Source organism: Mesoplodon mirus (genome assembly GCF_964341445.2).
Source record: "Mesoplodon mirus genome assembly, chromosome: 7".
Lineage (NCBI taxonomy): Eukaryota > Metazoa > Chordata > Mammalia > Artiodactyla > Ziphiidae > Mesoplodon > Mesoplodon mirus.
In genome coordinates, this window is record NC_138983.1 from 55,291,606 (window position 1) to 55,361,854 (window position 70,249).

Consider the following 70,249-nt stretch of genomic DNA (forward strand, 5'->3'; position numbering starts at 1 on the left):
TCTCCACCTGGTATGGTCCTACTCGTCTTTCAAGACTCATCTTAGATGTCCCCACTTCAAGGATGACCTGGTTCAAGGCTTCCTACTTCTTCTCTTGATTAAGCACCTGTCTCCAGCCTGAGCTCTTGGCCTCCAGCTTCCCTTTTCCATTCAAAGCCCCCAGGGTACAGCCTGCAGCCTTTCTAAAACACAAATCTTGTCATGTCACTCCCTGCTTAAAATAACCAGTCAATTGAATAATCCATCAATCAGTGCTTCAAGGGCACCTCTTTGCCCTCAGGAAGACATCCAAAGCCTTCAGCTGGAACTCAAGGCTTGGTCCTCACTGGTACATCCAGCCTCAGCTCTCCTCTCTCTCCTGATGGCCCTGCACATGCAGTACATCCCAACCACATCGCTCTTGTACCATATCTCAGACAATCTCTGCTCTCTTGTGCCTTCCTATCTTTGCTCATACCATTGTTTCTCATGTCTATTTGCATCTTTTCTACCTGGGGACTTCCTGCCTAATCTTTAAGGTCAGCTCTGATTTAACCTTTTCTGGAAAGCCTTCCATGGTGACCGAAGGAAGAATACATGGCTTCCTCTTCTTCCCTCTCCTATATGACTAATCATGCTTTTATTACTATTTGTCAGCTTGTCTGCTTATACTGGGAGTTTCCTGTACTGGACCCATGGCTGTGTCCCCAGCAGTGCCAGCACAGGGGCATAGAACAACCATGTGATTTGTTGGTTGATTGGGTGTTTGAATAAATAAATGAATGTATGGTGAATGAATCTATCCTTGAACCATCACTTCTTGGCCAGCACCAGAATTGCTGCTTCCAGGGTTAGCCCATTTTATAGCAAAAGGGGAAACAGAAGGAAGGGACTGCTCTGGAAGGGAGAAAGAAAATCAATAAAAATGTAAATCTGGCTGAGAAAAGCTGTCCCAGGCTGGCTGTGGGGAGAGATAAGACTGGACAGGCTGAGCCCTGGCTGACAGTGGGAGATTAGGGGACACGCAGAGCTGCAGCCAGGGCGGGGCAGAGCGAGGGTGTTGCCTCCTCTCAGTGGTGCCTTCTCCCTGTCCTTACTGCCCACTCCCACCTCCACCCCCATGGGCTCCTTTCAGGAACAGGGGAAGGGGAAGGAAACTTACAAACATTGATCATTAGGTACACTGCCTGTGAATGAGTATGTTATCATTATTTTGTCTTCATACCTTCTGGGAGACAGGAATGATCAACCTCACTTTACAGGTGAAGAAACTGAGAGGCAAAGAAGTTAAATCTTGTTTGGGGTCACACCGTGAATCAGTGGCAGAGTCTAGATTTGAACCCAAATCTGACTGACTCTAAAACTCTGTTCTTTTTACTCCACTCCACTGGAGGTCTACAGCCAGGCTTCAAATGATCCCCAACCTCTGAAATCAGGGGCACAATTGTGTATAAGTTTGTGTGCATTTTTAATGGAGAGTCTATATCTTTTAACGGATTCCCTTAGGTGGTTGCCACCCACTCCCGTTGCCTATACCATGCTGCGTCCCTGGAGGTGGTAGCCTTTGACCTGGGTCTGGAAGTTTGGGCAAGACTTTAAGAAGTGGGATGGAGAGGCAAACAATGGGGTGGGGATGTGAAGAAGGCCAGCTGGGTAGAGGGAAGAGCACGTGTAGGGACTTGTTAGGGGAAAAGAATTCAACATGTCTAAAGAATGGCAAGGGTGCCGTGGGTTCTTTCTTTTCTTAATAAATTTATTTATTTATTTTTGGCTGTGTTGGGTCTTCGTTGCTGCACGCAGGCTTTCTCTAGTTGCGGTGAGCGGGGGCTACTCTTCGTTGCGGTGCGCAGGCTTCTCACTGTAGTAGCTTCTGTTGTTGCGGAGCACAGGCTCTAGGCATGCGGGCTTCAGTAGTTGTGGTGCACGGGCTTAGTTGCTCCGCGGCATGTGGGATCTTCCTGGACCAGGGCTCGAACCCGTATCCCCTGCCTTGGCAGGCAGATTCTTTTTTTTTTTTTAATTTATTTATGTATTTTATTTATTTATTTTGGCTGTGTTGGGTCTTCGTTGCTGTGCGTGGGCTTTCTCTAGTTGTGGCAAGCGGGGGCTACTCTTCATTGCAATGTGTGGTCTTCTCATTGCGGTGGCTTCTCTTGCTGCAGGGCACGGGTTCTAGGTGCGTGGGCTTCAGTAGTTGCAGCATGCAGCCTCAGTAGTTGTGACTCACGGGCTCTAGAGCAGGCTCAGTAGTTGTGGCACACAGGCTTAGTTGCTCCGTGACATGTGGGATCTTCCCGGACCAGGGATTGAACCTGTGTTCCCTGCACTGGCAGGCGGATTCTCAACCACTGTGCCACCAGGGAAGTCCCAGTTCTTGCTCCTTGTTTATTTGTGCTCCAATCACGGCTCCTGACTCCCTGGCATCTGCCTGCCCTGCAACTTCCCAGCATGAGTCTACAGCCTAAAGGAACACTGGGCCAGGTGTCAGGATCTTCACTCTGGTTCCAGTCCTGTTCTCTGCTGGATTTTACCACCATAGAATCTAGTAGGAGACTTAATGCCTTCTCCTCCAACTCTCAAGGACAGGGTGAGAAGAAAGTGAGCTCACAGGTGTAATTGCTTGCGGCTTCTCATTGGCCAGAGGCCATGTCAGGGAAGAGGGCTGCTCCCTGGACCCCCTGAATCCCTGGGAAGTCGCCGGTCCTTACCTGTTCCACCCCTGGCTCTCAGCCCCATGTCTCTCTTGTGATTACTCCTGGAGTTTCCTCCCTGACCAGCATGGTTGATTTTAAGCACAAGCACCTCGTCTTCTTCGAATCTCAGCTCAACCCAGAGGTAGACTCAGCATGAAGCTAAGGCTGCTTGAGCACCATGGCCTCTACCCAGGCCCTGGGAGAGGCTTCAGCAATATGTTCCTGTTGTCAAGTTCTCAGGAAATTTGCAAAGGTAGACACTTTCACCACAATGGGTCAAGATTGCTAGTTCTTTCCACTCCAAGTTTCCTTGTGTCCCAGCTTCCCTTTATGTGAAGCAGTTAGCATGGGCATTTCTGGAATATGGCTAAGGGGGAGTGGAGTTGGGGATCGATTTAATTTGGATTCATTGGGATATATTTATGTGGTTCTCAGCCACCTCTATGAATAGATAAATCATTGCTAGCTATCTCTGTATAGAGAATGGCTTCTAGGAATCTTCCTACCCACAGTCCAACTCATTTGGCATTGTGACATCAAGGTGTCATATCCAGAGGTCATCTTGTGACATGTAAGTGTTTTCTCCTGCCTGGCCCTGGAAGTATATGGACAACAGAGGAGAAACAGGTTTGAAATGTATAGAACCAGAAGCGAGTCTATAGCAAATATTTCCAACCATTAGGGGGAGAATTTTGGAGGTACGCACAGCAGTTAGTAAAAAATCTTATGCTATTTTTCTGAATTGTGAGATGTATTTGTTTTGACTTCTTTTTTCATTCTAAGTAAATATTCACCTTCTTACCTAATTTTGTGTTCTTTTTCTTAAAGAGGACTCTGCAAATTGTATAAGCGTCAGTTCCCACAAAATCTAGATCTAATCCTGGCCCTGGCATTCACTTTGTGTGATCTTGGGCAAGTTGCTTATCCTTTCTGAACCATCTCCTCTTCTGTAAAACCTGAATGACAGTTTGGACAGGTGAGGACTTGGAAAGCCTTGTGACCTTATTCCACTTCTGAAACCATTACTAGAGGAAGTAGTCGAGCCGAACAAAAATTAGACCAGGATATACAGGTAGGGGAAGATGTAATATATGAGAAATAATGGTGAGCAATGAATCCAGCAAAACTTAAATCTAAATAACTGGAAATAATCTGGCTGTTGCAAACCTTAATGCAGTTTGGAAGAAAGGATTTTTGTAACAGAAGACACATTATGCAAGAACAAATTTAATAATAAGCTATATCTATAATTCCAGATTATTTCTGCAAAACCTGGGAAACAAGAGGGAAGGAGGAGGAATATGAACATACAAACAGCCTCATCTTGTTGGAAGAGACTCTGAAATTCTTGGCACTGATAAATACAGGCTCAGATATTTGTTAGACATTTAAAGGTATCAACCAGCAGAACAAAAATGGGAATTGGAACTTTTGTACCTCCCTCTTCTTTCATGTGGCATAGCCTCAAAGCCCTGCCACTGACAGCTGCGCAGAGGGCCAGAGCCATGTGTGCCCCCGAACCCCCAGCTTCTCCCCTGGCCCACAGCACAGGGCTGGACACGGATTTGGGAAGCTCCTGCTGCTGGCTCCTTGTCTCTTGCCTCCCAAGCAACCAGATTGGGCTGGAAGCAGATTGGGAAACTCTCTCCCCGTCCCAGGGAGATAATCAGGCCAGATAACACTAGCCATAAAACAAGACAAGGCAAGACAAGGCCTGACACAGACAAGGACTTGTCTGTTCAGCCCCAAACATCCCACAGACCCACTTATTACACAGAGCCACACATTATTGCTTCCAGATCACAAGCCTGGGCATCACAAAGAACAGGTTCTTACGCCAACCCAGACATCACAGAGAACCAGATGTTACCCCAAAATGTGGGTGTCACAGAACCAGACATTGTCTACACAACCCCAGGTGACATAGAATCAGGCACCTGGGAGGAAATGGTGAAATTAGGATTCTAGTCACAAAAGTCAAAGTGGCTTTGGTGGGCCCAGGTCAAATGTGTGAAATCTTGGCAATGCATGGGTAACAGTGAGTCTATGCTGAGTGTGTTGGGTCTTTGAAATTAGAAAATGCCCCAATGTGGGAGCTGGGTCCCCCTCTCCACCAGGCAGAGAATAGGCCTCACCCAGACTGTGGCTGCCTGAGGGCAAGGGCTGGGATCTCCTGACTCCAGGGAATGAGGCTCCCTGCACAGCCAAGGCCCCTGGGGCTCTCACACCAGGTTTCCTGAAGGCCCTGCTTAGCCTGGATGTCGTGAGTGGGACCAGTTCCCTCCCCAGGGTGGCTCCCCAAAGCTCAGGGCTCTGCCTCCAGGGGGCGCCAAATGGACACTTCTCAACAGAGGCTGTACTGGCCCCAAGTCCAGGCTGAGCAGGGCTGGGGAGGAGACCTGAGTCTGTCCTGGCCACACAGATGGTCACAGCTGAAGGGGCCTGAAAGCTGACAAGTTCATTTCCACCTGACAGAGATGGAGGCTGGGAGGCTGAGGCTCAGATAGGCTGTTCCAGGTGAGCAGCAGAGCAGGGCCAGGACCCAGTATGCGGGGCAGCCTGGCCTACTATTGTCCACTTCTCTATCCTCGGGCCCTGGGGGGAAGGATATGCAGTCCTTCCACCCAGGAAAGCCTGGTTTCAGGTCAGCCCGTGTGGCTGGGGGAGAAGAGGGGGAAGACCCTCAAGCTTCAGAAGTGGCCAACACAACAAACCCGCAAGTAACTCTTTGGTTCAGGTGAGCAAACAAAGGCCCAGAAGGGGTCAGTGGCTTGCTCGAAGCCACATAGCAAGTTAGTGGAGGACTCATAATTGGAAAACAGGGCTCCCAACCCCCAATCTCAGGCAAAGGGCCCAGAGGAGCTACTTGCCATGGCTGCCACTCCTGGCCAGAATGGGGCTCTGGGACAGCTCACACTCTGGATTCCTCAGGCTCCTTCTTTGCCCCTGACTCTAACAGCTGCTGCTGTAGGCCAGCGTTGGGTACGGTCGCCTTGGTCCCCTCCTCTTTGGCCTGCTGCCTTAGGATGGCCAAAATCAAGGCAAAACAGGCCAGAGAGCCTGTCTTGAAGAAGAACTGGAGGCCGATGAACCTGGGAAAGAGCAAGTGACCCTTGAATTCAGGACCTCCCCATTCAGGGCTTGGATGTGCTTGGGCTGGAAGCAGAGTGGCGTCAGCAATCATCACCCATTATGTAGTTGGAGACGTTGAGGCATCGGGGGGGATAAGCCTCCAGCCCCAGGGCAGTGGACCCAGTCACCATGGCCTTGGCTGGGAGGCCCTAGAATTGACCCCCGTGGGGGTCCTTCCTTGGAAGGAGGAGAGGCTCCAAAGGAGCCTGCCTGCCCTGTGCTGACTGCCTCATGGCCTGGGCTGGCCCTGCCGCTCTCTGGGTCTCTCTAAGGGCTCCGGGGGCCTGACAGTTGCAACTCTGGATCACATCACTTGCCACAGGAAAAGGAGGATTCCCTCTCCTGTTTGTCTAATTCACCAAGACTCTTCTTGACTTTTCCTCCTCTAGGAAGCCCTCCTGGAACCATGCACCCCTCAGAGCTGGACGTGAACAGCTCCCCACTCCCAGCTCTGCTAGTAAGTGCCCCCCCCCACCCCGCAGCTGCCCATCCATCCCAGGGCCTGCAGCCTCTCTGCCTTCAAGTGCCTTTGGGCTCCCCATTGTATGGATGGGAAGATTAAGTCCCAGAAAAGGCAGGTCTCGCAATGAGGGAGGCAGAGCTGGGCCTGCATCCTAGGCCTCCTATGTCCTAGATAGAGCCATCTTCCTGACCCACCCCAACTCCCTGTTTTTCTCACAGCTGGGCTGCTCCCCTGATTCTCCCCTCACTCAGCCAGCACAGACTGGTCAGGCCCAGCTTTGCCAGTTATCAGCTGTGTGACTTTGGGCCTCTTACTTAAATCTCACTTTCCTCATCCATCAAGAGGGGAGGCAGTGTCTAGCTTGCAGGACTGGTGAGATCAGCACGCATAGAGCACGGGTCACCTTGCAGGTGGATGCCAGTGGACCTCCCCTCCCTGCTGGTGGCCTGCCTGGGACCCCAAGAGTGTTTCTAGAAGCTTTCTCACAGCCCCCCGGTAGCCCCTATCCCCGGTCTCACCGGTTTCGAAGCAGGTCGTGGTCATAGTAGTGGCAGACGGCCCGACGCCCACAACTCTGGGCCCAGTACACACAGGTGGTGTCAATGGCACTGCCGTGGATCACGGGGCTGGGCATCCAGGCTGGAGGAGGAGGTGTTCAGGGGACAATGGAACCTGGCATCCCAGTACCTCCCCTGCCCACTCCCTGGTATATATAACTCTTCAGGGCTCTGAGGCACCGAGGGCCTCTTGGCCCATTAAGTCTTCAGCCTTCAAGCCCACCCCTTACCCTGGTATTGGATGGTGTCTACCTGATGGGCTGTTTAGCTGCTTGCGCACCCACCTCCAGGGTACCTAGATTGGATCTGTGACCCTGTGGGCCAGTGAACCCTAAGGTCAGGGACCGGGCCCCACTCATCCCTGTGCCCCCCGGGCCTTGGACCAGTGGTCCCCAGCACATTCTTTACCCAAAACTCTCAGGAGCATGAACTGGATCCCCACAGCCAGAGTCTTGTCTTCTTTCTTCACTCCCCTAACAAGCAGGGACAGGGTGACATGAGGATTGAGAGGGTTCCAGCCTTCAAGGGGCTCTCACCATCCCCTTCTGTCCCACCACCCAGCACCAGCCTGCCCCCAGAGGTTCCTGGGGAGCGGGGCTCAGGCTCCACACTCCCTTCAACCTGCAGAGCCGGGTCCCGGCTATACCCACTGACCATCAGGGCCCTGTGCTGACCTCCCTGTGTTGCCGGTCACAGACACCCCTCTCTCCCCACCCCCTGGTCCCACCAAATTCTCCCCTTCCTCCTACACTTAGCAAAACCTGGAGCTGGGCAGCCAGACATGCCGTTTAACTTCCCTGATCACTATGATGTCTCAGCCTGGGATGCCCTGGCAATCACTGGCTCCTCTTCCTAAGTAATCCCAGCAGCTGGCATTTGTGGAGTGCTTACTATGGCTCAGTTATTCTGTACTGCGCCCCCCACATCCCCCCCATATGGTAGGTATAGCTTTAGGCCCATTTTACAGGTAAGGAAACTGACAGATATTTAGACAGGTTGAGTGACTTGGCCAAGACCCCACGGCTGATGGCTGTCAAGGGTTGGAATTTGTGCCGTACACTGCCTGCATGAACTTCTCTTAATCAGCCTGCCTGCTGGGGCATCTGACTCCTCTACGTTTGCTCTTGCAGCCAGCCTGGTTTATGGATCTACATGCCTTCTAATATTGTAAGGGGCTCCATCTCCCTTCTTATTTTCTAGAAAACAGATGGGGAATAAAATAATCCCAGCATAATGAAAATTTGGAATTATCCTGCTCTGAGGTCCTCTTATGGCCTCAGGCGACAATTTGTCAGTCCCAGCAGGCACCCTCAGGACAAGGGCCAGAAAGATCTTGGACCAAGAGGCAGTGCTCAGCACAGTGCTCCACAGTGGGCACTTAGTGCTCGTTGACTTGAAGTGAAAGAGTCGTAGACCACACTGATGGGGTTTGGATTTCTAGATGCACCACCTGTGACCAGCTCACTGCAGGTCGGGTGGGGCGGAGAGTCAGGTGACGCTCCCCCACTTCCTCCTCACTGCGACTGGAGGCCAGGGCAGGGGCTTAGGTGTGGCCTCTCCTCCTCTGGGGAAAGTAGGGGTCTGGGCTCTGGGCCTTGGCATCAGTACTATTCCACCCAAAACTTGCTACGTGACCTGGGGCTAGCTCCTGAATTTCTCTGAGCCTCAGTTTTCTTATCTGTAAGATGGGGAGAAAACTTCATCTCAGCAGTTGCCATGAGGAGGTAGACAGGACAGTGAGAGCCTGGTCTGCTCTGGGGGCCCAGGACACCTCCTTCTTCGAACACCTCCCTCAGGATCCCTTATCCTGCCTGTGGTTAAGAACCTCTTGGTATCCACTGGTTCCAGCACGCCCCTGCTTTCACCTTAGGATGAGCATGAAGGAGGGTGTGTGGGTGACACTAGCCAGTGCTGCACCCAGGCTGGCCAGGATCATGAAGGGCAGCACCAGGTGGCTGCAGGCTGAGTCGCAGGAGCCTGCTAGCACAGGGCCGCCCCCTACCACGCAGCTGCAGTTGGTGTAGAAGACCTAGGGTGGGGAGGGGGGAAGAAGAGCCTTCAGGAACCTCTAAGGACAAGCAGCTGGCCAAGGGTTGAGGCCCCAGGAGGCTTATGAGAGACCCATGGACACACACAAACTGGGGCAGAGCTGGCTGGATGCTGGGACTTCTGACCCCTTGGCAGAGTCAGGATGGCTTGAGCAGCCTGAAAGGTACCTGGACACAGGCTGTTTGCGCACAAATGGGCTGAGCCCAGTCTGAGGCTGTGAGGAGAGGGGACGTGGAGGAGAGAACAGGGAGAGGGAACTTGAAGAGAGTCACCCCCAACACAGCACACACACACACACACACTCACACACATACCTATGTACTCACACTCTCATACACATACATACACACACTCACTACATATACACACACGTACTGTCAAACATACTCACACTCACACCCCACACACATGCTCACACACTTATATACTCACACACACTCATACACCACATACACTCACTCATTCTTTCACCTGATGGTGTCAGAATGTTCCAAATTCCTGACTGTCTGTGCAAGGAATTAAAGCAACAAAGTATTTTGGGGAAGGAATTCAGATTTTCCAGTTCAGTGTTCCCTCTTCCCGCTTTACTGAGGTCTTCCAGGGCACTGGATGCTAGAGTGGATTCTCAAGGAGAGATTCAAGCACAGGATGGAGAGAGGCAGATAGCATCAGTGGGAGTCTTGGTTCAGCAGGTAAGGGAGGCGCAAGGAATGCTTCGCCAAAGAGGGGTGTTGGATTTGGGTCTTGAGGAATGAATAGGAGCTCACCAAGAGGAAAATTGGAATGAGTAGAGGGAAAGCTAAATGTAAAATCACAGGGGCATGAAAGAAGCCAGCAAATCTTTCCTTCTGTCGGGAGCAGAATGCATGCAAAGAGAAGGCAGAGGGGGAGCCTTCTCTGCCTTCTCTTTGCATGGGGGGTGGGGTGTGTGTGTGCTGGGGCCACACTGTGAAGAACCCTGGACATGAAAGAGAACCTGACTGCTGTTTCCAGAAGCAGGGTGGACTAGGTGCCCTGTCAGTCATCCTGCTGACAGCAATCTAAAATCCTGGATAAAATAAAACAATGTCCTGAGAGCATCTATGAGCTGGCAGGAAGGAAAAAATACTCAGGTTCAGTAAGTACTAAGGGAGGCAAACCCAGAGAGGCGAGCAGAGGCCTGAAACGAAGTTTGGCCGCCAGGTGTTTGCAGAACCTTGTGCAATGGAGCACAGCTTTCTGAGGTTGGGGGCTACAGGGCCAGAGGACAAGTCCTAGCCCTCCTTCCTGTCAGGTGAAAAGTCTAATAGGAGACGCCCGGAAAAGTGGGGCCCCACCAAAGCCTGAAGAATGAGGAAAAGCTGACCCTTTTCTAAAGTGCAATGAAATGTCCTCAGGCTCGCGTTTGATTGCAACCCTCATTCCCAGCCCCAGCGTGGCCTGGAAAACCACTTTTTTCAGATTCTTTCAGAATTGGTCTAGACCACCAGTGTCCTCAGAAGCCTCAACGGGAGCAAAGCTGAGCCAGGAAGACCTGGCTTTTTTCTTCTGCCCCTAGATCACAGTTTCCCAACCAGTGTGCCCCAGAGACCTCGGCCTCAGCTGAGCAACAGGCGTGCAGGGAACACATCAGCCCTCAGGGTGACCTGGTGAACTCTGGGCAGCTGGAACTCTCTGGGCCTTTCACCTCCAGCTTTGGCAGCTTTAGACTCTTCCCAATGTGAAAAAGGCTGGGAAGCCCTGAGAAGGATGCTGGGAGCCTTGGAAAGATTTTAAGCATGGGAGAGATAAGAACTGACAGCACAAAAGCTGCTCTGGCTGATGCAAGAGGATGGACCTGACTGGGGAGGCTGGTAAAGAGGCAGGAGGGAGGGGGAGGGGGAAGGAGAAAAGGATTCTGATTTGAGAGATATTTAGAAGGTGGAATTAGGGCAAGGTGAGAGAGAAAGAGACGGTGAAAGAGAGAGACAGAGACAGAGAGAGAGAGGAGAGATTGGAGACCTAGGATTCCAGCTTGGGTGTTTGGGTGCTCCATCCAATGTCCAGCATTGCACGACAAGGCTATGCTGCCATATGTGCCTGCCCCCCTTAGCACACACTGTTTGGACCTTCACCACGGGCTGAGCAATCCACTGGGTCAGAGATACAAGAAAGGGACAGGTAAGTGGAGAAATATGCCAAAGCCAGGTTATTGGAAGAGAATTGTCCTGTTCTTTTTTTTCTGGAGGCAGAAGGTTGCTGGGAGAGATAAAAAGGCTAGAGGCCTTTCTCTTGGGGTTTTCCCAGCCCTTCATTCATATTCATCTAATTCCATGGCAGGAAGTTCATCTTATGAATGACTCTAATCTCTCCAGCTGCCTCTGATTCTCACTCCCTAGGACCCCACCCCCTGAGCCCTAGGTACTGCCAGCCATCCACATCTCCCATCTTTCCCCTGGGCCTTTACTCATTCATAAATTGTTACTGAGTGCAGCTGTGCTGGACACTGACTGATCCATCTCTGGGCTGAGTAGCTCAGGTTGGCCTGAGGAGGCAGGCTCACCAACAGACAATTCCAGGCCAGGGTGACAGTTCGTGAGTGCTGACCAGGACTCAGCTACACCCTCCTCCAAGCTCTATACCTAGCACAACCTCTGAGGATGCACTGGAGAGGGGGCTGGGCTCAGAGGCCAGAGCCCTCAGTTCTAGTCCCAGCTCTGGCATGAAAACTTTGGCCAATGCCTGGTCCTTTCCTGGGCCTCCATTCCCCATCTGTATAATGGGCATAATAGAAGTGTGTATTACTGCATGCTTAAAATTCCTCAGGCACCGTGCTGAGTGTTTTTCATGGATTATGTCATGTGGCTCTTCACTTAATGAATTTATCCAGGTAAAACATTAACACAGTGCCTGGTATATAGTAGGCACTCAATACTATCACCTCCATTTCACAGACCAGGAAACTGAGGCACAGATTAAAAAATTTGCCTAAGGTAACAGAGCCACTTAGAGGCGGAACAGGGATTTGAACCAGGTGGCCTGGCCTCAGTACTCACAGGCCCCTATCCACAGGAGTTCACTGTTGCCTCGGGGATCCAGCCCCAGCTGCCAGGGCCTGGGGGACTTTGGAAGGGTCTCAGGGAGATCAAACCAAGTCAGGACAGTAAGTGTTAGGAGCCTCGAAAGCCTGGATTGCGATTATTCCAAATGTAAACAGTTTACACAGCTCAGGTGGCACCTGGCTGGTTTCTGAAATATCATCAACCAGGTGCTTTACTCTGCGCCAGGCCATGGGGCCCAGGTCTCTCGCTGTAGGAGTCTTGGGCTTAGATGCGGATGCCCAGCAGGACATAACGGCAGGGGTTCCGCATGATGGGAGTGGGGGTCTCCAGAGAGAGGGAGGCGTTGTCATAACAACCAGCCTGACACCACACCCACACACACATGCTTTATTCCAGCCTGGGGGGCCTGAGGAAGGTGAGCATTGTCCCCACTTGTCCTTTGGGGGCAATGAGAGGAAAGGAGAGGAGGAACCAGCTGGTCTTGGTGGTCCTTCTAAGATTCACGTAGAACGCACTGCTGCTAGTTACGCTGCCCACTCCTCCTCTCTCCCACAACTGCACCCCCGGGAGTTCCTTGACAGCAGGGACCCTTGGCTCTGGGTCTGTCCTCAGCCCCCAGCACAGGGCCTGGCACAAAGGAGAGGCTCCACGAAGGTTTGTTGACTGACTGACTGACCGACTGGGCTCATTGCTCCAGCCTCCCCACTGGTCTCCCTGTCTCCTGGCCTGCATTCTGTTCACCTTCCTCTGCACTGTGGCCTCAAATGTGATCAGACACAGGTCTGACCCTGTCACTCTCCTGCTTAAAACCCATCCAAGTCTCCATACTGCTCTCCAGATAAAGGCCCCACTCGTGGCCTGGCATTCAAGGCCCTTCCTTGTCTGGGCTTTGCTTTCCCTCCATGAACCCTTATGCTTCTGCTCCAATAATTTCTTTGCAGTTTCTTGAAACACTGTATTTGTGTGTGTGTGTGTGTGTGTGTGTGTGTGCGTACCATGTGATGTGCCCTCCCTGCCTGGAAAGCCCTTCCCTAGTTTGCCTGCCCACGCTTGAAGATCCAGCACACATGCCACGTCCCGTGAGGCCTTTTGGGACCCTCCCAGGTGGGATGTATCTCCTTGCATCCTTGTCTGTACTTGTGGGGACCACCTTTCCTGCCTATCACCACCCCTGGAATTCCTGAGTTACTTCCTTCTGCCCCTCCCCTGCATGGACAGCCGGGGCCAGATCTGGTTCACCTCTGTGCTCTGAGCCCTGGCACACGGCTGGGCCCAGGCTGGCAATGAAAGCTTATTGAAAGAATAAAGTTCTACATCTGCCAGCAGAAGGAGACAGATGACACAGACAGAGAGAAGAGCCAGAGTGAGACCATTCAGAGCTGGAAGTGGGGCAGGCGCACAGAGGTGGGGAGGGCAGAGCCCATGGGAGGCAGAGGGAGTGGCCAGAGGCCTGACCCACCTGGCCTTTGTCCGGAGCCTCGTGGACCACCCGGCTCGTGCAGCCTGCGTGGCAGGGCGTGAGGTACTCCACCCGAGCACTGGAGTCACAGACAGGGTTAAAGTCGTCTGACGGGCAGGAGCAGGGCTCCATGCAGCCTGGAAATAGCTCCAGCCCAGGCTGGGCACTGGTGGGAGAGAAGGTCGGCAAGGTTGGCCTGGCTCTCCCTCCCTCAGACCACGAGCCAGGGCTCCCTCAGCCCTGAAACCTCCCCTGACGGCCATGGTCAGGGATTTCAGCTCCACACAGAGGTTTTACACTGTCAGAGCTGCTCCATGACAGGCAATGGTGAGCCCCTTGCAGTGGAAGCTACCAGAGGCCTCCAATGGGAGAGGTGGGGAGCAGGGTCTGGACCAGAGGCTCTGAGACCCCCTTCCAGCCCCAAGACCCTACAAGTCTTTGAGCCTGCTTCTGCAAACATCTCTGCTCCTCACCTCAATGACCCTTTCTTTTAGGGAACATAAGGTAAATTCTCAGAATTTAGTCTCAGATGAAAAGTGTCTTTATCTCAATGAGCTGGATTGCTTTCTTTTCTGGGAAAATTAGAACTCTATGTGAGGGGCCCAGTCAGAGTACCTGAGTAGTTGTGGGATCTGCGACCTGTTCCTGCCTCTCTCTGGCCTCAGTTTCTCTGTCAGCTCTGCAGGTTCCCCTTCCCGTCGCCATCCTGCAGTCTCATGACCTTTCCCTCACTCTCACTGCCCTGTTCGCTGTCTAGGGCACATTTTAGACCCACCTGACTCCCTTCTGGGGGCATGCCCCCAAGTCCCAGGAGGGACTCCGCTCTAGTCTGACCGGGGACAGGGATGCCCAGGGGCAGGAGATCAGAAGAGAGGTGACTCCACCTCTCTGAGCCTTGCTATCCTCATCTGTGAAATGGGGATAATGGTAGGACCCATCCTGGAGATCCCGTGAGGGTTTAATAATACGGAATATGGGAGGAGCTGGACGTGTAGGAGACCCTCAGGTCTCAGCAGCTGTTGGTACTATTAGTTGTTCTGGAGTTTGAGAAGTTCTCAGTTTGTTCAGTTGGTCCCCAAAGGCTTCTTCAATGAATTATAACCCAAAGCTGAATAAATCGCAAGAATATAGATGAGAACCTGGATGAGATGAGATGTCAGGGTCAAGGTGAGAGGCTTCAGAAGAAGAGACAAATGGGGCATGTGAGGTAGGCTCACTTTTTCCCATTTGCTTTTTTTAAAAATTGTGGTAAAATATTCATTTACTTTTTACTCTAAAAATCATGAAAATGTCCTGGCTCCCTCCTCAGACCAGGGGCTTCATGAGGGCCTGGCTGAAGCCCCACCTCGGTGCCTAGAACAAGGCTCTGCAGACAGAAGGACCCACCCTGGACCTTTGGGAAAAGGAGAAGGGACAGGGAAGGAGGGGAGAGGGAAGGGAGATGGGGGAGAGGTCGGCGAGGTGGGATCTGGGACAGAAGGGTCAAGGGCTGAGCATTTCTGGGCTGAGGCCCCCGTAGTCACACAGAAGGAGCCCCGGGTATGGAAAGTTGGCCTCTGGGTGGAGGGAGGAGATGCCAAGGGAGAGGAGAGAACAGAGCAAGTTGGGGGATTCTAGCTGGGTGTTGGGCCAACCTAAGCCTGGAGCAGTTTCCCAGGAAAAACAAAATCATTCTGGAGAAGAGGCAGCAATGGAACTTCCAACACTCTCTCCAAGAAGGTTCCCGGGGGAGAGGGTCTGTGTTTATGGAGGGCTATGGGCGGGGTGGGGGAAGGAGAAGGGAGATAGGTATCAGAGGCTTTCCCCCTGGAGGGTAGAGGCAGGTGCTGCCCCACAGATGTGGAAAAGAACTCTGGCATTTTAGGGTCATGGAACAGCAGAATTTTAGCTCCCAGCCTCTAAAGACCAAGGATCTCTGAAGTCTCCAGGCCAACTCCTTCCCAGGGCATAAGTCCCCTCTGCAGCACTCCTGATAGGGGCCTTCTTACCTGTGCCGTCCACACAAGTGGCCTTGCCCTGCCTCACCTTCCATCCCGCCCCAGGCCTGAGCTGTCCTGCCCACGAAGTCCCATCCCTACCTAGTGGTGTGTGACATCTTCCCTGGAGCCTTCAGGAGACAAGTCCCACTGTTCACAGCTGAGCCAAGCAGGCAGGGGAGGGGAGGGGAGGGGAGATTTGAGGTGGGGGGCGCCCCACTGACCTGGCCTTATCCGGGCCACCCCCTCCCGTGTCCCTGGCACCCTCCTGCAGCTTTTACTCACAGGCTCTTGCACATACTCACCCAAGCTGGTGGTTGATGCCTGCAATCTGGTGGGTAGAGCAGCCCATGAAGAAGAGGGGCGTGCTGAGAAGCAGGCAGAACAGAGCCCCCAGCAGGCAAAGGGTGCCGCAGTGCATGGGGCCCAGGCGGAGGCGCTTGACCAGGATACCCCCCACCACGATGCCCACGATGGCCAACGGGATGGTGAGGCAGCCTATGAGCAGGTTGGCATAGGATGCTGTGACAGAGAACTGGCGCTCCAGGAACTTGGGCAGGAAGGTGGCCATGCCTGCCACCATGGATGACATGCACACCTGGGACAGGACCACCAGCAGGAAGATGGGGTGGCGCAGGGTCCGCAGCATCACCCTGGGAAAGACTGTTGGGGTGAGGGGAGGGAAGGTCAGAGTGGGCTGGCCATGCCACGCGTTTCCATCCCACCCTGCCTGTTGAGTTTGTTCCATTCCTTCCATCCCGTCTCATTCCACTTAATTCTGTTGCATTCAGTTCCATCCCATTATATTTGACTCCTTTCCATTTAATAATATTCCAACTTTGAAATTCGGTTGCTTTCCATTCCATTGAGTTAGACTGCATTTTATTCAATTGCATTTCTTTCCACTCAGTTCTACTCAAAATGCGATTCCATGTAGTTCCCTTCTATACCATCCTATTTGATTCTATCTCATTCATCTCATCCCATCTCATATCTTTGTTCTACTTATTCATCTCATTTTTACCCCCACTCAGTCCTTTCCATCCTGTCCTGCAATAGCTCTTTCCAAGCCAACCCAGGCCTTTGTCTTCCCTTCTGTGTCCCCAACATGGGACAGCGCCCACTCCCCTGATTTCCCCATTCCTAGTTTATGTTTCTCCACAGCACTTTACCTAACATACTACACATTTTACTCATTTAGCCATTTTACTGTCACCCCACCAGAATGTAAGCTTCATTTAGAGCAGGGATTTTTATCTGTTGCGTCAATTGCTGAATCTCCAGAGCCCAGGGTATATAGTAGGCACTCAAAAAGTACTTATGGAATGAGTGAGAGAATGAATGAATGAGAGAATGAATGAATGGACATGCAGACTAATAGGTGATCAAATAGCAAAATGTTGGAGCAGAATCTAAAACCTCCAGAGAAGGTGAAAGCTGAGCAGGCCTGGTGCTGGGCAGCTTCTTGGAGGTAGGACAGAGGTAGGGTCTGAAGAACGAGAGGATCTGGAGAGGTGGAGGGGAAGGAATTCCTATAGGGGCACAGCCAGGGCAAAAGCATGGAAACAAGAACAGACGAGACGGCTCTGGCTTTGAAGCCCTCCCTTCCCTTGCTGCCTCCTAAACCAATGCCTGTGTACAGGTCTCCCTCGTTGCAAGTCTGCTAAACTGAAGGGCACATGACATTGGGTTGGTCTTGAACTCTGAGCTTCAGGGCCTTCATCAGCAGGGGCAGCTGAGGTGATGGACCAGAAGGCTTTGTGGGACTCTCTCTTCACCAACAACAAAAGAGAAAGACGTGTTTCTGCCCTCAGGAGGCGAGATGAAGTTAGACATAAGGTGTGAAGGAGAGAGGAGAAAAGGCCTTTCTAAGAAGAGGCGTCAGGGCTTCTCTGGTGGTGCTGTGGTTAAGAATCCGCCTGCCAATGCAGGGGACACAGGTTCGATCCCTGCTCCGGGAAGATCCCACATGCCGTGGAGCAACTGAGCCCGTGTGACACAGCCACTGAGCCTGCACTCTGGAGCCCATGAGCCATAACTACTGAGCCCACATGCCACAACTACTGAAGCCTGCTTGTCTAGAGCCAGTATTCTGCAACAAGAGAAGCCACCGCAATAAGACTGGGCACCACAACGAAGAGTAGCCTCCGCTCACTGCAGATAGACAAAAGCCAGAGTGCAGCAGCGAAGACTCAACACAGCCAATAAAAAAAAAAAAAAAAAAGAGGCACCAGAGGAGCTTTAAACACTTGCCAGGCTGGGCTGGTTGGGGGAGATGGCCATGGGCTCCTCTGGGCCAAGTGGGGGTGAGGGCGGGGCTCCCTTCAGTTCCTGCAGCTGCAGGGCCAGGGAGTTTCTGTCTGTCCTCAGAGCATGGCCGGAGCCAAGCCAGCTGATTCCCTAACCCCCTGGGCCTGGCCCAGTGGCCAAAAACTGTTTCCTTGGGCAGGGTGGCTGGGAGCTGGGGCTGTGGAGTTCCCCCTCTTCCAGTCCCAGGCCTTTCTCCTGTCCTCAATTCCTTGCCACACACGCAGTGCACTCAGCAGCACTTGGAGTGGGGAGGGAGTGACGCCGGGCCTTCACCCCAGCGAGCTGCTCCAGCTTCCCTCCCTCCTTGAGCTGTCCTGGCCAGGAGTAGCCTGGGCTTGGCCCAAGCTGTACGGGTGACCTCATGGTGCAGGTAGGGCCAAGAGAGGTCAGGGACTCGCCCAGCTTCATCTACGAAGGTCCGGGCCAGGCCAGGAGTTGCTGGGAGCTTCCTGGCTCCTCGTGTAAGTGTCGTTGTCCCTTCTATCCCTCCACTCCCACCGCATCCTGCTTTCCTGTGCCTCTGGCTGCCTGACTCAAGAGGGCTCCATCTCATAGACTGTTTCCATCCCATTCTTCTGTGCTCATCACTGCAGTACACTTTGTCCCCATTCTCTCTCTCTCTTCAGCATATGCAACCTGTACCTAGAACAGATGGAAAATTCCTGGAGGGCAGGGCTATGCCTTTAGTTTAGACAAGGATGCCTGAAGGGGAATTCCAGGGCTGTCTCTAGCTCAGAGACTTTCTTTCCCACTAGACAGGGGCTTCCCTTAGGTCAGCACAATGTCTCCTCCCATCAGACAAGCCAGGGCCTCTGTCCACTGAGAGACTATGTCTCCCTTATCAGACAGGGGCCTCCTCCAGCAAAGAAGCCAGGTCTCCTCCATTAGACAAGTTCTCCCTCCATTCAGGGGCTATGTACCCTCCATCAGACACGGACCTGTGTCCCTCCCATCAAACAGGGCCTCTCCCAGCTCAGGGACTATGTCTCCCCCACCAGATAGCCTTTCCTTAGCTCAGAGACTGTCTTCCCCTGAATTTAGGACTCCTCCAGCAGAAGGACCATGTTTCCTCCTCCCTCTGCCTCCCCACTGGTCCTAGGTGGTCAAGGACAAGCCTTTGGATCAGACTGGCACCTCTGGAGCTCAGCAGAAAGCCCAGAAGCCAGGGTGGCTGACCAGCCACAGGGCCTGTGCCGGCCGTGCCTTGGTCTCCCCTAGGATCATGTAGGAGCTGAAACCGTCAGAGAGAATCTGGCCCAGGACACCTGCTCCAGGATCCAATTTCAGCGACTGGCCCCAGCTTTCCTCTGGGCTGAAGCCAAAGCAATGATTAACAAGCTTTTCCATGGAACAGCACACTAGGGCCTTCTAGCAGCTGGGGGTGATCTGAGGTTAGGGAGCCTAAGCCCTTGCCTCTAGGCCCAGCCTCTTGGGTTCCAGGCCCCCCTTTCCCTGAGAGTACTGGAGAACCAGGGGCTAGATCACTGGCACCTCAGCATCAAAACTTAGGCCCCAAGAAGTGGGCCTAATTAACTTCCTATTGCAAAATTCCTTGGGGATGGGGGGTGGTTCAAGCAAACCCTGTGGTTTTCACCCTCCTAAACCACGGGCAACTCAATTTACTGTCCTGGGATATGGTCAGAATTATAACAGGAGGGCAGGGGTGATGACTGAAAGAATAATTGTATCATATCAATACAAGCACAGTTTTTAAATCCATATAAAGGACCTTCCATTCATCATCCCATTTGAGTCTCCTAACAGTCCTTGAGAGAGGCAGGCAGAGCAAGGATTACTGACGCAGTCCTTCAGATGAGGAAACTCTGGTTAGAGGAGGAAAGTAACTTGTAAAAGATTGTGCGCTGGTCAGTGTCAGGGGCAGGCCTCTAAACCAGGTCTTCTGACTTGCTGTCCAGTGCTCTGGCACACCACAGGCACTCAGTTTGTGGGATCAGACTCTTTAGAAAGGATGACGTGGTCACAACATGGACCCTGGTTATTGATCAATTTAGTTCATAGTCTCAGGGTCAGAGTGATATGGATCTCACGCCTCACTGTACAGATGGAGAAACTGAGGCCCAGAGAGGAGCAAGGGCCCAGGGCAAAAGCCCAGATTTCTGGACTTCAGCCCAGAGCTCCTTTGGCCCACGCCACAGCCAAGGACTTTAATAAAAATAAATATTTACTGTGAGCCTCCTGTTTGCAGGCTCCATGGTGGGAGGAGAAGAAGGGTCACAGATGAGCCAGCACAGGCCCTGAGCCTCAGGAGCTCACTGCTTGGTAGAAGGGTTGATCTGAGCTGACACAGGAGTCCTGAGGTTCGGAGAGCCTAGAAGAGAGAGAGCCAGGCTGGGGGAAGGACAGAGTGGTTTGACCTAGAGGGACAAGAAAGATTTTAATAGGTAGCGATAAAAAAATGATGTTCCAGGCAAAGGGGACCCTTTGAGCAAAGACTGAGAAGGAATGTATGGTGCTCATGAAGGACCTGTAGATGTGGAAGGTGAATCAAGAAAGGCAGGAAGGGCTGGATTCTGGACAGTCCTATGTGCCCCTCTGGCCCCACCTCTGGCCTCAGCTCACTTACCTTTGATAAACTGGATCACAGTCAAGTCTGGGGCAATCTGGGCTGGGCCATCCTTCTTCTCTGGGGACTCCCCAGGGCTCCACTCAGAGGAGGCGTCCTCAGCCTGGGAAGACACATGGCCCAGGGCAGTCAGCTGGATGCCAGGTATTCTGCTCACAGATGCTACGGGCTGGGGAAGGGAGCTCTGGGAGAGGAGAGGGCAGGGGTCTGTCACTGCCAGCAGCGTCCCATGTGCTCTTGTAGATACTTAAGTGGTTTTTGAAAAAATGGATGAAATTCCAATGGTTGAACTCTGTCATCACCATTATTAACATCGTAATAACCAACATTACCATGAAAATTCCCACCATAACCACCATCGTCATCATTATTCTCATCACCTTAAATATCACCCCCATTCACATCACCAATATCATCATAAATAAACAACCAATATAGTCCTTACTATTTTTTTTTTTTTTTTTTTGCGGTACACGGGCCTCTCACTGTTGTGGCCTCTCCCGTTGCAGAGCACAGTCTCCGGACGCGCAGGCTCAGCAGCCATGGCTCACAGGCCCAGCCGCTCCGCAGCATGTGGGATCTTCCCGGACCGGGGCATGAACCCGTGTCCCCTGCATCGGCAGGTGGACTCTCAACCACTGCGCCACCAGGGAAGCCCATTATAGTCCTTACTATTGTCATTGTCTCCGTCAAGGTCACTAATTGCCTGCACAATCTCACAATCGTTATCATATCGTCACTGCCACCTGACCCTTCAGAATCACCAGCAACAGCATCATTATGAGAATCACTAATATCATTATCGCTGTCTCTCACATCACTGTTATCCCTACCACTGTCTTCACCATCAGCAGCATCACCAACCTCTATCCAAGGTTATCACCACCCCGCTATCTTCAGTTTTGTATCACTCATGGCTGTCATCACTTGGAGAGTCACCATGAGAAGGGGCCTCCAGCGACCATCCTGTTCCATCCCATCTGCTGCCACAGGAAGGGAACGGGGGTGGGAGAGCCAAGAGGCAACAGCCCCCTCCTCCTTTTGGGTGAATCAGACCACACCCAGAGGGGTTTGCTCAGCCCTGCGACCACTATGAGGAAGCTCAGGGCTAGCCTGTAGTGTGCCCCCCACCTAGGTGAGGACAGCCTCTGTGCAACTCCTGAAAAAAAGGTCTCTGATCCCAGAAAAGAGAAGACTAGGGGTAATACAGCTATGGTCTTCTGATTGCACCAAAGAGGGTAGGAAATAAGGATAAATAATGGTTAATGGTTACTAAGCACTTACTACCATCCCAGCGCTGTTCTAATGACAAATCCATTAACTCATTGAAACCTCACAGCAACTTTCTGAAGTAGGTACCACTGTAATCCCTATTTTTCAGGAGATAGAAGTGAGACACAGAGAGATGAAGTAACCTGCCTGGTCACACAACTAGTAAGTGGTTTGGCTAGGATTTGAACCCAGACAGCTTGACTCCAGGGTCTGTGTGCATTTGGCTGGTTCACCCTAAGGGCAGGGGGAACCAAGGCCCTGAGTGAACCAGCACTAAGTGTTGGGTACTCTGCCTGCCTTACTCCAATACAGCAGTGCTTTCAGGCAGGTACTATTACTGTACCCATTTTTTATATGAGGAACTAAGTCTTAGAGAAGTTGCTTCTGGCACAGGGTCATTCAAGTATAAGTGATCAAGTGGGGTCTGATTTTCTACATTTTTCTGTGGAGCCTGAGACCAAGATTAGAAGCAACAAGTTCCATGGAGAAAGACTGAAGCCCAATGTGCCGAGCAGCTTGGATGAGGCTGCCCTGGGAGGAAGTGAGTTCCCCATCCCTAGGAGCATGCAAGCACAAACTGACTTTGCCCTGGGGTGCTATATACCATGGGGAAGGGTGGGTTGGGCTGGAGAGCTCATCTGAGGTCTCTGGTTCTGCCTCTTCTCTCCCCACAGAGCCTCTGTGAGGTCCCCATAAGCTTCACCCTCTGGCTGGTGTCTGACACCTTCTCTTCTGTCTCCCATCTTTTTTTTATTTTAAGGGAGCAAATACTGGAGCTCCCCACATTTCAGAACCTCCATGTGGAACCCCACCCTGGGAGTGCCCTGTTCCAAGCCTCTTCCACCTCACTTCCAGGTGTTGGCTGGCTCAAGGCTGGCCCTGACCCAGCAGGGAAATTCATTCAAACATCCGTTCAAGTGTGTTTGTCCCCCGTGGGCTTCTCCCTTCCTCGTCTGACTTTTATTCCAGCAGGTACTGGGCTCTGGGTTTCCTGGCCTCAGGGGAGTTTCGTGGCAGGGCAGAAAGTCATGGTTGCAAGGTTTTCCTTTCTGGCTTTTGTTTCCAAAGTCTGATGCCATTGAGAAGATTACTCTGGGTGTTTTGGGGGGTGGGGAGGGGGGCTGTGAGGAGAGGGAGAGGAGAGAGGGGTTCCCTGAGAAGCAGGAAGCCACATAGCCTCTGCGACAGTACCCAAGGAAGCAGTTCACTTCTGAGGGGCAGGCTGCAGAATGACTTAAGGAGACTGGGTCCCCATGCTCCCAGCCACATGGAGCTTCTCAGCTCCTAGCACGTTAAGGGGGATCACATGGATCAGGATGGATTGAGGCTGATACCTGCTAGGGGTGCGGTGGGGGTGAGGATAGGACCTCCCTGGTGCCTGGACACCCTGTAAGACCTCAGGACCTTTGCTTCACCTTGGTGGGGGAGCCCTGAGAAAGGCTGAAGTTGAATTTCCTACTGAGCCAGGAGGATGGGCATTCAGAGTAGAAGTTAAGTTGATTTTCAGAGAAAAATAACTATCTATCTTATACACACTTAGGGTCTGAGTAAAACCTTGTTCAGTGTCTCTCCCTTGCTGAACTCTGAGCTCTGCAAGAGCAGGGACCACGTTTACCTTGTTCTCTGTTGAAACTCTGATGCCTAGCACAGGGACTGGAGTGAAATAGTGGATGTCTGTGAAACATCTATGAAAAGAAGGAGTGCAAGAGATGGCTCCCACAGGCAGTGGGTGCAGGCAACGCCTGGAAGGAAAATGAGAACATCAACAGGAGATGCTATTGTGCTGGCAGCAAGCTCAGAGATGGCTGCTGGTTCAAGGGCGGGCAAAGGGTCCACACTGAGCCCCCAGGGCCTAGCAGAACGGAGACTCCAGGCATGCCAGGCCACTGGTATGTGGGCTGGTGGCCCCTGCTCCAGCCTCACTGGGACCTGCAAAGGAAGGAGACTTACACGCCACACAGGAGCAAATAAGTTGTGAGGTTAGGTAATGCCAACTAAAACCTGGCACTTGCCGTCTGCCTCTACCTCCACAAGGACTAAATCACAAGCCGCTGTGACCGCTGACCTTCAACATCCCCTGAAAGGAGTTCAGGGTGGAGACCAGGAATAAGACACGCTGTGCTCTGGGAAAAACTGGCAGAACAGGCCTTCAGATAGTTAGATATTTTCAGGAGAAGATTTTATGAGCCCAGTTTGTGCATCTCCTCATATCTAGAAAAGCACTAAAATCCTTCATGGTGATGTCTGCTCCTAGCAGCAACCTTCTACAAAAATGTGTGCTTGATTGCATGTACCACATCTCCCTCCCCAGCTTCACCAAAATCACATACATACTGACCTTCCCCCCACCTCTTTGGAGCAGTTTCTCAGAGATATCTGAAATGCTGTCTCCCAGGCTATAGTTCTCATTTTTCCCCAAATAAAACTTAATTCACAACTCTCATGTTGTGCTTTTTTTTTTCAGTCAACAGTAACTTGCACAACATCACACAACTAGCAAGTGGCAGAACTAAGATCTGAGCTCAAGCCTGACCGAGTCGAAAACTTACACTTTATCCACCAAGCCTTGTGAATCAGAAGTATGGTGCAGGGCTGGCAGAATTAGGAGGCACCTTCGTGGGGTGATGTGAAGGGGCCTGAAATCTGAGTCTTGTTTCTCTGGATAAGGCACTGTGGGTCTATTATTCATTTATATCTCAGAGCTGTGCTGTCTGATGCAGCCACCAGCCGCATGTGGCCACTGAGCACGGGAACTATGGCTGGTCCAAATTGAGATGGGCCGTAAGTGTAAACTACACATTGCATTTCAAAGACCCGGTATGAAAAAATGGAACGGAAAATATCTCACAATTAGTTTTTTATAGTTATGATATGCTAAAATGAGCATGTTTTAAATATAATGGATTAAAGAAAATTCTTCTTCAAATTAATTTCTTTTCCTTTTGAATGCGGCTACTAGACCATTTAGAACAACATTTGTGGCTCACGTGATATTTCTTTGGGACATGCTGCTTTAAGGAGAATTAGAGAATCTCCTTATTCTGTTCTCAGTCCTAGCCAAGCTGTGAGAGAGCGTGTGGGAAGGTCCAGGGTCCCGGAGCGAGAGGGGTGTTGCCCCAGGAATGGAAGTAAGAAGGGTGGGGATAGATTGACAACTTCCTAGGTTTCCTATCAAGGAGAGGCAGTCTTGCCCTTCAGACAGGCGACATCTTGTGAGTTCCTTGCCTGGGGTTCCTTGTCCCCAAGTAAACAGTAAAAACAACTACAGTGTCATCTGCAGCCACACGTATAACCCTATGTGGTCTACACTGCACTTTCACATCCACCCTGTCATTTAATTCCCACAACAGTCTAGTGTGGGGACTATTACTGCACCTGTTTCACAGAAGAGGAAGCGGAGGCCCCCAAAGGGCAAGTGTCACCCAGGGAGTAATTGGAAGACTAGGCTTTATTACCACCCCCTGTGCCCATATTGACCTCTGGGCTTTGGGGATGGGAGGGGAGGGACAGACCTTCAGGGGTTGCGGGGTCAGGAGGGCATCCAGGCAGAGGTGAGCTCTGGGATTGGAGAGATAGGAAGGGAAGGGTTATTTGAAACAGGGACATATACTAGCAGAAGGGCAGGGGTGGGAAGAGGGGTGTCTGGGAAGTGGGAGAAACTAACTGACGACAGCCAAGGACCTCTCAAGAGCCTCTCGGGACAGAAGCAGGGCGGTTCGGAGGGCCAGGCTGAGGGACTTGGGCTTTCTTCTGTGGGTGCTGGAAACACTGACCTCCAGCCCCTGTCTCTGTGCTCTCCAGAAGTTTCCGCTTCTCTCTCCACATCTGTTTTGAGGACTTCCAACTAATAGTGGGCCCAGAAACAGGAATCATCGAGCCTCTGCTCAGAGTGGGGCTCAGAGTATGACCAATCTGGGCTGTGGTTTCCCCAGGTCAGCAGGTCTGGGCTGAGGGAGACTGTCAGAACTTCCCCTCTCGGGCTGTGTGCTGACTGCTGCAGCCCGTGGGACCTGGGACGCTGTGTGTGGTCCAGCACGAGGAAGGTCCCACTGCCTGTGGGGCCTCAGGGGGCCCAGGAGCTGTCCTTAGAGGAAGCTGGGTTCCTTGAAGGCTCTGGGCCGGGGCTGTGATCCCAGACCCACGGAGCCAGCGCTGACCCTGGTGAGTGATGTGGAACTCTCTGCCAGCCCTCAGTTTCCGTCACATCTGGCCACAGGAAGCAGCCACAGGGATGGGGTTATCTGTTTAACCTCCTATCCTCTATGGGAGGGAGATCATATCTTCTTAGCAGAGGTCCTGGACATCTGAGCTTCTTTGAGGGAGCGGTGTGCTCCTGGCTCTCTTACAATGAGATTCTTGCAACTGGCCGCGCCTCTTTTACCTGTGGCTACCAGAAAGCTCAGGACCAAATAAGTGTTTCAACGAGTGGTCTTGGTCTTGATTGAGTGACTCAGCACAGGCCCTTCGATGGTTCTTCCTGGGCCTGAATCCCAGCTCCACCTTTCACTGGCCATGCCACCAGGTTATTTAATCTCTCTGTAACTCGGTCCCTCGGGAGTAAAATGGGGGTAATAGCTGAACCTATTTCATAGGTGGGTTATAGGGATTAAATGGGCTAATTCATACAAAGGGCTTAGAACAGTGGATGGTACAGAGTAGGCAGTACATGCTGGCCTAATTTCTCACTCTCTTACTAGTACTGTACATGTATTTGGTGTGAGCTGTCTCAAACTTTATATGGAATATAGTGGAAGTAAGATATAGAAAAGCATCTGAGAAGAATATTGGAAAAAAAGGTAATTTTTCCTTTTAAGAGCTGGCTTAGTCCATGCTAAAAACAAGCACTCCTGGTTACTGAGCCTGCATGTCAGGTATTGAACCACCCACCTCAACACTTTGCCTCATCTCCTTCTTACAAACCCCCCAAAATATAGATTGTATGCTTATACCCATTTTATAGATTTCAGACTTAGTAAGTGACAGAGTCAGAATTCATACCCAGGTCAGGATGGTGCAGACAAAGCTGCTGTTGGCCTTCCTCCCTGCCACTAAGCGATGCCTCCAACTCAGACGCTAAGGAAACACTTACATGGTGCCTCATGGGCCAGCTCAGCTACCAAACACCTCTCTCCTTTAGCCTCAGTCTCCTTCTCTCTCATTTGGTGGTATTGGACTAAACCAATGTTTTTAAAACTGGTTTTTGCAACAGAACCCTTTTCCCAAGTGAAATCTCACTCAAAAGACTGGTATAAAAACACTGAAAAGTAGAACTGGTCTGATTGAAGTGTGTGTGTGTGTGTGTGTGTGTGTGTGTGTGTGTGTGTGTGTGTGTGTGTAGGAGAGGAAGGTCCTTAGTCCTGCTGGGGGACCCCAATCTTCAGTCTCCCTATGGTGGCACCCTTTGGGTTCTATGGGGTGCAATTTGAAAACCACTTGAGCAGATCACTCCAAAGGGCCTTCCAGCCCCAGTGTATGAGGAAGCTCTGATCTACACCAGGCCAGGGAGAGGAAGGCTCTCTTCAGCCCTTTGGGGCCAAGACCTGGCCTTGTACAGATGGGTGCAGGGAGAGGTGGTGCTGGCCAAGCTCTGGGCACAACCTTGACCCTCTCTGGGCCTCAATCCCTCTGTCTGAAAGAAGGAGTGGGCGTTGAACTGGATGATCTCACAGGTCCTTCTACCTTAGAGAGCTGAGGTGGGGTGAGGGGTGAGTCACAGGCTTGGGTCATCTGGGATGGGGAAGGAAACAAGAGGGCTCCCAAGCTGGCTGGGAGGGCCCTGGAGGCAGTGCCAGCAAGGGAGAGACTCCAGGCAGAGGGAAGACCTGTGTCACCCTAAATCTCACAGGGGCTGCAGTGGGAGCACAATGTCCCAGGGGAACAGGGGCCTTCCGCCTGGGCAGACCCCAACAGACGGGCCCTAAGTCCTAGGTTTTCAAGGCCATTGCCACTGCCCACTCCTGTCCCCATCCCTGAACATTTTCCCAAAGAAGCACATCAAGGTTAATGACTGGGAGACAATGGATTTCATAGACTCAGGCCAAAATTGTAGCTATTTAGAAATGTGAATTTTGGGAGTCACACAGCATTTGAGGCACAGAATCTTAGAATAATAGAACATAAATACTCGAGAATCTTCAACTACTAGAAACATAGAACTTTAAAACCAGGTAATATTCTAATCCCAGATTCTGGGATATACCCCAGAATAACAGACACTGCGGCTGCTGGGAAATATGACAGAGGCCAGTGGTGCTCAGAGTCTGGGTAGGGACACAGGATCTCCAGGCGATCTGTTCTCAGCCCCTGGTCCAGCCCGAAGGGTAGCTCAGAAGGGCCTAAGGAGAGCACAAGAGGGCTGCTGGCTGAATGGGATCCTACAGCCACAAAGCTATATGGGCCCAGTTGACCTGCTAGGGAGCCCCTAAGAGGCCATCTTTACTCTATGGGCTCTGCAGAGCCATGTGCCAGGAGTCCGGCAGCTTGACAGGACCTTAGAAACTGGCTAATTGTAGACAGGGAGACTGAGGCCTGAGAGAGGTGAGGCCTGCCCTGGTTCACTTCTAGAAAGACGTCTGGGTGGCCACCTGAGCTCTGAGGTCACAGACACATGGACAGAGCCAAAGGCAGGAAGCAGAGCTCCTGCCCCTCCCATGCCAATATGGCCTCCCCCATCCCCCATCCCATAGTCTTCTCTGTGGAGACTATTAATCCCCTCCCCGCTGGCAGAGGACTCTAAGCACTGGCCATGGGAGAAACCTGAGCTGTCATCCAGTCGTCCTCCGTTTGTCTGCTCCTGGCCTTCTTTCACTACCTGAGAGCTCCTTGGGGCAAGGGCTGTGGGATACACCCCTCAGTCCTCCTGTAAAAGTGCTCATGTACTGCCCCATAGGCAGGGAGCCATTTAAAGGAGACACCAGTGAACCTGCCAGAGCTAGCAGACTTTGTCCAGTCTTCTGCGTATCGTACAGACAGGGAGACGGAGGCCAGAGACCTTCTCTGGGTCACGCAATCCTTATATAATATATCACTATCTCCCGGATACCAGTAAAAGCTGCATTTACTTCTAGGAGGGTATTTAGAGGATCCCTGAGCCTGGGAGGGGGTGCTTGAAGGGACTTCAGAAATAGTTCCCCACTTCACTTTCTCCCCTTGCCTGTTCCTACTCCCGTGGAAGATACACATCCCATGTATGAGGACCTGGACTTTCTGGCTGCCAATTTTGCCTAACTGGGCCCTTCCTCCCGGTCCATCCCCCTCCCCATCAGTGGCCTGAGTGGGCTGGGCCAGCCCAAGCAACTGCAAGCAGACCCAGCCTAGGCAGCCTCAGGAGGCGGGGGAACAGTTCCTCCCACATCAATATTTATTGCCTGAATGCTGCTGGAAGCAGATCATCATGTTCTCAGCCATCGGTTCTTTTTTAAGAACCTCTCACCACCTTCCCTCCACACTCCCCATCCCCGATGTGCTGAGAGAATGAATCCAGACAGCCAGACAGGTTCACAGCGAGGGAGCCAGGGTTTCAAGTCATCACAGAGACACAGCTCTAAAAATCTGAACCTCTGCATCACAGCAGCTTTGACTCAAGGAATAGTGCATTCTCAGAATCCGAGGCACACAGAATACTGCTCCAGGAATCTAAACTCAGCATCATACACAACAGAACAGAATGGGGAAGTGACTTGCTCAAGGTCACATGACTGACTTATGACTGAGCCCAGCATAGCCGAGGCTCGTCCTTGTTTCTTCCACCTCTTCTACCCCATGGCTCAAGTGGCACTTCTTCTCTGTTCAAATTCAGAACAGAGAAGTGCCCCTTCTCTGTGGCAAGACCCAGCTTGGAGATTACCCATAACTGGCAACCCAGTCTCTTTCCTTCCTTCCTCTGTGATCACCCTTGCTTCTAAGAACTCTTCCCCAAGTTCCAGGAATTTCTTCTCATTCATATTTTGGCGTGAGCTAGGCAGAACCAGGAAGGACCACCCGTGGTTCCAAGCTGTCTTCTTCCCCTGAAACTGGTCTCTCTCCAACGCCTGCTTCGCCTGCCTCTGAACCAGCATCAGCCCTTCGCTGCCTCTGGGATGCCCGTCCCATAGTAGAGCAAGATCCAGGTCTGTGTGGTCCCCCTCCTGCGTGGCTCTTTGGACTCATCCCCACACCCTGCCTTACTGACAATGCACTGGTTCCTGCCTGGACCAACACCACAGCTGTCACATCAATCTGCCTGCTCCCAGCTGCTCTCTGCACACTCCCCTGTCCCTTCCAATCCCTTCTGTTCTTAGCACCTGGTGCTAAAGCCATAGGACTCCCTCCAGGGCTACCCACTGCTCTTGAAGCTGGAAGGCAAGCCTTTTCCTGTTCTGGCCCCTGCTGGCTGTCCCAACATCAATTTTCTTTGGTTTCCCCAACCCCATGTATATAGCCTCTGCTGCAGCAGTGGGTGGGAGATGGGCTGGTGAAGGCAGCCAGGTGTGGTATCAGAATGACTTGGGGTCAAGTCCCAGCTTTTCCAGGCAGAGACATTTTCAGCCCTTCCTCTTAGGCCTAAATTTTCTTGCTCTAAGGATGAGGCACTATCTCACATTACAGCAAACATATTCAAATGCACCAACCTGCAACATTAAATTGAATTATTCTTGCTGCAAAATATTTGACAGGATTTTAAAAAATTGTCCCTTTGAAATTGAATTACTTAGCAACAACTAACTTCCTTAATTTATGACTGTTTGTGATTTCTCAAAATCCTGGCACAGAGGTCCTAAAACTCTTGTAAATAAGGGTGTTAGGAGAATCTTTTGATCTAATATTTAGTCTTTGATCCCGGTTCCTGACACAGAGCTCCTAAGATCATAATTTCCTGAGTGGTAAGAGCATCTGACACCGAGCCCCGAAATCCCCTGGAATTTCCTGGTGATAGGAACATCTTTTGTTTTAATGAGGTGACTCTGGTGGGCTCCTGGATGAGGGCTGGTCACCAGAAGGACCAAGCCATGATTGGAAGCTTGGAACTTTCAGCCCACCACCGTCCCCTAATTCTGCAGAGAGGAGAGAGAGGCTAAAAGGCAGTTAATAATCCATCATGTGTACATGATGAAGCCTCCATCAAAAATCCCAATAGTATAGGGTTCAGGGAGCTTCTAGGTTGGAGAACACAGCCAGGTGGGTGATGTACCCAACTCTACAGGGACAGAGCTCCTGTGCTCGGCACCCTCCCAGACCTCACCCTATGTATCTCTTTATCTGGCTGTTCATCTGTATCATTTACCATATCCTTTATTATGTAATAAACTGGTATATATAAGTCAGTGTTTTCCTGAGTTCTGTGGGCCACTCCAGCAAACAATCAAATCCACAGAAATATTGCGTGGGGACAGGTAAAGGTAAAACAGGAGTATTTTTCCTTTATACTCCCAGACTTGGGAAAAAAGAAAGTCTAATGCACAAATTTTCAGAATGTAATGAAATGTGTATGAGTATTAAAGAAAAGTTAATGAAGCTGACGCTAATGACATACCACTGAGCTTTTATAAGACGTTTCTGTTTTGTCTTCTTTTGTATTTTAGAGCCAATTTATTGTTTTTCGGGCCTCGTGTTTTTGTGGGTCCCTGGAAAACTTAGAGGTCCCTGGACCAGAATCATCTCTCCTGCCCAGTGGCCTCACATGGTCCTGCCTTCTCCTACTACCTGTGACCTTGAGCACATCCTTGCACCTTCTGGGCCTCAGTGTCATCCTCTGAGGAAAGACCATGAGCCGAGTAGCAGAATTCAGTGAGATACCCCTGCACTACCTCGCCGGTTGTTACTTATCTTAACAACTTCTCTGTCTCTTAAAGAGACTCCGTCCTCAGAGTCTAGACTGTGCCTGGTTTAAGTAAGGGTGGAGACCATGTGCTGAGCCCCAGGGTCCAAACTGACGCCTGGCCCCAGGGAGGCACTCAGTACATGTCTGTCCCCTCACTGTCCCTGAAAAGGCCAGGTTCATTTCTATAGCCAAATCCTTTGCCCAGGCTGTTTCCACACTGAGAATGCCCCTCCCTTTCCTTTCCATGCTTCTGCATGTCCTTCATTGTCCAGTTCGACTCCCCTCTCTTTAGAGAAGCCTTCCCAGACCCTCCTGCAAACCCTCCACCTCCTCCCAGTTCTCGACATTGCTATAGCACGTTCCGAATCTACCAAACACTTTAAGCAACAAGCAGAGAGGCGGCAGGGTAGTGGTTAGAATGAGGGGAGTAGGCTCAGACAGGGTTGGGTTCTAGTTCCAGCACTGTCCTTGCTGGTCTCGTGATCTTGGGTAGGTCACTTCCATCTCTGGCCCTCGAGCTCCTCAGCTGTGAGGGGCAGGAAATGCACACTGTGCAGGGACGTCGGGGAGATGGCTTTGTAAGCTGTGACGTGCAGTGCCCAGGAGGGATGGAGTTTAAAGTTATAAAGGAGGACATGTGGGTTGGGGGTGGAGCCTGGACTAGAGTGGGGCATGGAGGGGGCTTACTTTGCTGACAGGTGGGTCTGAAACTGCCAAGACCTTTCGCCGGAAGCGAAGCTCATGCTTCTCCTTGGGCATCTCCTTGGGGAAGAAGAAGTAGGGGATGGCAGCCAGGGCCACCATGCCAGCGGAGATGAGAAAGCCCAACCACCAGGCACCCACCCATCGGGGGTCCTTTGAGGTCAGGCTGATGCCACCTAGAAGAGAAGACCATGTGATATTAGGGTCAGGATGGGCTGTCACTTCTTGGCCACCACCCTAGGACTGGCCTCTTGAGACATGAAGTGGCCTGTGCTGGGAGTCAGGAGATCTGAGTTCCAGTTGTGCCTCTGCCAGTTAGTATATCCTGTGTGACCTTGGGCAAGTCCCTGACCCTTCCTGGGCCTCAACTTTTTCAACTATTAAGGCAATGTGTGTCCTGGTCAAGGTCATGGACTTTGGAAATGGACCGCTGGGTCTGAATTCCATTACTAACATAACCTTGGGCAAGTTGCTTAACCTCTTGGTGCCTCAGTTTCCTCCTCTGTAAAGTACAGATATTAGTAGCACTTACATCATAAGGCTGATGTGAGAATCATAGAAACTAATACGTGTAAAGCACTTAGAATAGTGCTGGCATGTAGAATGTCTACATGGGTGTTTTCTCTTTGCTTACTGTTACTACTGTGATTATTATTACGAAACTGATGGCTAGGATGACTCTTGTGGTTCTCAGACCTGCGCGATGATTAAAATCACAAGGGGTGCTTGTCAAAAAAACCTGGCCTTACCCATGACCAGCTCAGAACTGCCACAGGATGGGGTGGGAAGGCGACCAAAGAATCTGTGCCTTTAACAAGTTCCCCACCTACTGTATAGCACAGGGAGAAAAAAAAAAAAAAAAGAAGGTACAATCTGTTTGCAGGACATATATTAAGTTAATCTTAAAAATGCATTCCGGGCTTCCCTGGTGGCGCAGTGGTTGAGAGTCCGCCTACCGATGCAGGGGACATGGGTTCGTGCCCCGGTCTGGGAAGATCCCACATGCCGCGGAGCGGCTGGGCCCATGAGCCATGGCCGCGGAGCCTGCGCGTCCGGAGCCTGGGCTCCGCAACGGGAGAGGCCACAACAGTGAGAGGCCCACATACCGCAAAAAAAAAAAAAAAAAAAATGCATTCCAATATACGTTATGTGTAGACAAATACTGTTTGATTCCACTTATACTTGGTACCTAGAAAAGTCAAATTCATAGAGTCAGAAAGTACATTGGTAGATGCCAGAGGCCAGGGTGTAGGGGTGAGGGTGGGAATGGGAGGTGGGGAGGGGGAATGGGGAGTTAGTGTTTAATGGGGACAGAGTCTCAGTTTAGGAAGGTGAAGAATTCAGGAGAGGGAGGATGGTGAGAGTTGCATAACAATGTGAATGTACTTAATGCCACTGAACTATGCAGTTAAATATGGTTAAAATAGTATGTTTTATATTATGTGACTTTTACCACAATAAAAAAACATTAAAAAAAATTCCCCAGGTGATTTTGATCCCCCTCCAGGTGTAAATAGGACAAGATTATCCCAGGTGTACCTCCTGATTGGAGTGCCCATCTCTCCCATTAGACCTCTTGACCCCAAGACTGAGTTGGGTACCTCCTCCTTCAACTACCACAGCGTCTGCAAACACTTCATTATTATTATTTTTTTTTTTGCAGTACGTGGACGTCTCACTGTTGTGGCCTTTCCCGTTGCGGAGCACAGGCTCCAGACTCCAGACGCGCAGGCTCAGCGGCCATGGCTCACATGCCCAGCCGCCCCGCGGCATGTGGGATCTTCCCAGACCGGGGCACGAACCCATGTCCCCTGCATCGGCAGGCGGACTCCCAACCACTGCGCCACCAGGGAAGCCCTGCAAACACTTTCTAACAATACAGATGCATGATGACACCAACCCCGTGAGTGGGGCTGATTCCCAGGTGCTTGATCCTGAGCTCCTCCTGGACAGGGGCCAGAGTACACAGTCAGCACTCAGCAAATGCATCTGTAAAACTGGGGACAAAGGTGGCTTCTGCACTGATTTCCTCCTCCACTTATTATTCCCCTGGCTTCTGTGCCAGGCTGGTGGGAACTCACACACATATCTCAGATCCGCTTCTCACATACCAGTCTGTGCCTGCAGTCGATATGACCCGCCCAACCCATGCAATCCCCCAGAGAGAAAGAAGGACTAGGGAGGTGGCACAATGGTCCACAGGAATGCCACATCTGCCTGTGAAGGTGGCATAGCTGCCAGGATGACGTCAACAGAGCCAGAAACATGCCCCCATCCCCTGAGCTGGGGTGTGTCTGGGAAACTGACTCCTGATTCCCAAGACTGTTCCATTGAGGGAGAGAGGAGTTACAACCAGAGTCCACATTTGGCTCCTGGCCCAGCTTTCTAGAAGGAAGGGAGGTGGGGCAGTGTTATCCCTAGCGACTCTTGTTCAGAGCTGCCCAAGCCTGTCCTGACTGGAGGCACCCATAGGCAAAAGCCAGAGAACAAGAAACAGAATCTGCCTGTCCATCTACCTGTACATGTGTCACCTGAGGCTTCTAGGGCTTGCTGGAAAGTCTCCAGGTGAGGGATGGGACATCTGAGCAGCACGATGCAGAAGGCAGAGCTGGGGGCTCAGAGCTACTTGGTGTGACCAGAGGCAGCTGAGATGCCCCAGTGATCTCTTATAAAAAAATTCTACTCCCACTCCTCACAGAGCACCAGAGCTCTGGGATCCCCAACACTCCTCCCTCCTGGCTGCCTTCAGACCCAGCTTCAGTTCCACTCCTTGGCCCACACTGACCACTACCTGGATCAGAGACCGCTATTCCCCACACGGTGCCCTCAGCACAGGTTGTCAGGCTCTGAGGTGGTCAGAGCTGGAAGGGTCCTTAGAGGTCACCCAGTGGATTTCCCACCTGAGAGGGCCAATGTAGCTGAGTCCTGCTCCAAAGTTCTCTCCGGCATGCCAGTGTCCTCTCTGTGTCCTGAGGCTTGTCCCCTGACAGATGGGAGTGCCCCACAGGCCAAGAAGGGTATGTGGCCCTGTCTGCTCCACAGCGTATCTGAGCAGGGGGCTGGGGGCCTGGGGGAGCTCAGGGGTGGAACGAGGTGAAGACACATAACAATAGTGACAACAACTAGAACTCTCCATCTGACGGCTCCTTATAGCTTATCTCCACATTCTCACTGCATTCTGATTAGAGCTTTGGGAGGTGGGCGGGACAGAGAGCATCTCAAAGATGGGAAAGTTGAGGCTCAGAGAGGTTAAGAGGCATGTCCAAGGTCATGGGGTTGCTGGGATTTGAACCTGGGTCCCCTGGCTCAGTGTCTCCTATGAGACCAGTGGTCAGTCAGCTGTGTCTATGTGCCCCTGGGGACAACTGTGTGCTCTGAGGCTCACCTTCTGGCATTCGATCAATGTCCACGTAAAGGCGCAGCATGAGGCTGCCCAGCCCATAGGCCATGCCTGGCCCCATCATGGTCACTGCAAACAGGATCCCTGCAACAGGAAGCCTAGGTTAGACCCCTCTAGCCCGGCTTCCCTCTGCAGGTTAGTGCCTGCCCAGCCTCCAGCGGGCAAGAGCAGCCCATCTCCCCTGGTCAGGGCCGGAGAGCTCTCCAGGGCTTCTCTGGCCCTTTACCAGCCACATGGGGCAGAGGTCAGGGACTCATACTTAGCCCGACCTGGGCCGGGCCCTCCCTCAGAGCCCGAGGGGTGGGACAGGTCCTCACCGAGGTAGAGGGGTGAGTTGCTGTTGTGGGCAAAGTCATCAATGTAGGAGATGCCAAAGGGCTGAATGGGCACCCCGCCCACGCCGAGCAGGGTCTGGGCCGTGAGCATTATTCCCACCACGGCCAGATGCTGGACCTCTGTGTAGCCTGAGCAGCTGCTGTTGGATGGGGCCGGAGCTGAGGTTGGGACCTTAGTGGTGGGCAGGCACAGGGAGGCCTCAAAGTCCTGTGGCATGTCTGCTGAGAGATGATAAAAAATATTAGGACAATACCTAAGACTTATATAGCACTTACTGATGCAAGGTACTGTTCTAAATGCCCTGTATATAAATCATCTGACCCCTACAACAAACCCAGAGAAGGGGTGCTCTCATTACTCCCATTTTACAGATGAGAAAACTGATGCTCAGACAGCAACTAGCAAGGGTTAGAGCCAGGATTGGAACCCAGGCAGTCCAGCTTTGAGTCCATGCTCTTAAACTGCCCTATGCCACCTCTCTGAGCAGGGGTATGTGGAAGTGCCATGGCAACAGTGGCTCTTAGGTGGGAGGGGTGGGGGCGGTTGAAGGAGGTGGAGTTTGAACTGGGTGGAGAAGAACAAACAAGATTTTCCAGAAAGGGAAGGTGGAGGAGGGTGTTCCAGAAAGAGGTCACAGCACATGAAAAACCAGGAGCTTGAGAAGTTCAGCATGGCTGACTCACAGAGTGTAAAGGTCAAGGCCAGGGCTAAAGGCAGGGCCAGGCAAGAGAGGGGATGCTGGGCCTGGGCTGTGGAGGTCTCTAGTGCCCTTGACCTTCATTATGGGGAGGCTTGGTGTCAGCTTGGGACACAGATGCAGAGTGCAATAAAGGGAAATTTCTTAAATTAGTGCCAGACATTTGTTTCCTGTAGCTCACCAATATTTGCTGAGCAAACTTAAGAAGACCCTCATACTATTATTATCCCGAATGCGGGTGTAGAAGTGGCCTTCTCTCTGTGGCTGGCCCAGCCCTTTCTGGGATCTCTGAGCCATGTCCACCCAGCCCAGAGAGCCACTCTTTAGGGCTGGAAAAAGCCATGTGAACCAAGGTCAAGGACCTGGACCCTCAACCAAGACTGCCTGGATTGAAGATGGTGAGACTTTGGCAGAGAGACCCTCAGCCCCTCTGGGCTCGGCTTCGTCTGACATCTGTTGAACAAGTCCCCTAGGATGGAAGTTCTACACAAATATGGAATTCAGAAGCAGAATAATTCAGTAGTTCAGAGCAGAGGCTCTAGAGCCAGGCTACCAGGGCATGTCTACTAGCTGTGGGCCTTGGGGAAGTACCTCCTTCTCTGAGCCTCAGTTTCCTCACTTATAAAATAGGATAAAGATAACACCTGCTCAAAGGGTTGTAAGCGTTAGGAGTGGTGATTGGTGCCTGTGCACAGTGCCTACTAGACATTAGATATGAGGATTATTATGGGGATCGTTAGTAAGATCTTTTTTTTCCCACCCCTGGGTCCCCAGTACCTAGCAGAGGGCCTGGCACATAAATACTAATGATAAGTAATTCATTAATGAGGAGGAACGAGTGAATGAAATAGCCTTGTATGTCAGAGCAGCGTGGGTGCTTGGTGGTCACCAAGTCCTGTCCACCCATTGGACAGATGTGCAGACTGAGGCTCAGGCAGGAGAAGAGGTTTGCTTGGGGTTTCATGGGGAGCAGAAGGGTGTTGTATGGCAATGAGGATGAAGAATGTGTGTGACCCTGCACGGGAAAATCCCTGTTAAAGTGAAGATTCTGGACGGAGGAATGTAAAGAAGTGTAATTTTTCAGCATCTTAGTCAGGCGTCTTGACAGTTCTCCACTCAGGCCTAGATAACCACTCTGCTTTCTTCCTGGACTTTCCCCACTTCCCAGCCATTGCCTGTGCGGTTCCCTCCACCTGAAATGCCCGCCTTCTCTCACCCACCACCTCCTCCAGCTCACTCCAGCCTCCAGCATCCTTCCCCTACTCAGGGCTCTACCGGCTCCCCCTGGCTGTCTGGTGCTGGACGCTCTGGCCTGCGGCAGAGCTGCCCATGCTCACGCCAACCCACGCTCCCTCGCAGCTTCTCGGGGCTGGTTGTACCTGCTCCATCTTTCCACCCCTGGGCCTGGCACAGAGTAGGAGCTCCGGGGTTTGAGCTGATGGGAGGACAAGGGAGGAAGGATGCTTTCTGACAGCGCTCCTCCTCTGGGAAGCCTTCCATGATGGAGGCTGGGCCGTGGGCTCCTTCCCTGGGCTCCTTCGGTCCTGTTCTTCCTTCCTCACACAATTGATACAATGCGTGGGGGAAGGGGAGGTATTGTTTGTCTGTTTCCTCTCCCAGACTGGGAGCTCCCAGTAGGCAAGGACTGAGTCCCCTGAGAGGGTCCAGCAAAAAGTAGGCAGCACTAAGGGTTTCTTGGGTGGACGACCAGATGGATTGTTGAGGGGTTGGTGGATGGATGGGTGGATGGGTAGATGGGTGAATGGGTGGAGAGGTGGATGGGACAGGGAAGGCTGCCTGAGTCGTTCTCCAAGGGACAGGCATCCATCTGTCAAGTTGACTCTCAACAAAATCCCACTGGGCTCAACAGGGGCTTCACTATTCCTGTCCAAAATTCTTTCATGGTTTTATTTGTTCATTCACTCATTCATTCTTTCTTTCATCAATGTCTTGGCTTCTTGTGTGGATTAAATGCATCAATACACATAAAGGGCTTAGAACAGTGGTGCTTAGTAAGTGGTGTGTGATATTGTTATTATTATATACAAATTATTATATATTATTATCCATAAATATTTCCTGAAGACACACACGGGCCAGGCCCTAAAGTGGGCTGCATTGTAAAACCCACCTCCACCTCAAAAATAAAAGCAGTGACATACAAGCAGGCCCTCACCAAGAGATGCCCAGAGGGCCTCACCTCTCTGCCCCGGGACTACCCACTACCCCACTGCCCAGGGCTACCTGAGGGACCCACCAGGGCTGCGGCTGAAGGAGGCAGTGGAGGGTGGGGGGAGGACTAGTAGGTGTTCTGGGAAGCTGGGCCCATCCTAACAGCTGGAGGCCTGGGGAGGGGCCGTGCGCACAGTAATGCGGCAGCTCAGGTATACCCTCAGCCCAGCCCCTCCTGCTCTTACCGGGGCTGGTGTGGTCGTAGTGGTACGGCTCTGAGATGAAGTGTGGGACAGTCATGAGCACGCCCGCCAGGGTCACAAGGATAGCTCCATAGCCGATCAGGCGGGGCCGATGTACCCGGCTGCCAAAATAACTCACAAACACAATCAGGGCTGTGTTCCCCACCTGCAAAGGGATGAGAGGACCCATTAAAGTGGAGCAGAGGGCCGGCCTTGTCGCTATTGCCAATCTCAGTGTTCCCTTCTGTAGAATGGACTAGCTGGTTGAATAAGAATCATTTGGGTCCATCTTAAAAATACAGATTCTGGGTCCTCCTAGGAAGGGCCCTAGTGTCCCATTAGAGGAGAGAAGTAAGAGCAGCGTGGACAGGGCTAGAAGTTCAATTTTTTTCTAGAATGTGGGTTGGGCCCCGTGTTAGAACTTCTGGGAAGTCATGAATGAGAAACAAATAAAGAAAGTCTAAAGCCAGAGGACTAAGGCTTGGATTTTGAGCCTTAGAATCAAAACCCTCAGATGTGGGTGCTGAAGGGGACGTAAGCGTTTGCAGGGAAGGGCGGCTCTGCTGTCAGAAGCTGGGCTGTGCACTCCACTCTGCGGCTCACTGGTTGGTGACAGCGGGTGAGGTACTTACCCCTTACCTCCTTGCCGATGGAGGGGGGCAGTATCAGCAGAAGGTCAGTGGGAGGACTGATCCTGGGAAGGACAGTCACTCTTCATTTTATAGATGGGACACTGAGGCCTAGAGTCAGGGAGTGACTTGCCCAAGACCCCAGGTAATGACGTTCTCTTCCCACCTCTGAGATCTGGGGATGGAGTGCTAAGGAACACCTGGGGACTCACAGGCCTTGGGTTGGGAGGAATGTGACACATCATCCAAGGGAGAGAGAATTTCACAGAACTCTACTGGGGGTCAGGGAGAAAGAGAGTGTTCTCGGGATTGCGGCCTTTTCTGAGGGTGAAAACATCTGGTGGGGAAGGGGTTGGGCACAGGTGGACTCTGATCTCCCAATCCACCCAAAGCAGATTGTCCACTCCTGGCTGTCTGGCTGTCATCCCAGAGGCAGAGGCCTGTGGATCCCGGGGCAACTCCACGCCGTGGAATCATCCCCTCCCCCAACCACGCCAAGGTCCCGAAGTTCTGCCTTTGATCTAATTTAAACCTCTCTCACTACTGTTGAATTGGCTTCCTCTGATTCCTTCCTGGGGCAGACAATAGCCGGGTGCCTGAAAAGGTGAAGGAACCAAAAGGAGAATGGAGGGACATGGGGACCCTGGCTAGCTCTAAAATCCTCCACATCCCCCAACAGAGGGCCCCCCAAAGGTGGGATAGCAAGGAGCTAAGATGGGGTTGCATGTGGCACTGGGGGGGAAGGGTTTATGTTGGGGCAGTGAGGGAGGGGGAGGGGGAGTGTGAGTCTCCCTCAATGTCCCCCCCTGCGGCTGTGCCGGGGCTAGTACCTCGTTGAAGGCGGCCAGCAGCCCCGAGGTCTGACTGGAGAGGCCGAAGCGCTTCTCCACCGTGGAGATGGAGCTCTTGAGGTAGCCGGAGATCATGAGCTGCGCCAGCTGCAGCAGGCTGTGGCACAGCACGAAGAACTGTCGGAGGGGCCGTGGTGATGGCAGCGGATGGGCGGAGGGCCAGGGAGATCGTGGCGGGTGGGTGGTAGACAGACGAGATGGGGTTGGAGAGAGGGAGGGAAAGTGAGGCCACGAGATAGAGAAACAGAGTCAGAGGAGACAGTCACACAGGAGGAGAGAGAGGAAGAGAGGAAGAGTCCAGAACAAGAAGAGAGAGAGAGATACTGGAGTAAAGCATGGATTCTCACACAGGCTTAAAATCTAGGAAAGCTGTCCTGGGTACCCCAGGAGTCCGGGGGTGACCTGAAATCCACAGGACTGAGAGTAGGGTCTTCATGGGGCCAAGGATGACAGGAGCCCCTCTGACCCCCAGAGGTCCCCAGGCTGGTCTGGACCCTGCTCTGTGTTCCACCACCCTGCCCCTTTCTCCAGGAAGCTCCCCAGATCCCACCCCACCCAGTCCTTCCCTGGAGCTCCCCTGGGAGACCACCTGCACACAGCGAACCCCCAAGCTATCCACCCCACCTCACTCAGCCTCACCCAAACACCCCGCCTGCCTGCACTCCTCCTGAAAAACTGGCAGAATTCCTAAGAGAAGAAAAAGCTTGCTTCAAAGAATTAAAAATAGAGTGTTTATGCTAGAGCTTAAAAAATAGAGCGTCTGTTCTTCTGAGTTTCGGTTTCCTCATCTGTGCAACAAGGAAGACACCCCTGCCTCCCCAAGTTATTATGAGAACTAAATAAGACCATGTGGGGACAGCTTCCAGCACAGGGCCTGGCACCCTGTGGGTGCTGGTGGAGGCTTGGATGTTTAGGGCTGCCCTTGCAGCCAGCACTCCCAGTATTCATACAGGTTCAGGATCCCTGGGGTCCTTCTCTTTCCTGCTAGAAAAACAGGAGCCAAGAAGACTGGTCACGCACTGCCCACAGAGCAGCCTCTCTGGAAGGAGAGAACATGTGCCTGAAACCAAGCTAAGCACTTCTATAGATCACAGCTACCCATTCTACAGATGAGGAAGCTGAGGCTCAGGGAAAGGCAGCAACTTGCTTGGCATTTACAGCCTGTAAGTGGCAGAGGCTGTTCTATTGGCCTTGGATGGCCCTGCTCCTGCCAGGCCCTGAGAGGTACCTTGATGCTGTGAAACACACTTGGCCGCAAATCTTGAGGATTTGGCCTGGCTTTGCCTCCATGTGTGTCTTCTGTGCCCACCATGACCTTGGTGTCCTTGTCTGGCACCTGGAGCTCCTCACCAATCGGCCCTGTGGGACAGACAGCCAGGGCATGAGAGTGGAGATGGAATCCCAGAGAATGGCCCTGACCGGGTAGCCCAAGGTGTTTCAGGGGTTGGTGAGAATCTGAGTCAAAGCACCATCAGCCTTCCTGCATCCCAGGTGCTGAAAGAGCCCTTCCTAAGAGGGTGTGTTTGTGCTCCATGTGCCCATGCTGGTCAGATCCCACTAGGACCACCTATTCACACCTTCGTTCCATTCCCAACGTAAAGCTTCCTTCCAGGGAGAAGTTTCTGATGCTGCCAGACAACCTTTAAGCTGTGGCCCAGGTGTAGAAATGCACAGCCTTAGCCCCCCTGGGGCCTATATCTGTGAGACATCCAGTGGCCCTGGAGGCTGACTTTGGATCTGGGTCTGGGTCTGTCTGGCTCAGTCTAGGATCAGAGGTCTGGGGTCCAGTGCATGGTCAAGTCTTGGTCCAAAGTCAGGACATAAAGGCTTTTCCTGGGGGTAGTTTGGAACAGATACCAACACCTCCACAGGGCACCACCCTGGCTATAATCACAGAGCTAACCAGCCCAGTGCCCAAATCGTACATGAACCAGGTTGCTGGTCTGCACAGAAAGGGCACTAAGAGGTCATCCCATTTAACCCCTCTCATTTACCCCTGGACAAACTGAGGCCCCACGTGTGGAGATGACTCAGGAGGTAGAGCTAGGTTAGAACCTGGATTCTTGGCCCCGTTATGCGTGTCTGGTTTTCTCCCATGGTAACCATGGTAACCATGTCCATCTCCCACTCACTGCAGTCCCTTCAGAGGCATCTCTCAGGGTCTCTTGACGTTTAATCTCAGTGAGAAGCCTGGAAGCCTGGCCTTGGGAGACTTCACCCCTCCATTTAGATGAAAACCACCTGCACCCCCTGGCAGCCCAGGCCTCCTTGGCCTTCCTCCCCTTCTGGGGTCCCGCTTCCTGCAGAAGCCACTCCATTGTCTCAGAGGCCTCTCAACCTGGCAGGAGTTTCCGCTCATTCAACAAGCTCCTCTGGAGACTGAAAACTGCCCTGAGGACACTTCTGACCCAGAGAGGGGGTGTGGGACCCCTCACCCCATCTCCAGGAAGATGGAAGGCAAACTCAGGGAGGGACTACGGAGGTCTGTCACCACCAGGGAGGGTTTTGTGCTCCTCACACAAGATACCTGGGAGCCTAAGGAAATTTTCAAAATTGAGATATAATTCACACACCGTAAAACCTACCCTTTCAGGGTATGCAATGTAGTGGTTTTAGTACATTCAAAAAGTCATACTCTACCACCACTATCTAATTCCAGAATATATTCATCACCCCAGTAAGAAATCCTGCACCCATTAGCAGTCATTCCCCATTCCTCCCTCCTCCCACTTCCTGACAACCACTAATCTATTTTCTGGCTCTCTGGGTTTGCCTATTCTGGGTATTTCATATGCATTCATATAAATGAAATCATGCAGTATGTGGTCTTTTGCGACTGGCTTCTTTCACTTAGCAGAATGTTTCAAAGTTCATCCATGTTGTAGCATGTATCTATGCTCCATTCCTTTTAATGGTTGAATAATATTCCAGGGTATGGCTATATATCAATCACATTTTGTTTACCATTTATCTGTTGATGGACATTTGTGTTGTTTCAGGTATGGTGACTATTCATATACAAATTTGTGTGTGTGTGTGTGTGTATTTATTTTATTTTATTTTATTTTATTTTATTCTCAGTTCTCTTGCCAGGAGTTGAATTCCTAGGTCATATGGTAACTCTGTGTTTAACTTTTTGAGGAACTGCCAAACTGTTTTCTAACACCATTTTACACTCCTGCTAGCAATGGATGATGGTTCTAACTTCTCCACATTCTTGCTAATACTTATTATTGTCTGTCTCTTTGACAGACATTCTTGCTAATACTTATTCTTGCTAATACTTATTATTGTCTGTCTCTTTGACAGACATTCTTGCTAATACTTATTCTTGCTAATACTTATTATTGTCTGTCTCTTTGACAGACATTCTTGCTAATACTTATTCTTGCTAATACTTATTATTGTCTGTCTCTTTGATTATAGCCATCTCATGGGTGTGAAATGATATCTCATGTGGTTTTTTTTAATAGACTTTTATTGGAGTATTATTGCTTCACAATACTGTGTTAGTTTCTTTTGCACAAAAAAGCGAATCAGCCATATGCATACACATGCCCCCATATCCCCTCCCTCTTGAGCCTCCCTCCCATCCTCTCTATCCCAGCCCTCTAGGTCATCACAAAGCACCGAGCTGATCTCCCTGTGCTATGCGGCTGCTTCCCACCAGCCAACTATCTTACATTTGGTAGTGTATATATGTCCATGCCACTCTCACTTCACCCCAGCTTCACCCTCCCACCCCACCCCTGGGTCATCAAGTCCATTCTCTATGTCTACCTCTTTATTCCTGCCCTGCAACTAGGTTCATCAGTACCATTTTTTTTTTAGATTCCATATATATGTGTTAGTATACGGTACTTGTTTTTCTCTTTCTGACTTAACTTCACTCTGTATGACAGACTCTAGGTCCATCCACCTCACTACAAACAACCCTCATGTGGTTTTGATTTGATTTTCCCTAATGACTAATGATGTTGAGCATCTTCTCATTGCTTATTGGCCATATCTTTGGGAAAATGTCTATTTAAATAGCTTGAGGAGGGACTTCCTTGGTGGCACGGTGGTTAAGAATCCGCCTGCTAATGCAGGGGATACGGGTTTGAGCCCTGGTCCAGGAAGATCTCACATGCCGTGGAGCAACTAAGCCCGTGTGCTACAATTACTGAGCCTGCACTCTACAGCCCGCGAGCCACAACTACTGAGCCTATGTGCCACAACTACTGAGCCCATGTGTCACAACTACTGAGCCCATGTGCCACAACTACTGAAGCCCGTGCACCTAGAGCCTGTGCTCTGCAACTAAAGAAGCCACTGCTATGAGAAGCCCGCGCACTGCAACAAAGAGTAGCCTCTGCTCGCCGCAACGAGAGAAAGCCTGCGCGCAGCAACGAAGACCCAACACAGCCAAAAATAAATAAAATTTGAAAAATAAATTAATTAAAAACAAAAACAAAAAAACAAATAGCTTGAGGAATTTGGTTGAGGAAATGGAAGTGTGTGTGGCTGGGAAGGAGTCCCTTTTGTGGGGTAAGAACACCCGGAGGAAACAAGGAGATGCTGAAACAAAAGTGACACCTGACAGGGAGGAGATAGGGGGTTGGTCTAGATAAGGGAAGTTGGGGCGAGGCTCTGTGGAGGTCACTTTGAAGGAGAAGAGAAGGTGAGGGGGTTCCAAGCAAACTCAACCAGAGGAGATTGACAGGATGATTTCTGAACCCCAGTTCCTCTCACCAGTAGAGACCAGTCACCGACTATAGCACAGAGCCTGTGCTACATGCTGTCCACGTATGTAAAGGCTTGCATGCACATTCTGCATGCTCGTGAAACATCTCCACAACTCCATGCCTTTGGTGATCTCATGATCTCTATGCTTCTGATGAGGACACCAAGGCTCACAGGTAACTAGCTCTGCTGACTCATGTTGGTGCAGGAACATGAGCCGAGGTGTTCATCTCAATGTCACTCTGTGCTCCTTGCACAGATTTGATGAGGGGAAGAAGTACAATGTACTTCTCTGTCTTGGCCCAACCAAACCTAGCCAGGCCACCTGGAAGGCAGCAGTGTCCGCCCCCAAGGGGCCAGGCCAACCAGATGACGAAGCTGGAGCTGAGGCTGGAAGGTCAGAAGTCACTGACCTGGATCCCCAGCTCTGAAAGAAACCCAGGGGATGGATGAGGGAGGGGGCAAAAGGTCAATGGACCAGCTCAGGACCTTCCACCCTCCTGTGGCCCAGTCTATAGTGTGAGCCTCTGGGTGGAGGAGGGAAGCCCTGGCCCTGTCCCCCTGGGTTCTGAGAGCAGCCACCAGTCAGTCGGTCACTGAACAGGGCTGGTCAGATTGGTTGTCAGTCCCCTTTGACTCCTTCCTGTGGGCTGGAGGCCTCTATAGGGGGGCTGGCAGCAGACAGTCTGACTCCCTGATAAGGGATAGAACTCCCCCTGGAAGGAGGGTCCTGAATCCAGGGCTGTGTGTCCACCTCACCTCACCTGCTGTCTCTGAGCCCCTTCCTGTCCTGTGAAGGCTTTTTCAAGGGCCAGTCCTGACAGGAGAGAGGGCAGCTGAGGGAGTGAACGTGGGATGAGCTGGGCTGGCCTGTAGGAATAAGGAGAGAGGCAGAGAACCAGGTCCCAGGAAAAAATTCCAGCCTCTTCCTCTCCTAGTTGGGTAGCCAGTTTTGGGGGACCCAGGTATGCCAGGTGGTTCCAAGGGCTAGCAGCCCGCGGCTCCAGAGCTGGCAGGCAAGGGGCCTGTGTGCCTGTCGGTGGGTCATGTGGCTGCTCATGCACTCATGTCCATCAGCTGGTAAGTCATTGGTTCACTACTCCACTGTCCTTTAGGAGACTTGTCTGTTCGGGCTGTCAATTGCCCACTCACTGTAGAGCAGCTGCTCAGAAAGCCAGTCAGAAAGTTGCCCCGAAAGTCTGTCAGCCAGAGACCTTCAGTTCAGTCAGAGACTCCAGATGCCTGCAAGGCACGGGGTCCTGGTTGTGGCCATACCCACTCCACGGCCAGGAATCTGAGTCTGGGGGATGAGGGGCAAGGTTCAGAGAGCAGCCTGACAGGAAAGGCTGATTTTCCCTGCCTGTTCTTTCCTGGAAAGGCTCAGGGGCCTGCCTACTCCAGCTACCTCCCAGCTATAAACAGCACATCTCAGGCAGATATGGGGCTGCGAGCCTGGATGTGCCCCTTTATCTTTCTCAGTCTGTTTTCTCTGTAAGGAGAGGATATAGCATCTACTCAAGGAGGTAAGGCATCTCGGGCGCCTGGCTCAGGCTTGGCACACAGTAGGCCTCCTGAGGGCCAATGCTCTCCCCTCTCCTGATAATCTTCAAGTACCTCTGAGGCCACAGGCCCACCTGAACCCATTTCCTTCCACGCACCCCTGGTTCCTCCACGTTAACGCCTCCCTCTGACAGCTCCAATCTTTCCGTCTCTGGATCAACTCTCTCTTTCCCATCCAAGCCCCAGTCAACCACAAGACCTGAGAACCTGGACCCCTTCCCGCCGTGCACACTCCCTAGCTGTGGAGGCAGTTGCCCAGGTTTTAATCCCCCAGCTGGTTTTAATCCCTTAGACCAGTGGCCCCTTTCCTTCCTCATCCTCAACACAGGGCCAGCAATCCCTACTTCCCACTGCCGAGAGCGCCCCCCGAGAACCAGACCCTCCCGCCACATTCAGCCTGGACACTAGAGGCCCCAAACCACACCTTACCGATGACATTAACTTGACTTTACTATTCCACTGTCTTCATTAGCATTTTTAGTCTTTACTCTTCTTAGACTGAGCAGCCCCAGCAAATGGCTTGATTTTTTATGACAGGAACTTCCGAAAAGACGGAGCGACTCTTCAAGGGAAACCATCAACAGGGTGTGCACCTCAGATTCTTCGAATCTCTGCCCCCCAAATCCTCACCTTGCTGTTTCTACCAGCAAACCCTGGACTGTGGTATCACTATTCTTACCCAATCCTGGTCAGCCCTCCCTCACCCACCTCTCTCCCCATTCTGAAGAACAGGTTGTAAAACAAACTTCCAAATTCTCAACAAATATTGACCTTTCCTCCCCACTCTGAGATACTGCCAAAGCTTTGAGAAGTGGTGGTGTCCCTTATCTCGGTAAATAATAGACTTTGTCTTATTGACAGGTTGTGTCACTAACATGTGGGGAACCAGCACCAAAACAGTGCATAGCAGGTGCTCAGTGAACAATGTTTTCTTCCCTGTCAGGTACAAACACCCCGCCTGCCTTCATACTTGCTTTGGGACAGCAAGGAGCATTGCCACATCTAGAACTTGGGAACCAGGAGAAAGCTCAACCCTGAAGGGCCAGGCAGGTGGGGGGCTGGGAGACCCAGCTCTCTGGCTCACCTTCTACCCTTACAGGAAGTGGTCTGATGGAGGAGTTTGTCCTGGGGCCACCCTATGTGCTGGGCTGGGCACACTCACCCAGCCTCCTAGCAAACCACTGAGGTAGCTGCTGTGACTCCATGATGTGGATGAGGAAACTGAAGCACAGAGAGGGGAAGGGGCTTATCCAGGTCCTGGGGCTGGTAAATGGCAAAGCCTGGACTGGAACTCAGGTCTGTCTGACACCTGGGCCCCTAACAGCAACCATGAGATGGTGGCTGCCAATGATGGCCTTAGAACCTATGAAAAATAATCCCCATGTAGCCATTTCTTATTCTGGCCTGGCTTCCCTCCAGTTAACTGTCAAAGGTGGTTGTATGGGGACAGTCGGCCTTTCTACCAGCTGATTCTTTAGCTGGTCAGTCAGTCAGTTCATTGGTCAGTCAACACCCTCTTCTGAGGGTCTCAGAGAGCACTGTCAGGGCAAGGCTGGACAGAGAAATATGGTGAGAAGGACATGTGGCCCTCAGTCCAGGGGACCTGAGTATGGTGAAAGTTCAGGACTCATAGCCAAGGCCCAGATTTGAACTTTGAGGAGGGACGGGCTGAGAAATGCCGAGAGAGCCTGGGAGAGTTCTCATATCCTGAGGATGGAGGAAGAGGGCTTGGACCAAGGAGGGACAAGGAAAGGGCACTTTTTCTCCAGAACATTCCAGCCTGTCCCTCAGCTGAGAGAGCACGATCTAGGGTCACTCAGACCCAGTGTGGCCTCGGGCCAGCAATTAGACCTCTCTGAGCCTCTGCAAAATAGGAATAATGAGCCTTGCCTCTCAAGCCTGCACGAGGGTCACACAGATCACAGCCTTTAACTCCAAGATGTTGCACAGTGTGTTTTGTCAGTGTTTGCCCCAAACTCACCAGGGAGCTAACCCCAGACCTGGCCACCAGGCCTCAGAACTTATTGTCCTGCAGTGGGACACTCAGCCCCAGCAGTACTCTCTCACCTCCTCTTGATCCCTGAAGAGGCACAGAACCCTCTGGAAGCCTCCCTCTGCTGTCTCCTTGTCTTCCCTCCCCTCTCCATCCTCACCTGCTGCATTCCAAGACGTTTATTTTTTTTTTTTTTTTAATTTTTTGCGGTACGCGGACCTCTCACTGCTGTGGCCTCTTCCGTTGCAGAGCACAGGCTCCAGACACGCAGGCTCAGCGGCCATGGCTCACGGGCCCAACCGCTCCGCGGCATGTGGGATTTTCCCGGACCGGGGCATGAACCCGTGTCCCCTGCATCGGCAGGCGGACCCTCAACCACTGCGCCACCAGGGAAGCCCTACCTTTATTTTTTTTTTCTGATGATTTCCCTGTGCAAGAGAAGGAAAGGACTCTCCCCTACCCCTGCCACCACACACGCTTTGCCAGGGTGGTCAGAGGAACTGGCAGAGAGATAATACAGGGCACAGGTTACAACGGGGAGGCCCTGGCCAAAGGCCCCATGTGTAGCTGCGTGAGCTGTGCGCCGTGAAGTGAACAGCACCCTCTGGAGTTGTGCGGGGCGGATGGCAGTCCTGCCTGGGGGCACATCTGACTCTTAGACATTTTTATTTGGCTTGTACAATGCTGGCTCGCTGAGTGTTTTTAAGTTAGTTGCCAGCATTTAAAAAATCAGGAAATTTCACACAAAACTCCCGGTTTTTGTTTTTTCTTGAAAGATTAGCAGATCTGGCAACACTGGGCCCACCTTCCCATATGGAAACACTCAGCTGGTCTAAGATGCCTGCCTTTCATGTGGCAATTTGCCCTGTTAGAGCCTCTTTGGGCCCACCTGGCCCGCTTCAGGATCCTTTTCACCTGCCTGTGGGCTTCCCCATCTGTGACCCACAGCAACCCTGGGCCTGAGGAGTCTGCTGGACAGGAAGCCAAGGCTGGGTTAACCCTTTGAAGGGTGAGGCAGTGAGACCAGAAAAGGCCATGACTTGCCCAGGGTCACCACGGTGGGGATGGAGCTTGTCTCTGCTTGTTCTAGGAGTAAGAATGAAGATTGTTTCCACACATACTGACAGCTCCACAAGGCAGGTGGCCGGGGTCTTGGAAGCAATCAGCCCAGGTGCCCGCTCTCAGGGAGCTACCAGGGTGTGTGTGTCTGTGTGTCTGTGTGTCTGTGTGTCTGTGTGATGACAGGGCAAACATCTAATACAGAATCACAACATGTGCTCACTGTGTGACACAAGAAGTTCCAAGACTATAGAAACATAGTGAAGAGGTCCTAGACTACATTTAAAGGGTCTGGAAGGATTCCCGGGGGAAAGACAGAAGTATGAACGTGCAAAGACTGCTCAGGGAATGAATAGTCCAGCAAGACTGGAGCACTGGGGTCAAGGTGGGGAGGTGAGGCTGGAGTGGTTGGAGGGGCCAGGCTATGACCACCCTTGAACGCCAGGCTGGAGGGCTGGGCTTCGTCCTGAGCCCAGTGATAAGGTCTCATTTGGTCTCCTATGAAGACCTCCGTGCCTCTTGGGAGAGAGTGGAGAAGTCAGGCTGTGGGCCGGGACCAGGGAGGATGCAGTATTGGGGTCCAGGGGAGCGAGCGATGATGGGGTCTGGGCCAGGTGGTGGCAGTGGGGACATAGAGTAACGAGCTGATGGACCACAGTGGGGAGATGGGATGGACAGGACTGGATGGAAAAGCAGGTGGATGGGGAGTGCAGGAGGCCAAGGAGTTCTGGGGGCAGGGGAGTGGGGAGAGGTGAGGCTTTTGGTCTGGGTGTACCACCATTTAAGGCAGGATTGTAGGGTGATAGTGAGCTCAGCTTTGGACGTGTGAGTTTGGGCTGGCAGGCGGGCTCCCAGGGGAAGACGCCTAGGAGATCGTGGGCTCCAGGACAGCCCATGAGAGGACATGGGCCAGAGCCAGTCTGGTTCTCAGTCTGGAAGGCATGTGTGGAGAGAAGGGAGCAGAAGCCACACGAGGGCAAACTTGCCTTTGAGAGTGAGAAACCTCCACCATATGTCCCGACTGAGGAGAACAGAGCAAAAGGAAGAACCCATCCTGGAACCATGTTCAGGTGCCAAGGTTGAGGGGATGGTGCAGTGTCACAAAGGATCCCGGAGGTTTCTGGAAAACCTACCAACCTCCAGCACTCACACAGCCACGGCCTGAGCTGTGATGACTTCCTAGCCGCAGACACTGGGCAATCCATTTGTCCAGATACCTCTCTCTGGAGGTGTGTGGGTAGGAGGAGGCCAGCCTCATGGCTAACCCTCGCCTCCAGCCCTTCCTACCTCCTAGATTGCCCTGGGCTCCCTCAGCCTGCAGGCTCCCCGGCCTAGCTCCTGCAGCCCAGGCCAGCTCTCTCTCCCTCCATAAACCTCCCCTGCCCCTCCTGGTCCCGTTCCCTCAGCCTTTTCTCTGGGATGCCAGGCTGGTCACCCTCCTGCATCCTTTATGTCCCCCTCTTATCTGCCCGATTAGCCAGTGGACTCCCCCGGGCAGAGGCTGTCCTTTCCTGGGTCCTGATGGACCGTATCGGGTCCCTGTTGAAACCCTTTGGGACAGAAGACTTTGAATTCAAATATTTGTTTTGCCACATTGTGGCTGTGATCTTAGGCAGTTTATTTAGCCTCTCTAAGCCTCAGCCACCTTCTCTGGCACACAGCGTTTTTGGTAGGATTAAAGGAAAATGCCCTGCCTGGTACACTGTGACCCTCAACAATGGTGAGTTGAGGACCCCATCTGCAGCACGGACGCCACAGCCTCCAGGAGGTCAAGGCCACCCCTAGTGAACATTCTTCTCTGGCCCCAGTAGATGCTTGCTATTCCCCAAACTCATCCTGTTCTTTTCCGCCTCTTAGCCTTTGTACATGCTGTACCCTCAGCCTGGAGTGTCCTGCCTTCCCAGCAAACCACTTCTCAACTTTCAAGGCCAAGCCAGGCTTAAAAACATGATTCTTGAATTGAGTTAAACTGACTGAGGGAGAAGAGAAGGGTGGAGTGTGGGAGTCTGGGGAAGCGGGGGGCTGCAGCATGAGCCTGGGGTGGGGTGGGGGCAGTGTGGGACCCCTGAGGGCTTCAGTTCCCCGTGTGGTCCCACAGGGGTTCCGCAGGGGAAGAATCAAAGACAGGAAGCTGCGGGGGGTGGGGCAGTCTTGGGCCTTGGGCTTGGCTGTCATCTTTGGGAAATTCCTCCTAGCAGGACCCTTGGGTGGTCTGTTGGGAGAACAATAGCATGTTGCTGGCCTCCAGCTGTTGCTTTCTGGTATTTTCCAAGCTGGGTCAGAGACACTATGCTGGGACTTTCTATTCCCGATTCCAGCCCTGACTACCCCATCTAGACCCAAGATGACCCTAAAAATAGTGATGAGGGCCGGGGGATGGAGGGTGAGCCCTGAGCCCTGCGCCCACAGGGAATCCAGGCTGGCCTCCTTAGGCCTAAAACACAGAGCCTGAGGCTCAGAGACATGTGCCCATTGGCCCAGGCCACACTGCTTCCCCCAGCCAAGAGTCCCAGCTTGTCACTCTCTGTGCTTTACTGTTTACTCCCCGAGGGCTCCACTGTACCCCACCTCACTCCTTATCACGAGTCTCCAGCCCTCACTAAGAGTAGGCTTTCAAAGCAGGTTGGAGGGAGGGAAGGACCGTCATGGGGCAGGGGGTGCTGGGGGCATGAGGGGGACGGAGGAGAGCTTCTGCACTGAGCCTTCCCCAATACCCCACCTCTGCCCCACCTGGGCCAGGTTCTGGGGCCTCAGGAATGGATCAAATCAGACCCCATTCCCAGGGAGCTCCCAGTCTGGGGAGGCAGGCATTGTTCTCCATCACTCCAAGCATCAGTGCTTAGGGCTCTGGGCTGCAGCCCATGAGGGGTAGCAGGAACCAAGTTTACCTCCTCTCCACCCCCAAGGTGGGGCTAGGCCCAGACTTGCACCCTGGAGAGAGCCAAGCCTGCCCCATACAAGAGGCCTGTGCTCCATTGCTCTCTCCAGAGGCAGAAAATTGAGCTTCTCAGCACTGGAAGGGACCAGGTGACCACCTCCGCCGACCCCTACCATCTACTGCACAGATGGAGAAAGTGAGTCCCAGAGAGGGACAGAAGCAGACTGGGCAGTGGATACCTGGAATCCGATCGTGGGGTCTAGGCAAGCTCGCCATGTGGTTCCCAGCTGCCTGAGATCTGGTGCATCGGACCAGGCCCGGCCTGGAGGAATAAATCCCCTGTCCACTCCCCAGTCACAAGCTCCCAGAGAACAGCTTGCTTTGTCTGGAGCCAGTGGAGAAGTGCCCAAGGTGGGTGGAGACTCACCAGCGTGGGGTGTGTGAAGGGAAGAGAAAGCCCCGAGGGCAATGGCACAGAACGGAAAGGGCTTGGGCATGGGACAGGCCTGGTTCTTGCCTGGTTCTTGCTTGCTGGGTGACCTTGGATGAGTCACTTGCCCTCTCTGAGCATGTGTTTCCTCACTTATTAAAAAGGGTGAGAGAATGTCACTGCATTCTCATAAAGCCAGTAAGGCAGCGCTACAATTTGAACCTGGTTCTTTCCCTTGTCCCACCTCCCTGCCCTGGGGTGGCCCACATTTGAACCTAGGACTGGAGAGAACAACAGAAGCAATACCAGGAACAAGGAAGGACGAACTGCAAAGAGAGGGTCAAACAGCATATGGGAGAGAGGTTACTTCCAGCTGGGAGAATCAGTCTGGAAGGCTTCCTGGAAGAGGAGGTGTTTGGAGGAGTTAGAAAACAGGAAAAATTTCACGAGAATGGGATGTGGGCAGGTGCCTTCCAGGTGGAGGTAAAGCTGAGCAAAGGTGCAGAGGTGGGAAAGCGGCTTCCCTGAATCACAAAATGGGCATGGTCCGGGGAGGTCATTTTCTTCAGCGTCTCCCCCATAGACAGGGAAGCTCGGCCTGTTGCCTAAAAGCACGTGGTGAGTTGGTGCTGGGACTTGGCTGATGGCCAGGTCTGACCCTGACTCTTCTCTCTGGTGTCTGCCCCTGGCTGGGACTGCTGGCCCTTCTCCGTCAGGCCAGCTGTGTGTGGGTTTCTTACCAGGCTCCAGGCTCTGTGTCCTGCCCCAGCTGCATCCCCATATCCCTCAGACCAGAAAGAGAGCATAGGGGAAGCCTGGCCATAGCTCAGACTGGGGCTCAGGAAGAGAGGCCAGAGGTGGCTTCGGGTGGCTCAGTGGGCAGAAGCTGGGGTCAGCCTCCTGCTGTGTGTGGGGGAAGTGGAGGGCCAGCTAGAGAATATTCCAGAGCTGAGCCCTGCAGGGGTCAGAATAACAGTTGGGGGACAGGTGCCGTACAGCCAAAGTCACTAGTTTCTTCCCATAGGATCACCAACCCTCAGATCCCATAATAGGCCAAGGCTGACTGGGAATTTGGTTTGTCAGTGGCCTGTCTCCAAATCAACTCACTCACATCTGACCTCATTGTCATCTCCCCTGCGAGGGCCTCAGAGGAAGCATCCACCCCCACCCCCCACCCCCTTCCATGCCGTGGCTGCAACACAGCCGCGTCTGCCTGCTCGGCCCAGGAAGCCCTCATGCCTCACTCGCCAACTCAAGTCCGGCCTTGCCTGAGTGAGTGTGAGGCACACAGACAGCTGGGAGAAGGCCAGAGGTGATCGCTGCAGGGAGTCCAGCCCGAGGGCCACCCTATCTGAAGACCCTTTATTTCTTCCACCTTCCTCCTCCTGCCCAAGAAGCTCAGCAGGATGCTCTGTTCCCAGAACTGCCGCCCTCTCCACATGGTGCTTTGGGCACGCTCCAGACTTGGCTTCTCAAGACTTCAAGACACCTCCCCTCCCGCTTCCTCCCGCCCCGCCACCACCAAACACACGTAGGTCTGTGCAGGCCTTTCTCTGAATCGGTTTCTTTTCTGTGCTGATCTTTCGGATTCTTTGTCTGCAGGCCCGTCTCTCTCCTGATCTGTCTCTGTCTGATTCTCTCTCTCTCTCTCTCTCACTGTCTCTGCTTCTCTTTATTTCTCCCGGTCTCTTCCGCAGCCCTCTCTCTGAGCTGGTTGCCCCTGTCCCTGCATTGCTCCAGCTGACATCTGTTGATCTTTGTCTTCTCTTGCTGTCTCTGGCCTTCTGTCTCAGACTTTGTCTCACTCTGAGTATCTCTGGACTTGCTCTGTGTCTGACTATACTTCTCTCTATCTCTGTTTTTGTCTGCTTTGTCTGTCTCTATCTTTGCCTACTTCAAAGGGGGAACAGGGCTTGGAGAGCATCCAGGGGCCTCCCTTCCCATTGCCCTTTCGGTTTCTCTGTCTCATCAGGGAGGTTAGGCTGGGTGCCCTGCCTCCAGCTGAGTAAACAGTGTCCCTTCCTGCCCCTCTGGTCATTCACTCATTCATTCAACACACCCTCACTAGGTCTGGCCATGTGTCTGGCTCAGTGTAGGGAACTGCGAACCCCTGCCCCACCCCAGTGCGCACAAGTTACCCCCACAGCCTCACCGTTCGCCCTGGGAACGTGGGGCCCAGAATCCCTCCCAATGCCTCTTTCTGACTTTGTCCAGACTTACCTATCCTGGGTCCCATGATTTCTGGGGTGCAGTGAGCTTCAGCCACTATTTCAATCTCAGGACTGGAGTTTAGTGGGAGAGAGGGAGTGAGAACTTATCTGGGACTTCTGTAGACAGCAGCCAGGGAACCACAGCAGGGATGCGCCAACGTGGGGACTCCAGGCACTGGGTCGATCGATGCTTTTTGGGCCACAGTGGACAGCAGCCACCTCTTCCAAGTGGGTTAGGAAGTCCTGCTCAAACTTGAACCCACTCTCCAAGTGCCTATCTCCCTTAGTCGCTAGTTCCTTCTCTCTGTCTCTTTCTCTGAATTCCTCTGATCTCTGGCTGGGGCAGCCCAGGGCCAGAGTTGTGGAGGAGGATGGGTTTGTTTAGATCCAGCCCCGCTGATGGGAGGAGGCTGCTGACTAGCCTCCCCTCAGCCTGTTCCTTCACAGCCTCTTGGCTTGACATTTCCCTTGGATATTTTCTCCTACCAGCAGTGGAGAGGTGAGGGGCAGAGGGAGTGTGGATGGGTGGCCCCTCCCAGCCCTGAGGTCATTCAGTCCTGATTTTCCAGTCTCCTCTCTGCATTCCCATTCTTGCTCTGAGCCTCCTCCCACACCAAGCTCTTGTCCCAGTTACAGAACTTTTTTCACCCTCCAGGAGCCCCATACAGAGCCACTTTCCCCCACTGTCCTCCCTCACTGAACCTCTGTCCCCCTCAAGCTCTCATCCCCTCTCACTGACCCCCTATCTCCTCTCTGAGCTCCTCAGATCCAGAGCAAGAAGGGACTCTATCCATTGGGAATCACAGTGGCCAGTGCCTCTGGGGGAGGGCAGGGACTCATGGCAGCAGCTCCAAAGAGTATGGCCATCTCAGTGGAGGAAGGGTGGAGAGAAGAAGAGGACATATGAGATTCCCAGAGTTTTCTGCACTGAAGACTGAGGATGGAGGCCTTGGAGCCAGACAGACCTGAGTCCCGTCTCAGCTTTGTCATTCACCAGTCAAGTGGCCTTAGGCAAGTCCCTGCACCTCTCTGAGCGTCAGCTGCCTCATCTATAAAGAAGGGACAATAGTCCTCACTCACAGGGCTACTATGCAAGTTCGGTGAGCGGAAAAAGAATCCAAGCCTGAGGGCTGGAGCTCAGAGAAGGGAGTGACAGAGGTGGGACTCAGAACAGGGCAGTGAGAGGGCAAGGAACCTGGTCTTCCTCCTTGCTCCACACTTTCACTTTCCGTTTGGCCCTCCTAATGACCTTGTGGGCCAGGTACTTATTCTCCCATTTTACAGATGAGGCACTGAGTCTCAGTAACTGCCCAGAAGTCACCTAGCTAGCTAGTAGGTTGTGGAATCATGCCTTGAACCTCTGATGCTAGGACAGGCTTTTTCCTCTACCCAGGCTGCATTTTCTGAGGAAAACCTCTGGGTTTCCCCAAATCCAACATACAGAAGTGAACCCGACCCAGTTCCAATAGTTTTTCCATGATATAGGGATGTGGGATTGGAGTTCAGCTTTTGGGGTGCAATGACAGAGAGACACACATCAGCCCCACTTGGTTCCCAGTGGCTGTATAGGATGCTAGAAGGAAGGAGGAGTATCTGAAATAATAGCAGATAGGCCTGACACACAGTAGGCCCTTGATAGATACTCGTAGTGTGAGTGAGTCTCTGAGAGACCAGAAATGGGAATGCAGGACTACTACCCAGGGAAAGGTCAACAGTTGGCTTGTGTTGATAGAAAACCAGACCCCAGTCCTGCTCGAGAAAACCAAATTGGCTCTCTCTCTCTCTAAATCCTTCAGACAGGTACTGTGAGTCCTCACAGAGATTGGCAGAGGTGCAGCCTTCCAGACTCCAAATTGCAGGTGCATGGTCGAGAGAGGGAAGGGTCCTTTCGACTTTCCGGAGTCTCACTTGCCCCCATCTTGGCCCCAGAGGCTGCAGAAGTTCTGCACATGGAAAGATGCTGGGACCAGCTTGGCTGGCTAAGTTCATTTCACCAATCTTTGAGTAAAAGAATGCACAGCACCCCACAGGGCACAGAACATACAGTAACCTCAGGCATGAGCATCCTTCAGGTATCACCTCAGCCTCCCCAGGCTGACACAGGTCCAAGAATATTCCTGAACTCAGTTGTGGAATTAGAGCACAAGTCCAATCCCTGGGACCTCTCGGAGTTAAGCTAACAGGCCTTCAGATAGCTCTTGGGTTAATCTTGCAGTGAGGTTCCACTCTGGGTGGCCCCAGCTTGAGGTTCAGCCAACCTGGTTTGCACCCCACCTTTGTCACTTGCCAGCGTGATGTTTGCTGAGCCCTGTGCATTTTACAGAGCCCCATGATGTATGTGGATCGCAACACCATCTGTGGATTCCCACAGCTTGCAAAGCTTGATGTCTAATTTTTAGAGTCCCATACCGTTGGCAAAGGCTGGCACAGTTTACAGAGCTCTGCAGCTTCCAGGGCCCCATGATGTTTGCACACTCCTGTGTCTTGTGTCGAGCCTGATGCTGCTTTTTTTTTTTTTTTTTTTTTGAGGTACGCAGGTCTCTCACTGTTGTGGCCTCTCCCGCTGCGGAGCACAGGTTCCGGACGTGCAGGCTCAGTGGCCATGGCTCACGGGCCCAGCCACTCCGTGGCATGCGGGATCTTCCTGGACCGAGGCACGAACCCGTGTCCCCTGCATTGGCAGGCGGACTCCCAACCACTGCACCACCAGGGAAGCCCCTGATGCTGCTTTTGAAACCCCAAGCCAATCACAGAACCCAAGCCTTTACCTCTTTAAGTCATCCCACGTGGGGAAATGCCTTTTTGCAAGCCAGGCAAAAGAGGAATTTGGGTACAAGGGGAGAGTCCTGGGCTCCAGCCTCGAGACCTCAATTCTGGTCCCAGCTCTGTAACTGCCTTGCTGTGGGACTTGGAGTACATCCTTTCTCCTTTCTGGGCCTCAGTCTTCTCACCTGTTAAATGGAGATGGTGAAATCAAATGGCCCACCCTCAGGACTGTTCTGAGGCTCACTGTGAGGATGCCCAGAAGGGGGGGGGCAGGGCAGTGGGGGAAGGGGAGGGGGGCCTGAGGCTCCTTCCTGAAAAAGGCTCTAAACTGCCACATCAGCACCATTGCTGCTACTTCCCTCTGGTCTGGCAGCCAGAGAGCAGATATCTATAAATGGGCCCTCGGCCAGGCAGACAAGTAATGGCCTCGGTCAGAGCCTCAGCCATCCCTACCCCCAGGTGCTGCCTGGGGGTCAGACCCCAAGCTGTGCCGACATGCTCTCATGCATGGCTCATTAGATCTGCCCAAGGAAGGCAGTGCATACTTACTTCACCCATGAGGACTCTGACACTCAGAGAGGCCATGTGATTTGCCCAGGGCTACATGTGGAGGATACAGCCGGGGCTGGGGTCTGAGCCAAAGGCAGCAAGGATGGACCCGTGGTACTCAGAAGGTCAGAGCAGGAAGGAAACTGGAGCTCCCTTAATTCATCCTCTCCCTTTTTCAGATTGGGAGACTGAGGCTGGAGAGAGGCAGGCTGTGCTGGGTCGTGACCACGGGGAAGTCCCAGTCTCTCCGTGGGCTTCGGTTTCTCCCTCTGGTGAATGAGAAACAGACCCCCTCCTGCCAAGGGTTCAGGACTTTCCCATCTTTGTTGGCATGGCTCCTGGATCAGAACGCAGCAAATTTCCCAACTAGGTGAGGAGAATCATGGGTCTGCAGGCGGGTAAGTGTCTGCTGAAAACTCTACTTTCCTCCCTGAAAGTGGCAGTCCTGTGCCCAGACAGGGCATGAGCATGGGCATCAGATGGTTCAATCCTGACCCAGTAAGAAGATCTCTGAAACTCAGTATCCTCATCCGTGGAGATGATGGGAAACCTCCTGGCAGGGCTGCACTCAACGCAATCATCTCACTCATGTCACTCTGTATGTGCGTAGCTCTCCCAGGAGACTGTAAACTCCCTGGAGACCTAGCTGGGTGATCTGATGCTGGTCACTTGCCATCTCTGATCCTCAGGGCCCTTGTCTGTGACATACCTTCCCAGGGCTGTCCTAAGGCTCAGATGAGTTGATGGATTAGTGCTTACTAAGTCTGAGAGCTGAGCAGACATGAGCCATTATTATTAATATGGTGGCGATGGTAATGGCGATGACTCTTGTAATTCTAGAAGCAGAGGATGCGACAGAAGTAAATCAGAGGCCAGGTCATCCTGACCTCACTGACAACCCCATGTGACTCAATCACTGGGAAGGCCCTCTGAGGTGAGAGGGCACTCAAGTTGTTAACAGCTGTTGTTCTGTGGGTGCCGCAGGCTGTCCCCTCTCACGGGGTCCGGACTGGGCACTGGCTGGCCGGTGGCTCCCAACCCTGCCTCTGCCACCAACACACTGGCGTTGGTCAGGTCCTATATCCTGCCTAGTCCCCAGTTTCCTTATTATAAAGTGGTGGGGGTAGGTCTCGTTCTGCTCTGCCCACCCCCCCGTCTTTGGGGAAGGAACATGAGCTAATGGATGTACCACTGCTTTTGTAAAGTGTCAAGTGTGGGACATGAGGGATCACGGTTACTAATGATTTGGCTCCTGGGAGAGAGGACATGGGGGAGGGGGGCAGCGGAGGCCGGGAGTGGAGACCAAGGGGAGCAAGCATCTGCCCCTGGCTGCAAGGGCCCCAAAGCCCTGCAGACTTTGTAACACTGCCCCCTGGGGGCCAGAGAGGAGGTCGGTGCCCCAGGCTCTTCCTTTAAGACTCCAGTCCAGGAGGAGGGGGCCGGAAGGATGACTGTCAGAGGAGGCTGAAATGGACAGGCCAGAAGGAGCCCAGTGAGAGCAGTCACCGCCTGCTCCCTTCTCTCCCTCTCCTCCACACCCATCTCTCAAACCAGCCCGCTTCTTCCCATCCTGCTGTCACTGCTCTGGTCCTGGCCACCAGCATCTCTGGTCTGGGCAGTGTCCCAGCCTCCTCCCCACCACCGGTCTCCATCTTCCTGTGAGCCAGAGGGAACTTTCCAGCCCTTAAATCTAACCATGCCCCTCCCTTCTTCAAACCCTGCTCCCACCCCACTCCCCAGCGCCCTCAGGATAAACCCATCTCTCTCTGTCTGATATGGAGTGCCCCCTACCTCTCTGTCTTCTGCCAGATCAGAATCTCCACTTGCAAGGGAGGGGAAAAGGTACAAGAACAAGGCTTTGGGGCAGGACTACTGGCTTCTCCACTTGGTAGCTGTGTTAATTCTTTGCTTGTTTGTAGGGGGTTTTGGTGTGTATGTGAAATACACATGTAAAATGTGTATGTGAAATATCCAAAATGTGAAATTTACCATTTTAAGTATATGGTTCAGTGGCATTAAGTACATTCACATTGTTGTGGAACCATCACCACCATCCATCTCCAGAACTTCTTCATCTTCCCAAACCGAAACTTCATACCCATGTGTTACTTAATTCTTCATGCCTCTGTTTTCTCATCTGCAGGATGGGGCTAATGAGTGGATATACTTTGCACAGTGCCTGGTAGGTAGTTAATAGGTACTCAACAAACATTACTACTATTTTGTTCTCTGGGGGAAAGAAAGTGTGGCAGGACTGCAGGGGTTATCTATAGACATCCAGGGCCTTCACTGCCCGGGATTCATTTCTGTGACTCGGGCAGAGTTTATGACAGCTGCTGAGGAAGCACGCCTCATGCTTCACCTAGGAAGATGAGTCACTTCCTCACCCGATGGGGTTATGAGCCTGGAGATGGAGAAGGCAGGAAGCAGATTGAACACGGGCAGCTGCTTCTTGACCAGGTTGGTCCTCCACAGGTGCTCCAGTGACAACTGTACAGGCAGGGAGGGTTCTGACTGGTGGTAGGGTCCCGTCTGGGCCAGGGTGGGACACCCAACTTTTCTCTGTTCTAAGTCGCTCAGGAGGGGCTGGAACAGGCTAAGCTGTTTTCCTCAGTGCTGTTTATTTGGAGCATTGTCAGTCTACAGTTAGCTTGGTTCTCTCCTTCTCATGTTCCACCCCAAGCACACCCACCCCCCTCCACTCTGCACACATGTTTCCTAGATTCACTCACTCCAACTGTTTCTGGCACTCCTGTGTAAAATTCTCTCACCAATGAAGGGGTGCTGTCCTTATTAAAATGCCTGTCCCCTCTTTTTTTCTGTTCTCTGAGTGCAACATAGATGTGTCATCCTCAGGGAAGGGAGAGACCAGGCCTGAGGTGTCCCATGTGGGGCAGGCCTGGTCTCTGGCAAGGGCAGGGGTGGATCTCTCCAGCAAGCGGGTTTCACGGTGATGTCTGAATCAGAGGTGGGCCCAGACTGGGAGCCTAGAGGGCCACAGAATCTCCTCCTAAGGGTCCTTAGGTTGGGGACTCCTGTCTCTTGAGTGAGAAATATCAACTATCCTCTAGAAATAGCCACAAGGGAAGAAGGCAGTTCAGCATAAGCAAACCAATCCACTCTTTGGAGTCCCTTGGCCCTGAGCTCAGCAAACGACGAGCTATGTGGCACCGGACAGTTACTTCATTTTTCTAAGGCTCAGTGTCCTTGACTATAAAATGAATGCAATAATTATGACTGACATTCATTATAGGCCAAGCACCATTCAAAATACTTTACTTGTATTAACTTAGTCAATGTTGCCAACTACCTGTGATAACCTTACATGGCCTACCCTGCACAGGTTAGTGTCGTGCAGTAAGTGGTCAGGTCTGAGATACACATGCAGTGATGTCACAGCTCCACAGGCCAGAGGCATGTGGTGAGACATGAACCATCACTGCACTTCCCCGCACCTGAGGAAGCTTTCACAGCATTTCACGTGTACCTGTGACATGACAGATACTACAGCCCCCCCACCTGACGAGGCTGTCACAGCAGTGCATGTGTACCTCAGAGGTGACCGCTACCCACACTTCCCCTCACCTGAGGAGGCACTGACGGCAGTGCACTTGTACTTAAGACCTGACCGCTCACCATAAGTGCCCCCCTCAGAGGAGGCAGTGACGGCAGTGCAGATGTACCCCAGACGTGACCACTGACCACAAGTCCCCTACCTGAGGGGGCTGTGAAAGCAGTGCAGGTTGAGTTCTGACGTGGTCGATACCATGACCCCCTCACCATAGGAGGTGGCCCAGCAGTGCACAGGTACACCAGACATGACAAGTGCCCTCACCTGGGGAGAAAGCGGTGGCACAGAGAGGTTAGGAGACTTGCCCAAGGTTACACAGCAGGTAAAAGGCAGACCAGTTTTTAACCTAGACTATCTGGTCCCAGAGCTCATGTCCCTAACCTTGGCACTTAACTGTCCCAAAGGACTAGTTTGAGGACTCAGTCATCTGTCCATCAGTCACTAAGCCATGAGGTTTTTTTTTTTGTTTGTTTTGTTTTTTTTTGTGGTACGTGGGCCTCTCACTGTTGTGGTCTCTCCCGCCGCGGAGCACAGGCTCTGGACGCACAGGCTCAGCAGCCATGGCCCATGGGCCCGACCGCTCCACAGCATATGGGATCCTCCCGGACCGGGGCACGAACCCGTGTCCCCTGCATCGGCAGGCGGACTCTCAACCACTGCACCACCAGGGAAGCCCCTAGCCATGAGGTTTTATACAGAGTTGAGCACTGAGTATAGCACCTTTGACTGGGTTCCTGAAAGAACATGGATGTGGTCAGAATAATATCCTACTTCTCTACATGACCTTCATCAGTGAGTATTAAACAGACTGCTCATACCCCCAGGGAACTTTCCTCAGCCAGGTCCTCTGCTTCCAGCCTTCCAGGATGAAAAACCTCAGAGGGGAAGACATCCAGGGGGTAACTTCTCAGTGGCTATGGTGGTGATGGTATAGAAAACTTCTTCACAGCACTTCACAGTTTGCAAAGAACTCTCACCTGGCGTGTCTCACTTAAACCTCCATTCCAGCCAATATTACTGGCACTATTACCCCGATTCACAAAGGGGAGACAAAGGCAGAGAGAAGTGACGTCATTGCCCAAATTGTGGAGCTGGGATTTGAACCCAAGTGCGTTTGGCCCCCAAAGCTGATGCCACACTGCCTCCTGGTGGTGGCAGGAAGGATGGTGACAGTGATGAGCATGCTGGAGGCCCCCGTAGTGGTCCCTGATTCTGGACTCTCCTCCCCAGAGCTCCAGGAGCCTCCCGCCCACACCGGGAGGCAGCCCAGTCTCTCCTTGGACGTATTTATAACTTCCCTTTCCTCCTTGGCACCTTCCTTTTCCAGCCTCTCGCATCTGTGGGAGCCTGACACCAGTGAAGGTGAGGGGCAGCAGGGGTGAGACGGAGAGAGACAGAGCGTCACTGACGGCTTTCCAGGGCAGAGCGGCTTAGGCAGCTGGCCTGCACTCGGGCGGAATTTAGAGGGCCAGGCTGTCTTCTGTTCTGAGCTCAGAAATGTTCCTGAGATACACGGACTCCTCCTAGAGACATTTCTGGACCTCCCCACTTTCTCAGGTGGGTGAGACCTGGACTGGGAATGTTATGGGCCTCCCCACGGTCCCAGGAGAGAGGGACAGGGTTGTGTAACCTGGGTAGAAGACGCTTCTGACACCTGCTGGCACCCTTCACCTCTTCTCAACCTGCGCCGCTCTAGCACAGAGCTTGCACTCAGTAAACAAACCCCTGTTCTACAGAAGCAGAAACAGAGTCTCAGAGAGCTCCCAGCCAGGCTTGAACCCAAACTGGTCTGGCACCAGGATCTGAGCACATATCCACTATATGGCCTCTCAGACCCATTCAATGGAGAACAAACTCCCCTGCAATCTCAGCCTCTTCACGAAATTCTCCTGCCACTTTTGTCTTAAGTGAAATTTGCCCCCCTACCCCTGCGCCACTAAATCTGCAATCTTGCCTTTCTCTCTCTCTCTCTCTCTCTCTCTCTCTCTTTTAAACTTCCTTCTCTCCTACTAGTAGTCCAGACCCTGGGCTCAGAAGATCCACTTCTCCTCCTCTTTGACCATCCCTTCCTCCTCTCCTTCTCTGCTGGCACCCAGCACGAAGCCAGCTTCATTCAATGTGGAATGAATGATGAACTTCAGTTCTCCTAATCTTTGTCTTTTTTCAATTCATTTATTATTTTATATTTATTTTTGGTTGCGTTGGGTCTTCGTTGCTGTGCGCGGGCTTCCTCTAGTTGCAGCGAGCAGGGGTGACTCTTCGTTGCAGTTCGCGGGCTTCTCATTGTAGTGGCTTCTCTTGTTGCGGAGCATGGGCTCTAGGCACGTGGGCTTCAGTAGTTGTGGCACACAGGCTCAGTAGTTGTGGCTCACAAGCTCTAGAGCACAGGCTCAGTAGTTGTGGCGCACGGGCTTAGTTGCTCTGCAGCATGTGGGATCCTCCTGGACCAGGGCTTGAACCCATGTCCCCTGCATTGGCAGGCAGATTCTTAACCATTGCGCCACCAGAGAAGTCCCGTCCCCTCCTAATCTTTAAAGCGGACGGCATAGGCAGTCAGCCTGGTTAATCCAGAGGAGAGCAAGAGCCCTGGGAGCTGGAGGAAGATAAATCATGGAAGGCTCCCTGGAGGAGGTTGGACTTGGAGTAATAAGGCATCTAAGAAACAGTGAGAGTAAGAGAGGGCAAGCGAGTGAGAGGGAGTGAAGATTTGGGAAGCTGAGTGGCTCTCTGCTCTGTCACACTTGTTCCTCTAGCTTCAAAACACTTGAAGGGTCCCCACACCCCCATCCCCTGGCCAACAGCGCAGCACTTTACAGTTATATAGAGATTTTTCACAACCTTTGTCTCATTTGTGTGGTTGGTTGGCTCAGAGGCTAGACTGAGAGTTAGCAAATCTGAGCCCTCCATCCTGCCTTGTCCTCGGCCTGCTGTGTGACCTGGGCAATTCCTTTCACCTCTGAGCCTTGGTTTCCTTACCTGTCACGTGGGGCTGTGAACTGTTGCTCAATAAGTGGGAAAACCTCCATAGACCAGAGAGTTCTGTGCCCCAGTGAGGACTATTAATCTTGTTGTTCTAATATCAGCCAAGCCCAGTGGTAGCTGCTAACCAACCACTTGGGAGTCCTCAGAAAAGCATTACACAAGGCCCTGTTAGAAAGGGACCTCAGGGGAGAGGACCCAGCAGGTTAGGGACAGGAGGGCCTGGGGGTTTAATGGAACCAGTCTCAGCCCCAACCTGTCCTCCCCACTGAGGCAGCGCTGGCTTGGGGAGAGGAAGGGGCAGCTGGAGTGGCCTGGGTCACAGGTGAGCTGAGCCCCCCGTTATGTAGGCATGAAGGCTGCAAAGGAAGTGCCCAGAGCCTGTCAGAGCCCAAGGAGGGACAGGGTTCTGGAAGGGCACAGTTTAAGGGAACAGGCAATTAGGGACCGTCACCCCACTATGAGAGGGACCCTACGAGAAGGGAGATGGGCTAAAATTTTTCTGCCCCAATTTAGAGCATTGCAGGCTGGCTGCTGATTCACTACCTGTGTGACTTTGGCCAGGCATAGCCCCTCTCTGAGCCTCTTCCTCCTTATCGGCAACAATAGGGGAGCAGGACCAGAAGCTTTCCACAGGGTGAAGTGTTTGATTCCGCAGGAATGCTGGAAGGAAAGCCCTGAGGTGGTCAGGACAGCTCTGTGGAAACACGAAGAAGCCAGGCGCTGGGCCACACTGAGATCCTGGTTTTATAGGAAAGGAGTCAGGGTCAGTCTCCAGCCCCAAGGAATCCTCAGGCTGGTGAGGGATACAAGAATGATGTGGGCTGCCAGACAGGGATGCTTCAGCGCCTCTCCCGTGGGGGACCCTTGGGAAACCTGGCAGGGAGCCCGGAGTCTGGCTTCCAGCTCCTTGTGTGACCTTGACTGAGCAAGTCACTCCCTTCTCTGAGTTATTTTATTTGAAAAATGGGAGGAGGGCTGTGGGGATTGGACTACATTGCTTGCTTTTAAGGACGCTTCTGGCTCTGATGTTCTGTGATTGCCCTGCAGACCTTGCAAAACCTGCTTACATGGGCCCAGCCAGTGGAGGGAACAGCTTCTCAGAATTGCAGCAGCTTCCCCGGAAATGTGCATTCTGTCAATTTACATGTTAAAAGAAAAGAAAAGAAAAATCCCTGCTGACTAGTCCATTATGGGAAAAAGTTCAGTTTAACACAGGTTAACCCTTTCATTAATTAATTAATTTATTTAAAAACTATTTGTTGAGGGTTTATTATGAGCCAGGTACCAGGTGCCTGGTGCCTGTCCTCTAGAGCCCATGAGCCACAACTACTGAAACTGTAGTTGTAGGGTTTTTTTGTTTTTTGTTTTTTGCCACTCTCTCACTTCGTCCCAGCTTACCCTTCCCCCTCCCCGTGCCTCAAGTCCATTCTCTACATCTGCGTCTTTATTCCTGTCCTGCCCCTAGATTCTTCAGAACCTTTTTTTTTTTTTAGATTCCATATATATGTGTTAGCATATGGTATTTGTCTTTCTCTTTCTGACTTACTTCACTCTGTATGACAGACTCTAGGTCCATCCACCTCACTACAAATAATTCAATTTTGTTTCTTTTTATGGCTGAGTAATATTCCATTGTGTATATGTCCCACAACTACCAGGCACCAGGTATACAACCGTTCTGCTCAGGACACGGGACCTGATTGTCATGACTTCTTTCCATGCAGCTGTGCCCAGTCCACCTCTTCCTTAAGTCATTTCTTGAAAAGAGCATTTTTTTTTCTAGCCTTGTAGTGCCTCTATTTAGTAACCAGACCATCTGAAACTGTTTGAAAACACCCTCAGAACCAAACAGAAATCCATAACTGTCTCTGATATCAGCCTAAGAAATGGAGAGAGGAAAATAAAACTTTTGGCCTATTTTTTCCCCAGGTGGAAACCAGAGCTTCCAAATCCTCCAGGTGGCCTGGCTTGGTGGAAAGAGTCCAAGACCAGAGCCTGAGGCCTGGTTTCCAGGACCAAGTCTGGTACAGGCCAGCTGTTGACCTGGGGGCAGCTCCCCATCCCCACCCCGGCCTGACTTGTCTTTTTTTTTTTTTTTTTTTTTGGCCTCCCAGCTTTCGGGATCTTAGTTCCTCAACCAGGGATTGAACCCGTGCCCCGTGAAATGGAAGCTCAGAGTCCTAACCACTGGACCACCAGGGAATTCCCCGGCCTGACTTTTCATCTGTGAAAGAAAGGGTCAGGGACTCAACTATCTGCAGGCCATTTCCACGCTTACATATTCTGTGGCGTGAGAAGTGTTTGTTAGAATAGGGAGAAGCTGGAGGTGGTCCTGGAAAACCAAGTGGATCTGCTCCAGGGGTCCCTGGGGCAGGGAGGCAGTGATCTGAACATCAACATAACCTGGCCCTGGATCACTTAGTCAAGGTGAAGGGCGAGTCAACACTTCCCTCAGCTCAGTTCTGGGGGTTGGAAAGTCTCACTTCGGGGGTCTTGGGCTGCCGTGCATGCATAGTAACCTTCTTCAACAGCCTCCTGGGAGCGGAGTTACTCTCTGAAGAGTGCTTGGTCTTCTCTCCTGACACTGGCTCTGAGACTTTTCAGTTCTCTGTGATGCCCTCTGAACTGAGGCCCAGAGCAGTGGGCATGAAGTGGCTTAACAGTGACACCTGCTGAGCTGCAGCAGCCAGGAGGGGGAAGACCATGGAGTGACCCAGGAAGTGCCCTGGAGTTTGTTTTTTCCCACCAGGGGGAGAATCTATCTTCCACTTGGATTCCTTTCGGGAAATGACTCCTTCTACCAAAGGCATATACAATGCCTCTGCCCTCACAAGGTGACTGACATCTCAGTTTGCTGGGGACTAAGGGATTTCCTGGGACATGGGACTTGCAGTGCTAAAACCAGGCAGTTCTGGGCAAATCAGGATGATTGGTCTCTGGATATGACAAATAGACAGGATACAAGGACCCAGGTTAGACTGAGACAGAGTCCCAGGAGCAGCTGCACAGAAAGGGGAGCTGTTCTTGGCTGAAGCAGACTGCATTCTGTAGCAGCCCTTGGGGGAAGCAGCTCTTCCTATCAATAAGATATCATAGAAAGGGAATCCTCCACAATCTGATGGATGTAGTTCATTTATGTTACTTTTTTTTTTTTTTAAAGAACCAATGGATCTAGGGTCAGAAGGTTGCTTAAGGGTTTTTAATCTAGCTCCTATCTAAATATTAAACCTCCTGTGCACCATTTCAGCTCAAAAGACCCCAGCTTTGCTACCTCTAGTTATAAGGAATTCATTCATTCTCAAGCCAGTCTTTTGCCTTATGGGATAGTTCTAATTGTAAGAAACTTATTCCATATGTGGGGCTCTCTGGGTCCCTGGAGCTGCTAACACTGGCCCCAGTTCTTTGTAAGTGTTGTACCTGTCCCTTGACAGCCCTTCAGGTGTTTATGTTCACCCCTCTTGCCCACCACACAGGACCAGCTTTTTAACCATTGCTCATTAGACAACTCACTATCCTGAGCATCTTAGTTGTGCAATGAAATTCCAGGCACAAAGAAACAGTTAGGATTGAGATCCATGGTTGGACACAAAAAGATGCATGTTCTAGTTAAAATTTCCCTGGTTGTTCTGGTTTCCAGATATGTCCTGATGTTTCCAGTGTCTGTCTGCAAATAACCAGCCCTGACCCACTATGGAAGCCACCTGTAATGGATCAAAGGACTCCTCACCTGTCTTCTACCTGGTGGGCATCCCCTCTCTGCTTGAATCCCTCTTCCTCCTTGTCTTCTTGATTTTCCTCTTAATCTCTCTGCTCATTCTGGTGGGAAATGAGCTGATCCTGGTGTCTGTGGTGGCAGAGCCCAGCCTCCACAAACCCATGTACTTCCTCCTGATCAACCTCTCAGCCGTGGACATCCTCTCTACTACAACCACTGTCCCCAAGATGCTGTCCCTATTCTTGCTTGGGGACCAGTACCTCAGCTTCTCTGCTTGCTTCCTGCAGATGTACCTATTCCATGGCCTTAACTGCTCTGAAGCCTTCATCCTGGTGGTCATGTCCTATGACTGCTATGTGGCTATCTGCCGCCCACTGCACTACCCTGCCCTCATGACCCCACAGACCAATGCTGCACTGGCAGCCGGTGCCTGGCTCACTGCCCTCCTTCTGCCCATCCCAGCAGTGGTGCAGACCTTCCACATGGCTTTTGACAACACTGTTCACATCTACCACTGCTTCTGTGACCACTTGGCTGTGGTCCAGGCCTCCTGCTCTGACACCACGTCCCAGACCTTTATGGGCTTCTGCATCGCCATGGTGGTGTCCCTTCTTCCCTTTTCCTGGTGCTTCTCTCCTATGCCCACATCCTGGCCTCAGTGCTTCTCATCAGCCCCCGAGAAGGATGCTCAAAAGCCTTCTCCACCTGCAGCTCCCACCTCCTGGTTGGCACCTACTACTCATCCATTGTCATAGCCTACATGGCCTACAGGGCTGACCTACCCCTCAACTTCCACATCACGGGCAACATGGTGCATGCTATTCTCACACCTGTCCTCAACGCTCTCATCAACACGCTGAGGAACAAGGATGTCAAAGCAGCCATCACCAAGATGCCATGTCCCCAGGGCCCAGGGAATTCTGGGACCCTTGATCCTTAGATGCAAATAATTCAGCTCCCTGGACACCAATGACAGCGCCCAGCACAGAATAAACACAGTAAATATTTTTAAATGAATTACAGCAACTCAAATTGACTTCTTTCAGTTGAGCAGACAGCGAAAACCCGGTCCTCAAATACTGGATCAAGAGGTCTTCCCACTGGTGCTATAGAATAATTGGTTTTCACAGTTTTCATCAGTCATTAATGTGATGAATAAAATTTGATCATCCAATCATTTATATTTAAAATCTTTACTAGGACTGCTAGAGACAGAAATAAGCCAGACATAGTTGCTTCCCTCAAGGTATCCATAGTTTAACTGGGGAGTCAGACCCAGAGAAATAATATAAGATGCTAAGACAGAGAGAAGCAAAGGGGGCTGTGGGAGCCAAGAAGTTAGCATTTGATTGAATGTTAAAATTTTCTCCTGTAAGTTTTTATATTTTTGGCATTGGTATCACTTGTTTGTTAGCAAATACTCATGTATCAGCAATATAGATGGGTGGGAGGCTGGAAGTGATTGCATAAGAAAACCACTAGCTGCTCC

The 70,249-nt window shown here is 52.1% G+C and overlaps 2 protein-coding genes across 6 annotated transcripts; one reads left to right on the top strand and one right to left on the bottom strand.

Moving 5' to 3' along the window:
• Nucleotides 1-3,892: 3,892 nt before the first annotated feature.
• Nucleotides 3,893-55,421, bottom strand: SLCO2B1 (solute carrier organic anion transporter family member 2B1). Of its 5 annotated transcripts, none has more exons than XM_082626551.1 (14): nt 55,188-55,421; nt 41,551-41,681; nt 40,302-40,439; nt 38,846-39,008; nt 35,713-35,952; nt 35,381-35,479; nt 31,981-32,171; nt 20,223-20,325; nt 15,634-15,991; nt 13,353-13,518; nt 8,690-8,853; nt 7,233-7,297; nt 6,786-6,906; nt 3,893-5,764 (listed from the first exon to the last, which is right to left on the bottom strand). In XM_082626551.1, the coding sequence occupies exons 1-14, from the start codon at nt 55,201-55,203 to the stop codon at nt 5,584-5,586; spliced, it is 2,136 nt and encodes a 711-aa protein (XP_082482677.1). In that variant the 5' UTR covers nt 55,204-55,421; the 3' UTR covers nt 3,893-5,583. The 5 variants fall into 5 exon arrangements, with proteins under 5 accessions (XP_082482677.1, XP_082482676.1, XP_082482675.1 ...); XM_082626550.1 differs by lacking the exon at nt 55,188-55,421 and adding an exon at nt 52,777-52,877 and having other exon boundaries at nt 35,713-35,949; XM_082626549.1 differs by lacking the exon at nt 55,188-55,421 and adding an exon at nt 52,777-52,877.
• A 13,314-nt stretch (nt 55,422-68,735) lies between these two features.
• OR2AT4 (olfactory receptor family 2 subfamily AT member 4) lies at nt 68,736-69,700 on the top strand (the record flags this gene model as incomplete). The annotated part of the gene is given in 2 exon segments (XM_082629369.1): nt 68,736-69,375; nt 69,378-69,700. Coding segments are annotated over 2 exon segments (963 nt in total).
• Nucleotides 69,701-70,249: the final 549 nt, after the last annotated feature.

Coding starts and splice junctions, on each gene's coding strand:
- SLCO2B1 (XM_082626549.1), bottom strand. CDS start 52,813: ATGGCGAGCTTGCCTAGACCCCACGATCGGATTCCAG. Junction 41,682..52,776: donor ACCCCACGATCGGATTCCAG/GTATCCACTGCC, acceptor TCTGTCCCACAG/GGCCGATTGGTGAGGAGCTC. Junction 39,009..40,301: donor TGCTGGCCGCCTTCAACGAG/GTACTAGCCCCG, acceptor ATCCCTTTGCAG/GTGGGGAACACAGCCCTGAT.